A 62,782-nucleotide genomic window follows, 5' to 3' on the forward strand; every position below is an offset into this window, starting at 1 on the left:
GTCTGGTTGTATAGGTTCATGCAGGTAGGAACTACAAATAACTCCCTAAGTCAGTATGTGGAGGGCGTGTATTTGTTTTGCCTGAAATAGCAGGACATCTTAAAGTGTGTTCTTATGTGTTATATGTGCACTTAAAGTTTCTTTGACTTGTAACTGGTTAAAGAATGAAGCTTTGTTTTAAGTCTTGGAATTTTTTAACTTAAGAAATCTGTTAATCAGAGATAAACCATTGGATGTTTACGGAAACTCAAGTGATCTCTTATGTAAATTGAAGGCCTATAGATCGTTTTAGGTTTTTCCTTCTATAGCCTGATGTCTGTTCATGATTTGGCATCTCAGGGTTATAAAGTGTAATGTCTCCAAAAAGATAAAGGAGCACCTACCTTTTTATAGCCAGTATCTGAGCCTTAGGTTATTTCTGCAGTCCCCTTTGCCAAGAGGGAGTCCATTCCATCACAGCTGGGGGGATTAAGATTTTATTTTAGTTCATACAAACCTGATTGTAGAATGTTCTTCTTTTGGTCTTGATCCCCGCAATCATTGTGCAGCCTCTTCTGAAGCTGGTGTTCGGCAGAATTGTTTACATTCAGAACAAAAATATTATAACCTTGTTATGAATACCTGGTCTACCCCTAGCAACACCAAACCTTAACAGTGCTAGGTGAGTTTCCAAATATTAGAGGTTGCTTCTCTCTTCTTAGTGTCTCCTTTTGACCAAGCTAAAGTCAGGTTTCTGGATGTAAATCAATGACCTCTACCATTTCTGTGATTTGCTAATCAGCTGCTTGTCTAGGGAGCATGGCCTATAGAAATACTAGGGCTTTTAATGCACCATCTTATAATAGGACATTTTTTGTTTCTAAAACATTTCATAGTCATGAACTAACCTAAAATCATACCTACCATAATAAAAAAATATTTCTTTCTTTATCTTTTGGCAATTGATATATCTGGATGATGGCAATTAATGCAACCATCTGGAATTATTTTATTTCTGTGAGAAGCTTATATTTCAAGGCCTGATTTAAGTTTCTTATAGCATACTCAGCTTCATAATTTTTAGTTTTTTTAAATTATTAACCACATAAAACCACATTAAAATTATGATTGTTTTGTCTATAAGGTTTAAATTATTGTGAATAGTTCCCAAAATGCTGGCAAGTAATTGCTGGGTTCTTTCTTTAGGTGACGAACGAAGAGTGGCTGGGTTCAGAGTGAAGCAGCAATGGACAGAGACCTCTGAAGAGGAAAGCAGTAATATTTCTCAGGATGTCAGGTGACTGCCAATAAAATAGTCTATGTAGGATAGGAACCAGTAAGTGTAGTAGAAACTCTGGAATTAAATCAATGGAAATTTTCATACATTTTTCTATTGCTGTTATAGATCCCAAAAAAGGTGGATATGGCTTGGCCACTAGATCTAACAAAATACTGAAATAAGCAGTAGGTCTCTAATGATTCCCACATACTTGAGTCAGCACTTGGTCAGAGTTTTCATGAACAAAACATGAAAAAGGATTTGTGAGCCTAGAATCCTAGAGAAAAATCTGATAGTTTATATTTCAGTATTTATGTTTAAATAGCAGCATGCTTCTTTTAACTTGAAAAGTACACAGTTATTAAAACATACTTCTATTAATATGTTTTACTAATACATAATTAACCTAATATCAACTCTCTTTTGGATTTGCCAGGTTTGCAGCATTTTATTTTTTGCACAGAGGGAAGTAAAACTTACTTTTTTGTTGTTTTTAAATACCAAGGTTGAAGGACAATGGCTCTCATAACAGTTTTGATTTATTTAAAACCTAAAGAGTTTTAACAAACCTAATTATTCCTTTTTGCCTTTGTTTTGTAGAGCAAAATTACTGTTCTGAATTTTGGAACGGTAAAACAAAAAATAGTAGTTACAGAAGACATGATATAAATCATAACTAATATCAGAAATAATTTCAGACATTATAAAAACACTGTAAATAACAATTGTCATTGAAAATAAATTATGAAAAGCAAACAAGACTTTTTTAAAAAACTGACTTAAGAGTTTAAAAAACAAACAAAAAACAAGAGTGTAAAAAACAACCAAAATTTAACAGAATTACAAGAACTACCACATAAGCATAAAATAGCCCAGTCATTTTAAATAAAAATGTCACTCATTTTGTTTCTGCTTTATAAGTATTTATATAATAATTTGGAGGAAAAGATTTATAAATTTAGACATACACAGGTATATAAATATAAAAATTGGTAATACTTAACATTCCCTATGGTTTTACCAAATAATTAACTAAGCAGTATATTAAATAATACATATATATCATATTAAATTTATTCTGTGGATAAACTATTAATTTCTCAAATAAGGAAATGATATCTAGTTTCTTGTATACATATATTTATTTCTCTAATTATCATACATTATATAATTATTTAAATCAAGTGTCTTCATATTAAATATAAATATATTATGTTATATATCATAAAACATAATGTATATATTATAAATGCAATTATATATTTATATCAAATATGATCTTTAATCAAAATAATTATTTTTCCAGAGAGAACAAAAGAACTAGAGAATAAAAACACAAGAATTGTTTTACTATTTTTTCTCCATCAGCACGTATTAACAATTGAAATAGATGAATAGACACATATTCACATACATATACACACACATACATATTTATTCCTATTGTATAATTTTGAATATATTGTGTGTGTATATATGTGTGTGTGTATATATATATATATATAAAAAAATCCTCTGAGGAAAACTGGAGGATATATATTTTGTCCTTAATCCATTGCCATTCAAAAATAACAATAGATATTATCATTATTTATAAGTGTTTTGTGTCTGTTTTTTACTAAGAAACTTTCCAGGCTTTCAAAACTTATTAACTAACTGAATGACTTATCTAAGATCTTAAAGGTAGATAGGGATAGAGAAATTATAACTTAGCTAATACATTAAATCCTTATGATTTGCAGCTTGTAAACATATTATAAAATTAAAACGTTTAAACTGGCATCCATTATCATTTCATTTAGTTCAATATAAGTTCACACATATAATTTTGTGTTTTAAACAGTTATGATATAAGTGGTAATTTACTTATAAATCCAACATAGGAAACTTATAAAATTAAAGTCACGAGAAATTTTACCCTCTTATTAAACAAACAAAAATATTGTTCCTAACATGTTTCCATGGTAATCTGATTTTTTAACATGAAACCATACCATAAACTAAACTTTTTGATGTTGAACCCAAAGCCATTACTTCTTAGCTCCTAACTATAGTACCAGAAGCTTACTATGTAAATAAGCTTTTAAGTGTCTACCAAAAGAAACACCACTTAATAACTTTTTTCTTCTTCCTTTTTACGTTTATAGCTTAATTGATGTATCATTAGCATACCCTAAAATTTGCCCACTGGAAGTGTAAAACTCAAATTGTTTTGATAAATTTGTACTTATGCAAGCATCACCACAATCCAGTTTTAGAACATTTCCATCACCTGCAAAAAGTTCCTTCACAATCATTTGCAGTTAATCCCCTCTCCCACCCCCAACCTTAGACAAATGCTGACTTGCTTTGTCTCTATAAACTTACTTTCCTAGACATTGTATGTAAATGGAATCACACAATATGCAGACGTTTTTGGTCTGGCTCCTTTCACTCAGCATGTTTAAGTTTCATCCAGATTTTAGTACTTAGTAGTGTGCTTTTAATTACTGAATAGTATTCCATAGTATGTATATACCACATTTCTTTAATCATCTGCCAATTGATGCATATTTGGATTGCTTCTAATTTGAGCCATTATGAGCAACACTGCTAGAAACATCCACGTACGTGTCTCTGTGTGAACGCGTTTTCATTTCTCTTAAAGAGATTCCCAGAAGTGGACTTACCAGGTTGTGTGGTAAGTCTAAGAAATTGCCAAACTGATTTTCAAGGTAGCTGTACCTTTTTACACTCCCACCTACAACATGCGGGGATTCCAGTTTCTCTCCATGCTCATCACACTTGCTATTTTCTGTGTTACTGTAGTCATTTTAGTGGGGAATGTATATCATTATGGTATCAATCTGAACTTCTCTAATGGTCAATAATGTTGAGTATTATCACAATGTGCTCATCATTCATAGGCCCATTAGCCATTCTTTTATCTTCTTTGGTGAAATGTCTGTGCAAGTCTTTTGAACATTTTTTAGTTTTATTCTTATTGTTCAGTTTTACATGTTCCTTATATATTCTGGATTCAAGTCTATCATCAGATATATTATTTGTGATTTCATCGTCCAGTGTGTGGCTTGTGTTTTAGTTTTCTTAATGGTGTCTTCTGAAGTGAAAAACTTTATAATTTTTATAAAATCCATTTTAATGTCTTCTTTTATTGACTATGCTTTTAATGTTGTCTCTAAGAACATTTTCCACAACACAAGGTAATGCATTTTCTCCCTCTTTTTTTCTTTTTTTTTTGAGACAGAGTCTCGCTTTGTTGCCCAGGCTAGAGTGAGTGCCATGGCATCAGCCTAGCTCACAGCAACCTCAAACTCCTGGGCTTCAGCGATCCTACTGCCTCAGCCTCCCGGGTAGCTGGGACTACAGGCATGTGCCCCCATTCCCAGCTAATTTTTTCTATATATATTTTAGTTGGCCAGATAATTTCTATTTCTTTAGTAGAGATGGGGTCTCACTCTTGCTCAGGCTGGTCTCGAACTCCTGACCTTGAGCGATTCACCTGCCTCGGCATCCCAGCGTGCTAGGATTACAGGCGTGAGCCACCGTGCCCAGGCTTTTTCCCTATTTCTTATTGCAATTTTAAAGTGCTGACTCTTACATTCGGATTTATAATCCACTTTCAGTTAGCTTTTGTGTGCTGTGTGAAGTAATAATGGTTTTTTGACATATGGATATTCAATTGTCTCAGCACCATTTGTTAAAACACTATATACCTTTGTCAAAAATCATCTGACCATAAATTTAAACATTTTTTAACCACGCTGAAATAACTTTCATTGATCTATATACCTGACCTTGTGTCAACACCATGATGTCTTGATTACTGGAGCTTTATAGTAATTTTTGAAAACAGGTACATAAGTCCTTCAACTTCATTCTTTTATGTAAAAAAATTGTCTTCATTATTTAAAGTTCTTTGCATTTCCATATAAATTTTCAAATCAACTTGTCTATTCCAATAAAAACGTCTACTGGGATATTTGTAGGACTTGCTTTGAATTTGGAGTTTAATTTGGAGAGAATTGTGATCTTGAAAATACTGAATCTCTAATCAATGAATACAAGATGTGTTTCCCACTTATTCCTATCTTCTAAATTTCTCTCGGTGATGTTTTATAATTTTCAGTATACAGGTTAACAAATTTTTTCCTAAATTTATTCCTATTTTATTCTTTTCCATACTATTTTAAAATAAATTTTTATTTTATTTTATTTATTGCTAGTATATAGAGACAGTTGATTTTTATAGTTTGATCTTGTATCCTACAGAGTTATTAAGCTCATTTATAACTGAAACATCTGACCATAAATTTAAGCAGAAACAGAAAAATAAATGCCGTATGCTCTCGTAAGTGTAAACTATGCCTACACAAGGGCACACAGAATGCTGTAATGGAAACTTAGAAGGAGGGAGGCGGGATGGGGTGAGGGATGAATATTACTTATGGGGTACAACACACAGTATTCAGGTGATGGGTACAAAAGCCCAGACTTCACTATATCATATATACATGTAACAGAATTCAACGTGTACCCAATTCTATCAAAATAAAATAAAAATAAACAAAATTTTAACCTTAAATAAACATATAAATAAACAAATGGGCTACATGGGGGTGGGAATCTTCTAGCAAGTGAGATCATGCTTGGCATTTTCAGGAAAAACTTGATGTCAGAGGCATCAATGTGAAAAACAACACTCCTCCCTCCAAAAGAATTCAGGCTGCTTGGACCTATAGATATGGCCAAAAGAGGGCCCAGCTCTGAGGTCATTAAGTTACTGAGCCCTTTTGATGACTCACTAGGACTAGATGTAGGCCTTACCTCAGATATAAGCCCAACCCCTCCATTTCCAGAAGAGGAAGACCTCACAAGTTGGGACATCATTCAGAGGTAGTAGAAAACTTCCCAATTTCATTGTGAGGAACAAAGAGCACACCCTGCCCACCCCCGCACCCCGCCCTGGTTTGGATGGTCTCTTGGTGAAAGCATTTGAGGAATGCTTCTGGAGTTGGCCATCCAAGCTGAGCTCTCTGATGGTTTATTTTCTAAGGACCTCTCTCAGGTGGCCACTTTCATTCCCACCACCTGAATTCTCTTTCTGCAGCCCAGGCTACAGTGGGAACTGCGTGGGCCTTCTCACTAAGAAAACCGACCTTGCTATGAAGCTCTCTCTGTCCGCGCATGTACGACGCATCTCTCACAGGCACAGCGATCCAGAAAACTCAAGTGGCCGTCTCCATTGTGGTCATCTGGACTTCCAGGCAAACAGGACACACAGGGGACAATGAGCAGGTAAGCTGAAGACTCTGGAAAGCAGGGCTGGCTCCGGACGAAATTTCTGGAAACCAAAGTGGCAAAGTGGAGGACTGTGGCAGCCAGAAACTGAGAAGTCATGGAGGGTTAGGAAGCAGAGGGCAGGAAGCTGTAGAATAGATGAGACCCATTGGAAGAGGCAGGTGAGAGGGTGTCCTTGAGACATGACCACAGGAAGGTGGTCACACCCAAAGGGCGCTGGAGCTGGCCCTGGAGCCTGAGTTCAGCCCTTCAAGTCCAGGCCGGCTCTGCTGCACTCAAGCTCGGCAACCAGCTTTTCATCACTACCCTTTGCCTGCCCGGCCAATCCCCAACTCTGCTCCAGGTGCATCAGAATGTCACCCCTGTGACCTCACACTCCCCCACCCCCTACCCCACCCACCTGTTATTTCAGGGAGGCAAGTCCTCCTCTCGCTGTCCCTGTGCCATAGGCACCCACTAGCTTCACCCCTTATGTCCTTGGAGCCATTCCCTCTCACCTAGCCGCCTTCACTGGTCCAGGGGAGCCAGATGTCACGTTTTCAGGCAGCTCATGATTGAGGCTCATTCCCAGGATGCTGGGGTTACTGGGCCCCAGGAGCCAAGCGGAAAGGCTTCAGAAAAACACTGGGTGGAGAGGAGTTAGAGACTTGCAGCTGTCTGCTGTCCTGATTCTGCCACCAGCATTTGCCCCCACCCCTTTAAGGGACTTTCCCGGCCATGCCCATGAGTTCCCAGGGTGACAACAAATCAGCCTCAACCACAGCTGTGAGGAGTAGGAACCAAGAGAAACTGAGCCCCCAGGTGCATGCTGCAGCAGGTGCAGCCTGGGGGCTTGGGTGTGGGGAAGAGAGGCTCTGAGGGTTGGGCTCCAAATTTGAGGATCAGGGCAAGAGTTCTTCCCCCAGAGGAATCATGTATTTTTTTAATACTTGATTCTGCTGGGGAGCAGCCTGGATGGAATTAACATGCCACCTGGGGAGAAAAATTGATCAATGTCACACGTGCACAAAAAAGAGTATACTCGTTGTATTTGACAACTTCATTTGATTATCCTAAAAAATAATGCATTGGAGGCACTGATAAAGTGAGTGTTAATAGGCTGTTATTTTCATTATCAACATGGTAAAACATATTTCACAACCTATCAAAGTCTTACTGTCATTTTCTTACATAAAAGTACATCTCTAATTCCTATGTTACTTACAGCATTTTTATTTCAACTACTGCAAAGTTTGCCTGTTGATGGGCAATTGGACAGTACTTTTTAAATAGTTAAATCAAGCAAATATTTGAATTTTTAAAATGACATTCACTGGGCCTGGCACAGTGGCTCACACCTGTAATCCTAGCACTCTGGCAAGCCAAGGTGGGAGGATCGTTTGAGCTCAGGAGTTTGAGACCAGCCTGAGCAAGAGCGAGACCCCATTTCCACTTAAAAAAAAATAGAAAGAAATTAGCTGGACAACTAAAAATATGTAGAAAAAAATTAGCTAGGCATGGTGGCACATGCCTGTAGTCCCAGCTACTTGGGAGGCTGAGGCAGAAAGATTGCTTGAGCCCAGTAGTTTGAGGTTGATGTGAGCTAGGCTGACATCATGGCACTCTAGCCCGAGCAACACAGTGAGACTCTGTCTCAAAAAAAAAAAAAAAAAAAGGCCTTCACTTTTGTCTGTCTTACCATCACTTGAGTGACTGATGACTAAGATGGGGCAAAGTGATCAAGAGTTTTTAAATAGCGACCTTGACTAAACAGAATTAATTACATTTTTCCTACCCAGAATTCCATGTAAAGCCAAATATGGTGCCCATCCCTCCTGAAGATGTAACAGAAACCTCCCAATCCAACTATATGATTTCACTCAAAAATCCATTTCTGGGGATCTCAAAATGAATCCAAAAATGAAAAGCTGTATCAATTGTAGGCTTGTTACAGAAACAAAAAAGTTCAACTCTTCTTGATCCAGTTTAAGAATTTGTTTAATGTTTGACCATCTTTGACTAGGGGGAGAATTTTAAAAGCCAATCAGAGTGGTGCATGCATGAAGTCCCAGCTACTTGGGAGGCTTACACAGGAGAGTCACTTGATCCCAGTAGTTAAAAGCTTGTAGGGCATCTTGATCATGCCTGTGAATAGCCAATGTAATCCAGATTGGGCAACATAGTAAAAGAGTTTGTCTCTTAAACAAAATTTACAAAGGCCATAAAACATTTGTTTGAACAAAAATCTATCAATAAATATCAATTAGTTTTCATTGTGAATCATTGTTATTAAAATGTCCATTTCAACCAATATACATTAACTTATGGTTTTGATGGTGTTTTCTAATCTCCGTAATGCAGAGAAAAGTAGCTTAGGCCCATTTTAAATGAGGCCTTGACTTTGTATCTTTACCTGGCTTCATGTCCTTAGAAATCATAGAAGAGCAAGTCTAAGCTTTCCTAGCATGCAACAAAATAGCTTAAAAGAGAACAAATAACTGAGAGTTTTAATACATAAATTATAAGATCTTAGCTAGCTGATGTTTTTTGGTCATTTTATTAGCTTCCTTTTGTTTTATTTTTCCAAGAAACTCATATAATCAGGGTCTAAGTGCTTCCCAGTCATGAAATTGGACTACCGGGTACAAAAGGAAAATGTTAAATGCTCTGAAAACCATTAGAATGAGACAAATATAAAATATTCTCATTAGTTATTACCAAAAAAAATCAGGTAATGTATCATTTAATAAGATGATAATGAAAGAGTGTGTATATGCAAGGAAAGATTTTTCAGTAAATATTTTCCCTTAATTTTTTTGGGGGGAGCGGTGTTTATTTTAGTATTTCTCAGTAAGTTGAAAAACATTTTATTTTAAACTTAATGTAGTAATTACAAGTTATACATGGTTTCCTTGTGGGGCACTGCTTTGCCGACTCATGTTAGACTTAATGAAAGAGATTGAAAAGCACTATTCTATCAAGCTACAAAGACATGTCTCCATAATCACTGCAGATGCCTTGAAAGAGTTCTTATGCAGTTGTTTTTTACAAATTTCTGAGAGTTATAAAAAGAAGTTGCCTTCTGGCATTGTTAGAAACGTAATAATTTCTACTAAGAAAACATCAGATTCAAGTAATATGAGAGGTAGTAACATAAATTATGTAAAATGATAGGGAAAATGAGGTTTTTGTTAGAATATTATAAAACAATAAGATGCTTAGAAATTTTTTCTAGGATTCTCCAAAATAAAATGTTAAAAATAGCATTGATACTGAATTATTTATCCATCTTCTTTATTTGCAAGAACGAAGAGCATATGGTTCTCTCAATAGATGCAGAAAACGTATTTGATAAAATACAGTAACTTTATGATAAAAACCCTTAACAAAATAGGCATAGACGGGACATTCCTTAAAAGTATTAAGGCCATATACGAAAAACCCACAGTCAATATCATACTGAATGGGGAAAAATTGAAAGCATTCCCGCTTAGAACTAGAACCAGAAAAAGTTGCCCACTATCTCCACTTCTATACAACATAGTGCTAGAAGTCTTTGCCAGAGAAATCAAACAAGAGAAGGAAATTAAGTGTGTCCGAATGGGGGCAGAAGATGTCAAACTCTCACTCTCTGCTGATGATATGCTATTACACCTAGAAAATATCAAGGATTCAACCAAGAGACTCCTGGAATTGGTAAACAAATTCAGTAAAGTCTCAGGATACAAAATTAATGCACACAAATCAGTGGCATTCATATACGACAATAACAGTCAAGCCAAAAGTCAAATTAAAGATGTAACACCTTTCACAATAACATCAAAGAAAATTAAATATTTAGGAATATATCTAATGAAGGAGATGAGAGATATTTATAGGGTGAACTATAAAACATTGAGAAAATGTAGAGGATGTGCACAGATGGAAATCCCTACCATGCTCATGGATGGGTAGAATCAATGTTGTTAAAATCCTACCTAAAGTGATCTATAGAATTGATGCAATCCCTATCAAAATTCCACCATCATTCTTTACAGATTAAGAAAAAATAATTCTATGCTTCTTCTGGAACCAGAGAAGACCTTGTATAGCCAAAGCAATCTTAAGCAAAAAGAACACATTGGGAGGCATCAGTCTGCCAGACTTCAAACTTTACTACAAGGCTATAGTACCCAAACAGCATGGTGCTGGCACAAGAACAGAGACATAGACCTTTGCAATAGGAGGGAGATTCCAGATATAAAACCATCCTTATACTGTCATCTAATATTCAACAAAGCAGACAAAAGCATACATTGGGGAAAAAAATCTCTATTCAATAAGTGGTGCTAGGAAAACCGGATATCCACATGTACAAGATTAAAATTGGATCCCCACCTCTCACCTCTCACAAAAATCAACTCACGGTAGATAACAGACTTAAACCTAAGGTATAAAACCTTAAGAATTCTGGAAGAAAATGTGGGGAAGACTCTTTTAGACATTGGCGTAGGTAAAGGATTTATGAAGACGACCCCCCAAAGTTCACAGCAGCAACAAAAATAAACAAATTGGATCTGATCAAATTAAAAAGCTTCTGCACAGCCAAGGAAACTGTCTTAGAGTGAATAGACAACCTATGGAATAGGAGAAAATATTTGCTTCTATACATCCGATAAAGGGATGATAACAAGAATCTATATAGAAGTCAAGAAAATCAACAAGCAAAAATGAAACAACCCCATCAATAAATGGGCAAACAACATGAACAGAAACTTTTCAAAACATAGAAAAATGACCAACAAACATATAAAAAAGTGCTCAGTATCTCTAATCATCAGGGAAATGCAAATCAAAACCAAGATGAGATATCACTTATCACCAATGAGAATGGCCTTTGTCAAAAAGTCCCAAAACAATAAATGTTGGTGTGGATGCAGAGATAGGAACACTCATACACTGATGGTGTTACTGCAAACTAGTATAACTTCTGTGGAAAGCAATATGGAGATACTTCAAAGAGAGACAAGTAGAACTACCATTTGATCCAGCAATCTCATTACTGGGCATCTACGTAAAAGAACAAAAGACATTCTATAAAAAAGACTTCTGCCCTTGAATGTTTACTGCAGCACAATTCACAATTGCAAAGATGTGGAAACAACCCAAGTGCACAACAATATATGAGTGGATTAATAAAATGTGACATATATATATATATATGTATATACACATACACACACACACCATGGAGTTCCACTCAGCCACAAAAAACAATGGTGATCTAGCATCTCTTGTATTATGCTGGATAGAGCTGGAGCCCATTCTACTAAGTATTCCAAGAATGGAAAAACAAGCACCGCATGTACTTACCATCAAATTGGTATTAACTGATCAACACTTAAGTGCATACATAGTAACAACATTCATCGGGTGTCGGGAAGATGGGAAGGGGAAGTGAGGATGGGTATGTGCACACATATTGGGTGTGGTGCACCCTGTCTGGGGAATGGACACACTTGAAGCTCTGACTTGGATGGGGCAAGGGCAATATATGTAACCTAAACATTTGTACCCTGGTAATATGGTGAAATAAAATAAATAAATAAAAAAAAACAAAAAACTCTGACAGGAGAATGATAAATGCCTCTGGGGAACACAAAAGTGCTATAGGACCCCAAACAGAAACGTTCACCCATGGCTGCTTGGGACAGGGAGGGATTTGTAGCAAATGTTCATGTAGATCTGAACTTGAGTAGCAGGCAAGATTTGCGGAAGCAAAGATCCGTGGTGGAGAGGGCAGGGAAAGGTGACCTTTCCAGAGGGACAAACATGTGAACTTTGACAGGAGTGTGTATGCACGCCATTAAGGAGTCCACTTTCTCTAGAGCCTAGGCTTTATGAGGGGCAAAAGCAAGGGAGCAGCCTGGGAGGGCAAGATGCCTGTGCTCCCTGTGCAGCGGATGCAGCTCTCTCAACACTTTGGAGCCAGGGAAGCACAATCAGAGGGTGAAGACAGCAGAACAGTGAGGATGTGAGTGTCCAGATCAGACCTATCTAGGGAGGGGCCAGCAAGGTGGGGGCTGAGGAATAAAACGAGTTTTCTCTTTCATGGATTGCAAGGTTCTTACACTCTTGTATCAAGGTACAAACCCATCACCACCTTCTTTTTGTCTATAAAAGTATAGAATTGGGGTGTTATGTAATCACATAAGGTGAGTGAAGATCATATCACAATGAAAAGTAGCTGCTGACATCTGGCAGTGGCGGTGATGATGGTGGCAGTGGTGATGGAGATGATGATTACGGTGGTGTTGATGGTGATGATGTTGGTATGGCAGTGATAATGATGATAGTGATGATGGTGATGGTTGGGACAGTGACGGTGATGGTGGGGATGATAATGTGATGTTAGTGCTAGTGATTGTGTTGCTGATGGTGTTGACGATGTCAGTGATGGTGATATGATGCTTAATGTCAAAAGCTGAAGCTTGTTGGGGCAGACTGTAAGCACCAAGCCTGAGCAGGTGCTAGTGAAGAGATTCCTCTGTCTGCAGATTCACGAAATCGGGACTCAGGTGAATCTTCTCAGTCACTTCACCTTAAATGGGAAACTGACTGTCACAAATGAATCACGTGTTCTTGTCCACCACTGGAACAAAAGCAGGCATTCCCTGACATTCGTGCCTCTTACCCTTAGAGATGACCATGAACAAGGAGAGAGGTAGCGTGAGAAAGGGGAGAGGGGAGCAAGAGAGAGAACGGAGAGGAATGGGTTAGAGGGGGAAGAGAGGAGAGAGAACAGAAATCTGACTTGTCCATAGGGGTTTCCACACATTCACTGTCACTTGCCTTGGAAGGTCTTTGTCATCCCAGATGGTCAGTTCTAGGTGCCCCTCCTTCCTGGGGAGGGCCAGTTTCATGCATTTCTGCTAAAGGGTTGGGGAGGTGGTGGGGAAGCTGCAATAACGGAGGCTGCTGCCCTCTCTTGGTATCTCCTCTGAGCAGTGAGGCCCTGCATGCCCAGGCGGCCCAGAGCAGCGAGGAGAGAGCCAGGGAGGGGGGCTCTGCAGAAGCCGGTGCCGCGCTCGGGGAGTGTGTAGTTGCAAAGCTCCTTCCTTCAAGGCAGACCCTGTGCCAACCCCAGGGGCCACCTTCATAACCTGCTGCCCACACAGCGAGGCAGGAACAGAAGGTGCCTGGGGAGGGCTGGTCATCTGTGGGTGACGGCTGCCCTCTGCTGGTCACCGTGCTCAAGTGGCAGACACAGGTGGAACCTGACAGAGGCTGCAACCATGAGCAGGATTTACAGGGCAGGTGGCTGGGGACCCAGGAACTGCCCTTTAGCTTGTGGTCTGTCTGGCACCTTCGAGGATTCTTTTAGTGGCGCTTTCATCCTCACATGTGATATTTCAGCACATCGTCCTCCCCGTTATTGTGGGGCGGGGGCTGCTTCTTCCCTCCTGACTTTAGGAAGTATGCAGTTGCAATGCATTTCAGTTGACAGTATAATTCATCTCTCATCAGAACAAGTATTTTGATCAGCTTGGATTCATTTGTAGAATGCTACTTAATGAAAATATTCATTTTTTGCATTAGTTATATGGGCTATTGGTATGCCTACATTTCTTGTATCCTCTGGGTTAGTCACCTTAAACTTTCTTGATATATTCATGCAAGAAGCCACAACAACACATCTAAGAAAAAATGCATAAGTTTTCAATATTGAAATAACAATTTTAGAATTTAAGGAATGAACTCTATAATTTGCTTTCTTTCTAAAATTAGTTTGGTTACCATGTAGTCTTTAAAAGACTTTTATGAAATAATTACCTAAACAAAAATTCAGCTATGTTAAAAAAGCAGCTGATGCTTCTATATTCAAATTAATCTCATTTGATTAACTAATATTAACACAACATGTATATTTGATGGCTGACAGCTATGGGCAGGAAAAGTAGGTTACTATTGTTCACTCCCTCCTGCTTCCAGTAACTTTTAGAGCAGCAATAATCTAAGCCTCTGTTTGAGTGTGAACATACTGAAGTCATGTTCCTCCCAAGTTTCCTCATCATCTCCAAAATCACCTTCCTAACTTCTTTCTTTCCTCCCCCCTTACCCCCTCACAATCCTTCTTCCTTCACAACAGTCATCTCGAGATCTGTGGTCCTTATTCTACCCCTTCTACATTTTTTGATGTATTGTTCCCACCACATCTTTCCTCTTTATTTAGCAGTAGTATCTTACATCTCTAATTTCTCCTTCCTCATCACGTGGCTCCTTCCCTTCTGGCTACAAACATGCTCAGACATAAAAAATAAATAAATATATAATGTTTTCCCTGATCCTGTAATGTCTTAAACTGTTATCCAATGGCTCCTTTTCCAGATTTCTCCAAAAGGAGGTCTATACCCCAGGACTACCAGCACCAGCATTAGCTCAGAACTTATTAGAAGTACGGAATCCCAGACCTGCTGACTCAGAGTGTGCATTTTTAACAAGGTCCCCAGCTGACTGATGAAAGTTTGAGATGCTCTGGTCTACACTGAGTGTGCTTCCACCTTCCTCTACCTGAACTGACCCTTTTGGAATCTAGCCTCAAGTTCCTCCCTATCATGTCACCCAAACTGAAACTGCATTACAAGTCATAATGTTTCGAATGTGCTGTTTATCAGCCTCTATCTTCCCTGATCTCTCTATAACTGACCCTACTCTCTTCTTCTTTCCAATGCTTTTATTTTGAGCTGTATAATAATTCTATCCTATGAAGTAACACCATTTCATACCACACTGAATTATACACATGCATCGCTGACTATATATGCTTCCATTCCTCTGTAGGACAGAAAACGTAGTTCTACAGGTTCGGGTGCCTCAATCCTTCATACCTTCCCAACAGTGAGGGAGATAAGAAGAGTGAGAAATATCTACTATATTTCTCTGACACACACTGTTATTGGAAGCTCACTTTCTATTTGTCCCACCTTTCTAACACTCTGCTCTTCCTTTTTCTGAAGAATTATTTTAGTTGACCACCCTCCATTGCATATGCCTGCTTCTTGTTGCTGGATGATATTTTTTGGATTTTAGAATATTATCAGTGCACATGTTTTTAAATAAACAGTCTGTTAAATGACTTTCTTTTAATAAAATATGGTTCTTACCATATTTTAGGTACTTCCATTTCCATCCCCATCCTAACTACAAATTACCTCAATATTTTCTAAACAAACCGTTTCTGTTTTATTTATATGCAGAACTTATAGTGACCTATATGTCTTTGTTGTTTACTTGTCTTTCTGTTCCTACTCCTACAGCATATTCCCTCATCTTGTATTTTCAATGTCTTACTGCTCAGTATGTAGTTGGTACTTAATAACAGACATTTAATCAATGGCGAAACATTTAAAATCCCATCAGGAGGGTCTCAAGCATCAAATCACTATATTCCTATAGGACATCTCTAGTAATAGTCTGCCCAAACTTAACATAACCCAAATTAGGAATCCATATGCCTGTTATAACTTCCATTCTTTTCTTAGCACTACTGCCTTCTGTTTTGCAAAAAGTACTTGCAAGCTTTATTAAGTCACTGAATATCAGTGTAATCATTTGGTCCTCCACTGGTATAAACACCCTCTAGTTTACAAAATGTTTCACATTTCTTACCATATTGGTTCATTACACATTCTTAAGGAATAGATGTCAGTACCATGTTTTCGAAGAAGGTCCCTGATATCTGAATAGAATAAATCATTACTTTCAAGATTCCATGGCTAGTAAGTGACAGTACCAGGACACTAACATGTCTTCCACTCAGTGCTGATGCCACTGTGCAGCAGCTCTTCTATCATCAGACCCTTCCCAGCTCTTTCCACAGTTGTCACCTTAATGTACAGTGTCATTATTTTATACTTACACTAGTACAAACATGGGTGCCACAAAAATATCCAATGTGTTCTATTATAAAAAAGGAATTCTACTTTCTAAAACAGCACTAAACCAAATTGTTACTACAGTCCTACATATTTACTGTTCCCATACCTTTTCTTCTCCTGAAATGTTGCTTGCAGATCTATACCTGACAACCCAATTACACTAACACCATGAAGTTATGGATATTATCTTTTTATGTTCCAAGTTGGAAAACGCAATAGTCCAGATGGTTTCTCTCTGAATATCATTAGGACTTTTACACATCTAATGATTCATGTGACCACAGGTTGACCTGGAATAATTCTTTAGATTGTAGATAAACATAACATTGGAACCCAAACTGATTCCTGTTCTAAGCCTTACTTTTTTGCACTACACTATAGTAGCTTCTTAAATGAATCCCACAAATGAGCAGAGTTGTACTATGTAATAATAATCACTTTTTTAATTATGAGCTGAAAATATCAGAAAATAATTTCTTATGGGAATATGCAGAGGTGAGAATGTAAAGTCAAAACATCTCCTTTTAGGTTTTAATATCATTTGATACTTATACTTTAAAATAATAACAACAATAGGCAGTACCTCCAAATCCTGAGGTGATTCTGCGTCTTCATTTTGTCCAGTTCCCAATGCAGAGATCTTGTCTAAAACATGTTATTCACAGATACGTTCATGAGAACATTTTTAATGTAAATTTTAGATTCATATACAAGTCTATCACCATTCATTTTTATTTCAATAAAAGAAAATTAATAGCAAAAATAATTTCAAGGTTGAACCAGTTTTAGGGAGGGGATGGATGTATGACTACATGGTGAGTGCCAGGCGCACTATCTGGGGAATGGACACGCTTGAGGCTCTGACTCAGGGAGATGGGTGGGACATGGGCAATACATATAACCTGAGCTTTTGTACCCCCATAATAAGCTGAAGTAAACATAAAACAAAAAACAAAAAAAGAAAAAAAAAAGACAGCAAAAGAAAAATATTTAAAAGAAATGAATAATATACTTGGGTCTACATACTTTCAATGTTTTTTTCATGATGGCATTTAAGGATCAAATATTGTCAGAGGTATTCACTAACTCACCACTTCTGTTATTTGTGTGCACACATATGAAATTGACAATATTTTTTTGCTCTCTTGCAGCATTTTCAATAATACCAATACCATTTTCCTTTTGTCCAGATACTGGCTTCGTTGCTTCATCCTATTAAAAAAAGAATCCCAACTTCAGAAAACATTGCACTTATTATTCGCTCACTCACTCACTTGCTCAGTCAGTCAGTAAGACAATAAACATTTACTGTGTCTGTCAAATCATAGGCACTATTCTGGGAGACCCTGAGGAGGTTGAGATGCAAGAAATGTATGAGATATATGAAATCAGATAAATGAAAGAAAGAAAAGAATAATTCACTGTTTCTACCATTAAAGTAAATAAAGGACAGTAAGAGTACAAAGAAGAGAGCAGTGAGGTCTACCTGAGAAGCATAGGACATACTGCAAAGATATATGGCCATATTATGAAAGACAAAGTGTTGGAAAAAGACATGAAGGGTTTTTAGACAGGGCAGTGTGAGAAAAAGGATGAGTACTTGTAAAATGTACTTAAATATAGTAAACTGGGTAGAATTAAATAATGAAAACCTACACAGAACTCTGAAATTTTGAAAATGAAAACAGGAGGAGGAAGAAATATGATTCAATTTTTCAGTTATACCTTTTAATATTTGAATGATATGAGATACAATAGCATTAATATAAGAAAATATTTATTTCTTGATTATCGTAATATGCACTTTTAAATTGAATAAAAAATTTAATTCTAAAATGCCAATTTAAGATGCTGCAAGATTATTTTTAAAATTAATCTTAAAATTTTAAACTGTAGAGGAGAAATGCTTATGTGATGCAGAATTATGAGGTACTTCTAAGTACTACCATCATGTAAGAAAGAAACATAAAATCCTCCACTAAGTTTCACATGGTTTTCTTACTCCCACGTAAGCAACACACTCATAGCTCTAATTTCGTATTTACATTATATAACAACGTAGTTAAAAATTGGGGATATCATCTATTATAAATAAAGATATGATTACCCAAATTGAAGATTTAAGAATCTTCAAACAATCTACAATTGTCAATCAGGCCCCAATATTCACATGAGGAGTGGAGAGAGGACTACAAAATCAAGTCTACAGGATTTCTGAGTTTTACAGATGAACACACATTTATGTGCAAAATATAACAACTATCAATACTGAACTTGATAAAGCTTCCTGAGAATAATATAAAATGTCCCCAATACTGGAGATATTTTTCAAGGTAAAAAATCATCTTCCAGAGATGACTGTGTATATTCTGTTGGCAGGTGCCCCTTCTTTATAATTATATGATAATAAGTAGGTTATTCTAGAGAACAATGATCAATTACGATTGCATTCATGTGATGTATACATAGGTGTGTCCATTATATGGAGAAATTATTGCCACAAGATAAATCAGAATACCTCCAGAAATAAATAATTGTTACCTTTATTTTTTCAAGAGGGTTAGTTCTTATTTCATGGATACAGATTAAGAACCTCCTTCATATAACCAGGAATTTTAATTTTGATTAATAAAAAGATCAAATACAATGCTTATTCCTTTCTCTCTATTCTCAAACAGATCTAAAATGGCTGTAAAGACTGTATCACACAGCAAGATAAATTAGTTAAGTTATGGATATACAAAAGACATGTTAGAAACCTTAAAGAAGAAATAAAAGAGTAAAAAATTAATAATTCATAAAAATCAGATAAGGCCTAAAATATATTTCATTTTGCATTATCTGGAAACACAGATTTTACTTGATTAAATATAAGATATTACTTCAGTAATTTTTTTTAAAATGATTTTTCCCTTTAAAATTGTTTTTCATTGATATATAAAAGATGTAAGTATTTGAAGGGACATATGGTTTGATACATTCACACGATCTTAGCGTAATTGGGATATGTGTCATGTTAAATATTTATCTTTTCTTTATGGCAGAATCATTTCAATTATTCTCTTGCAGCTATTTTTAAATGTACAATATATTAATTTTCATTATACTCACCTTTAACTTTTCTTTTTTCATAAAACCATCTAGAAGTCATTGAAAAGAAATTGAGCTTCTTTTTCATTGCCTTTCTTTTCTTAATTTGCATGAAAATAATTTCTAACATATAGAAGAGTTCCTGCTCTCATTTAACTCATTTCTGTTGTCTTTTCATAATAATTTCTGTCATTTTGACTCTTATTCAAACTTTGTATTCATCTCACCCTTCCTCAATGAATTCTTCTCCTTCATCCCCCTCCTCATTTCCATATTTGTTGAGCTATTCTTTTGGGTTGCTTTCTAATTCTTTCCTTCCACAATTTCTAACCTAAGAATGATTTACTCTGCTCAACTTTTTACAAATCTCAATCCTGTACATCCTTCCTTCTGTTATTACATTTGTTTTCTATTATGGCCTTGAGGAGGTCCATTTCTTTACACCATTTTTGTCTGCATTATGAGGATGGGTGAGTGGTATATTAAAAAATATATAGAAAAATTTTTAAATTGTAATTTGCCTTTGTAAGGCCACAGTTTTCCAATGACCGAAAGGAAGGTTTCAGAGGAGCCTCAGGTGATTGAAATGAAGGATGTGAAAAGCCCTGGACTTTGGCTGACATAGGAAAGGATTCAAACACATCTTCATTTGCATGATCACAAACCTTGTCCTCAAACACGATTCCATTATCTGTTCTCACAGTATAATATTTTGCTTCTACTATAGTAAAAAGAAAGTAAACAATATATGAAAATATTTGTAATGAACAATCAGTGAATAACACAAGAATAGGTTATCTTCAAATAGCTTACAGTTTTTCCTGGATCTCTGAGAAGCAGTAATTAAGTTTGTTAAGCTTCATTATGGAACATCCTAGAACAAAAAACAATACCTTTAAGAATAAAAAGTATCAAACTGGTAAAATAATTATAACATTGACCATTACTATATGATCTAACACAAAGAAAAGAGGATTTGGAGTCAATCAGATGCAGATTCAACCCTCAATTCTGTCATTTACTAATCTACATGTTCTCACGGGGTGAACATTATGAAAAGATAATACAAATGTCCTCAAAATTTTACTCCCTTTACCCATTTGTATTCTACAAATACTGTAATATCCATTGGATTATATTCTTAACCAAAATACCCTGGGGCAAAAATGTACCTAGTCAGCTTAGAGGATTGTTAAAGTAACTATCCTTAAGATAGTTAATCAATTTTGAGTTATATTGTGATATGTGTTTGTATCATTCACATTTGGACGAATTATCTCTTGCCGGGGAAAATGTTACAGTTCAGTTTTTAGTAATAATTTATTTTAATGGGTTGGCTTTGCTAATAGTATAAACCACTTCTATTATGTTTGTCAAAATGCTAAAGATAAAGTACTGTATAATTCAGGTTCTCTCAAGAAAGAGAAAAAGACCGGGCGCAGTGGCTCACGCCTGTAATCCTAGCACTCTGGGAGGCTGAGGTGGGTGGATCGTTTGAGCTCAGGAGTTCAAGACCATCTTGAGCAACATCGAGATCCCATCTCTACTAAAAATAGAAAGAAATTAGCCAAACAACTAAAATATATACAAAAAAATTAGCCAGGCATGGTGGTGCATGCCTGTAGTCCCAGCTACTTGGGAGGCTGAGGCAGAAGGATCACATGAGCCCAGGAGCTTGAGGTTGCTGTGAGCTAGGCTGACACCATGGCACTCTAGCCTGGGCAACAGAGCGAGACTCTGTCTCAAAAAAAAAAAAAAAAAGAAAGAAAGAAAGAAAGAGAAAAAAAATAAAAATAAACCTTATGAAGCAATGATTGTTGAATGAAAGCCACAAAGAGCTACTCAATAGAAAGCTTTAACTAAATACGATAACAATGAAGACAGAGGCACTGAAAGGATAGACAACTGAGGAAAAGTATTCTGCAAGGAAAACGTTAGGCTGGGGTAAATCATTTTTAAAAGGTGGAGGAGGAAGAAGAAACAAACAAAAAGAGACAGGACCACTCCATCAAGTATGTACTTAAACCATAACAGAAAACGGAAAATTGTATGATAAGGCACATGAAGAAATAAATCTATGTATATGTATATAACAGAGGTTTTAGTTCAGAGTATATCCATAATAAAATTTCTTAGTATTTACAATTCGTTTTTGTATATATTTCTGTAGTAAAGAATTTAATTTTCACTCTGGCTGGCTGGAGAGGGGGCCGGCAGCGGGGCTGGCTGAGGCGGCGGTGGCGCGACTGGGATGGGACCGGCTCTGGGGCGCAGGAGCCGCGGCGGCGGCGGCGGGGGCCGCGCAACTCGGGCCAAGCGCGGGGCGGCGGGCGAGGGCGCGGGGCGCGGGGCTCCGGCGGCCCCCGGCTCCCCGCCCGCGCACGGCCGAGCCCAGGAGAGCGCGCAGAGGCGCAGCGGAGGAAGCGCCCGCAGAGCCGGCGCCGGCGTCCGGGGAGGAGCGGCGCGCTGGGAGCGAGTCGGGCCGGGCGCCCGGGCGTAGCCGCCGGGGCTGCTCCCGGGAGCCGCGGGCCGGGCCGGGCGCGCGAGAGGACCAGCCCCGCGCCACCCGCGCGCCAAGGACTGTGTTGCCCCTGGGCCGGGCGCCGCCGCTCGGGCTCCTGCTGGCGCTGACCGCGTTCCGGTGTCCATGTAACGCGTACCCTGACCCCATCCCTGACCCCGGCCGCCGCGCACAAAGTTGGCTCCCAGCGGGAGGCTGCCTCCTCCTCAAGTCTGTGGCAGCTTGTGTCTCCTGGACTTGGACAGATCCGGGGAGACCCTGGGAACCGAGGAGCCCCCGGCCCGTTGCCTTTTGCCCAGCGCGGGAGCCTGCCTGCCTTCACGCCCAAACCCCAAGCTTCCCTGAGGACCCTTTCCGGGCGCACGGGGCAGCAGACGGGATGCGCTCAGCCTCTCCAGGAGAATGGGGACGCGTCTCCAGGCATCTAGCCCCCTCCCCACCCCGCCTTGGGGCAGCCTCCCCTCAGGGCCTGGTTCCTGTGGGGTTTGGCTGTGGCAGCCCCTTTCCCTCTCCCAGCTGCAGGGAGTTGATTGGCTGCAGTTTCCTGCCTTCCTAAAAAGGCTAATCGGTAAAGCTTTCTTAGAATTATCCTCAAACTAAAATTACTCTCAAAGAATCAGGTCTTGTATCATTGCCCAATAGGTAAAAAGACTGCCAAAATTTCCATTACTGTCCCCTATTTTTAGGCTTTGGGATTGCGCTTTTAAATCTCATTCCACAGTACAATGTGTTTGACTAAGTTTACACAGGGGATAAAATAAACATCCAAAAGTCTTCGTCTTTTTACATCTAGGAAGAAATTTTAAGCTTCTAAACCTTAATCTTGTAACCTTAATTTTCATTATCTCAAATTAAAAATGAAAAAGTAAATATTGGCCCAGAAAGAGCAAGGAAAGGGAGACACCAGGAGGTTTTTGACAACCCAAGAGGTAATGGTGGGGCGGACCAGGTAAGAGGGAAAATGAAAACCACCCACAAAGGTGGAGAGATTGAGTTGTGAGCAAGAGGACAGAATAGAATAGAGACACAGTGGAAGCCGCAGGTTCCTCAGGGAGCCGGATGAGTAAGGACTTCTGGAGCTAGTCCCCTAGGGAGAGAGAAATTGCCGCGATGTGCAAGAAGAGAAAACCCACAGTGGCTGGAGAAAAGAGAAGAAAACAGGAAACCTAACAAGGGCCAGAGGTGAGGGAACCCAACTACACCTAACCCGGAAGGCAGAGGCGGTGCTGCGGGAGGAGGACAGCTCAAGACAAGGAGCGAGGGGCTCCTGAAAGGCTTTCCATCCCTGCTGCGAGCCAGCACGTCCCCAGCATTCCCCTCTTCCTCTCCTTACCTGGGAATCCAAGGCGAAAAGAGGTCTACCACTGGGGGCCAGGTCCATTTCCAGGCTCACTCTCCACCACGGAGACTGAAGCGCTATCACAAGCCTTATTTTGGCCTCGGCAGGCCATTTATAGGCTTTCATATTCCAATAAGGCTTTCTGGAATGTACATTCTGGTTGGATGATAAAAACTGTCAAATTCTGATTGGATAGTGCAATCCAATCAGAACGAGTATTCTAGAAGAGGCCCTTTGAAAAGAGAAATTCACAGACCAATTGTGATTGGATAATGACATCCAATCAGAATGGGTATTTTACAATACCTCATTTGAATATACGAGGCTATAAATTGTCTGCCATGGGTTGAAGCTGTTTCTTTTTTCTTTGGCTCTTGAGAGCTTGCTGAGAAGTCTGTTAGTTTTTCATTTTGCTCTGGCCGAGAGATTTCCATTGGTGAGGGCTTTGTGGCCAGAACCGCCTTTGAATCTCCTGGGAAGAGAGCATCCTACAGTGAGCAACACCCAAGGAAGGACCGACCTAGGACTTGAGAGGGACTTGCTGGTGAGCATCCTGTCGTGAGAGGCAGGTAAGCAAGGACTCAGTTGGCACGTGGGAGGGATTTGGTCCTCGGTACTCAGAGGCCTTGTAGACCGGGAATGGGCACGTGAGTGGGAAGGGGCACTGAGTGTGTGTGTAGGGGGGGGGACACTGTGTCCAGGTTCTGCTTCTCCTCCCCATAGCGGTTTGTGTAGCTGCTGGGTGTAAGTACAGCAGGGAGATAGATCGGGGTGATGTTCCCCAGACCCGCCCATCGGTGGGCCTAAGTTGTCGGTTGGTTTCCGGTGGATTTTGCAGAGTGGGTGTGAGGGCATCAGGTGAAGCTTAGCCTCTGTACTACAGGGGCCAGTGTTAGGTGATGCCCTTTAGCACCACCACGTTCTCCACTGTGGTTTCATGCTGGGTGGGCTTAGGTTTCTGCTCCCAGGGGTGGCTCTGCAATACAATGTGAATGATGGTGAGTGGCGGATATCCTAGGCTTGTGCTGCTGCTGGCATTGAAAGTGCAGAGGAAGAGGGAGACTGTTCTGTGAGGGCCCATGGGGCAAGGACAGGAGAAGGGTGTAAGGGCGCCATGGTCGCCAGCCACGCCCTGCACAGTGCTCCTGGTGTCACCCACCCTTCACAAGCTGCCAGGTTCCAGGCAGTATGGCAGAGAGGCGGTCGCCCCCAAAGTCAGCAGCAGAAGCATCTGGTGATGTGTCCACCTGCGTCTCCCACCCAGCCCCAGCCCTGGCTCCTCCTGCTCTCATCCTTAGATCTGTTGGCCCTTGTGCTCTCACCCAGGTGCCTACAGTTAGCAGCTTCTGCGGGGGTAGGCTGCCCCCTACATCTGCCCTGTTGATACGGGATTCAGATTCTGGAGCTTCAGCAAAGTTTTTAAAGTGGAGGTGATGGTAAGTTGGCAGGTGGAGGTTTGTGGAAATTCATTGATAGTGAAGTCAGGTTCAAGTTATCAGCTGAGAGTACGTATGGAAAAGGAGGTCTTAGTGGTTTGTGGAGGAGGTACAGAGTCACGGAGGACTAGAAGAATGAGTGGAAATGGGAAATGTTATTGAGGCCTAACTGGAAGTTGGGGATCACGAATTTATATCAAGACCAGTCAAGATGAGTGTTTTCTCCTACTGATTTCTGTTTCTTTTATCTCTTCCAAATGCGAATTCTGGAACTATAGCCCCATAGGGCGCTGAGAAGATGAGTGTGGGGGCTGGCCTGCTAGCAGCGCAGTGCAGCTTGGCAGCAGTGGCTCCACAGATAGAGAGGCCTCTTCGGGTGACCCAAAGTTGGCATAGCCCAACTCCAGGGCCTCTTCCAGACCCTGTCACTTTCCGTGCTGTTTCCAGGAAGAGACCAGCCAGGGCCGTGTTCAGATGGGGTTAGGAAGCCAATGAGGTGTGATGCAAAAGGAAGATGTGTATGCTATCAGGATGGCAGGGACCCTGTCGTTAAACAAGAAGTAAGTCTCCACTGCGTATGTTTCTGTCTATGCCACCATGAAATATTTTTAATAGTACAGCTCCTGGGAGTCAGTGATTTATGCTCTAAGATGATATGCTTATATGAGTTGGACATTATAATTTTCAGTAATGTTATGATTGGCCATTGATAGAAACATCCTGAAAGACTGACTTATGAAAAAGGGAAGGTAAAACCTACATTTGTGGGGGCACAAATAAGCATTTGAATCTATTTTTGATTAACCTAAGATATTAACATGATGAAATAGCCAGAATAGTTATAGTCAATCATGGAAACTCACCTGAAATCCTGTCCCAAACGGGAATAGTGCTTTTGTTTTTGATAAAATAAATTGTAAAATAGAAGAAGATGGTGGTGATCAAATTCTTACACAGTTGGGAAAGAGTGGATGTTAAAAGTAAGGGAAGAGGATGCGAAACAAACTGGTGATGAAACAGAAATCAGAGAAACAAGCTGGAAGGATGACAATTATGGGTCTTAGTTCTGTCAGTACAGTAGTAAACACTGTGTAGCATGGCAGTGAAAGCTGCAACTCAGAGCCACCTTTGCAGCCAAAACATAGTCTTCCATAAGAAACCTCCAGCTTGGCAACTCTGTTTTCAGAATAGTACCAAAGCAATATGTATGTATCATGTGAAAGAATTTATTACAGGTAAAAATGAAAAAGACTTAAGTACAAGCTGTCTCATGAGAAGGTCAGCACACACCACCGTGCTCATTCGAGAAAATGGAAGTGTATCTGCTCTGTCCTTAATTTCTTCTCCTTCACTCCTGTTTCCACTACAGCCTACAGATGGAGGAGACACGAGCACCATAATCTCACCCATCAAACTTGTCCAAAAGATGGTATCTAAGATCCCATCGTGTCATCAAATAACAGAGGAATCTGTGTTTTCTTCTGAAGAAATCTCCTTTTCCGTGTCCATCTCTTAGAAGCAGAGAAGAGAAGAAGCTCTGGGGGCGTCATCTCCAATATTCCTGACTCTCCAGCATGATGAAACCACGGGAAACATAATAGCAGAAACTTTCCCCTTCCAAAGGCCACAGCTGGGTCCAGAAGATCTCCTGTCTGGTACCACTTCTGCATATGGCCTCCAGATAATTCTGAAGCTCTCTGTGTTCACTGCACGAATGAGTTCAGCAGAGGAAAGGATGGGAAGGATCTGGGCACCAGCTGTCTCATCAGACACACGCAGAGAGCACAGCGCTCCGCTGTGCTGCAGGAGAATGTGGACCCGGGCATCCTGCCTCTGTACTACATCCACCCAAGCCAGATACCTTCTCTACTGTCTCCAGAGGTGGATCTAAGGTCTATGTAGTCATCTTCAGGAAAACTGGTCAAAGAGTCCCCTTCAGCTTCCTCCTCCCCTGATCGGCTGACTGAGGACCTGCCATTGCATTTGAACCCTGGCGATGTGCTGATGGAAGCTGTGTTGGTGTTGTCATCCTCCAGTGACGTTGGGGAGGCCGTGATGTCCTTTCCTGAGAAGCATCAGTCCCACGGGTTGAGGCCTGGAATGTTTGAGTGTGGTGATGTCTTCCAGAAGAATAAAAAGGTCATGAAAAGAATGAAATCAGAAGGTTGGAATCACTTTTCATTGCCAGTCTCAAGGCAGCGTGCAGATACTGCAGTTGTGTCATCAGTCTGGGAAAGAAGAGTGATGTGGGAAGAAGCTGTGTGATGAGACACCTGTACAGATGGCATCCTGAAGTAGTCAGGAACCAAAAGAGCTTTCTCTGTGAAAGTTTGGCAAATTGTATGCCACCTTTGTTTCTGCAGAAAGTTCCTTCTCCAGATGAATTGACTTGGGAACAATGGTCATAAGATGTAATCAGGTTATGTTTCCTATGAATAGCAAAAAGACCTCAAAGCTGTGGAATCATTTTTCTGTTTGCTCTGCACACTGAAGTTGTGTGATTACGCTGTGTCCAGATCAGCAGAGGAAAGAAGCCAGTTACCCTGGGCACCCGTTGTCTCCTGAGACATTGCAGAGGCTCCACAGCAATGTGCTGAAACCAATGTCTCTGAGACAATGCAGTCCTCTTCTCTGGACATATGTGTGCCACTGAGCACAGAATTATTAGGACCTCCCTCCTTTGGTGGCACCAATGACATGTTTTATGATTCTCACCCAGTTGCAAAAGTAACATCACAAGTCTAATAGCTGCAATGGTCATACTTGACTTTCCGTCTTTGTAGACAATGTTGGCTCTAACAGACTGCTCCAATACTTGAAAACTCAATGTTCCTTGCCCTCCCCATCTTACTTCTCTAGAACAGGTATCCCAGGTACGTGTGGTAATGTGAAGCAGATAATTGTGTCACATCTTAAGAAAGGTGAGATTCGGATCCAATTCACTTTGGGAATAGGTATGAATAACCGGACTTAAGAGGACCTGACCATTTAAAGGCTCACTGGGTCTCCTTCGAGTTGTCAGTGTAACCACACTGTGAGGACTACCATTGGTCAGCACTTTTTAGATGTGTCACAGATTGTGGCAATAGCAGCAACAGCATTCAGAAGAAGCTAGAATGATGGTGGGATGTCTCAGATACCTCAATTGGCTTTCAAATTGGTATAATGGTGACTGACAATCCAAGCACAGAAACGACATAGAATGAAGTACAGGAGCATGCAGTGCTTCAGCCACATGATCAACTTGATTGTATATGTGAGGAGAGTAAGAGCCACAGAGTGGTGCAGAACTTCCTTAGCATTGCACAGAAGATGTGTTATTGGGTACATCAATCATTGAAAGCCAAAAAGAAGCTAGCAGAGATGCAGAAGTCATATAAATTGCCACAGCACCATTTTATTCAAGACATTCCATCCAAATGGAGGACATCATTTCATATGTTGGAATGACTCATTGAACAAGAAAGGGCAATTAACGAGATGGCAACAGAGTATAATTTGGGAGAACTGATCGCTTGTGACCAGTGGGAGGTCATCCAGTCTCTGATATGCACCAAACTTTTCCATGCTAACAGTCGGGAGATAGCAACACCAGTTTCTGCTTTAATCCAAGTCATCCCCATGATCCACATTCTCAATATAAAAATTGAGGTCCTCTTTGAGGAGACGGTGGACATGGACACCATGCTAAAGTTCTTGAAGGAGTCTGTGGTGAGCTGATTGTCCACCATCCTCCATGACCCCAGATACACATTTGCTACAGTGTTGGACCCTCATTACAAATCTTCTCTGTTTACACAGGAGGCAGCAGAACAGCAAAAGTGGGCTTCAATCAGGGAAGTATGGAAATTCTGAGTTCTATCCAGATGACATGCCTTCCTCCAATGGGTGTGATTCATAAGAATTCGTTGGAGAGGATAACTTGTGGTCACTCTTGGCCAAGATGAAGAAGAAAAATCTGAGAGCAAAGCTACCTGAGGACATGGTGCTTGCATAGTTGGCGGAGGAAGTGCTTGATAAACAGAGCTCTGAGCTGCTTGCTTACTGGAACCTCAAGAAGTCATCCTCAACAGGGCTGTCAAGTTTGGCCATCAGAGTTTTGGGCTGTCCCCCAGTTACCATCCCTTCAGAGAAGCTGTTCAGCATGCTCACTGAGAACAGTACCTTCGGCTAGTCCAGGCTCATGATGGAATATTTTTAAAAACTTATTTTTTTGAAAGCAAATATTTTCTTAATATATTTTCAGTATTGAATCTCACGATGGAGCCACCAGACTAGAGTTGCTATTGCTGCTTAGGCATTAGCAGTTGGTACAAGGGGCTGTGACTGTGCCCCGGGCCATGTATGTTACCAGACCAGACACTGAGGGTCACTCTCCAGCTTTCACCATAATGTCTGCAGGTGCCCTACTCCTACTCCTTCAGGCCAGGTATAGTGGTGTGTTTTTTAAGAAATCTGTTAGAAATAGCTCGTCTTGTCAACTATGAAATAGGACCACTAGGTTTTAATTTGTAACTAAAGTTTTTTGAAAGTTGGGGTTTAGTAATTTGTCTTACTAGAATGGCAGAGAAAAGTAAATAATTTTATTCTGTAGGTGTTTTACTTCAAATTGGTATTATGGAGACTGACAATCCAAGCATAGGAAAGATGTTGAATGAAGGGGAGCATATGAGCATTGCCGTGCTTCAGCGGCATGATCAATTGGATTCCAGATGAGGACAGAAAGAGCCACAGAATGGTGCAGAACTTCCTGCACCATTGATTATATAAAAACCATGAATCAGGTACTGGATTTTAGTTTAGCATTGCTTTAATTGCAGCAAGACAGCTTTTGTGCCTGTCAAATAAAATCTGTAAATAGGAGGTGGAGGCCAAGCCATACGACCTTTGGAGTTTTTACTACAGGCTCTAAAGCTGTGGTCCCCAACCTGGGTACTGGTCTGCCGCCTGTTAGGAACTGAGCCATGCAGCAGGAGAGGTAAGCAGCAGGCAATTGAATGAAGCTTCACCTGTTTTTACAGCTGCTCCACATCACTCTCATCACTACCTGGGCTGTACCTCCTGTCAGATCAGTGCCAACATTAGATTCTCACAGCGTGAACCCTACTGTAAACTGCACACGTGAGAGATCTAGGTTGTGAACTCTTTATGAGAATCTAATGCCTGATGATTTGAGGTGTGGATGAGATGGTGATGCTAGTGCTAGCACTGGGGAGTGGCTTTAAGTACAGGTTATCATTCTCAGAGAGGTTTGACAGCACAGAGACCATAATAAATCAATTGCTTGCAGAGTCATATGAAAACATTATCAGTGAGGATATGTTACAATGGTGGAACAATAGAAATAAAGTGCACAATAAATGCAATGCATGTGAATCATCCTGAAATCATACCCCGCCACCAGTCCCCTGGTCCATGGAAAAATTGTTTTCCATGAAACCAGTCCCTGATGCTAAAAAGGTTGGGGATTGGTGTTCTAAAGTATGTCTCAGGGTACAGAGAATATTCTGGAAAGTAACTGTTTACTGCAACAGAGACATGGCATTTGAAAACAAAACTAAAATTAGATGTATCATGTCAGTTACATGGTTACTTGCTACCGAGAATTTTCCCTTTTCAAGTTTTATGTGGTTTGTTAACTCACAGAGCTCACAAGTTTTTAATGTGAGCTCCTTTGAAATTTGCTCCAAGTTTGTCAATTCATGCTCATTGTGTAGCCAGTGCTTAATATGACAGGTTTCCAGCAGATGATCTGCTGCTTAGTGTCTCTGCGCTAAGGAAGGTGTCTTGTAAAATGTCTGCATTGACCCACTTGTTTGTTCAAATTATGTGTAAAATTCTTTTAAGAGAAGATGGCTTAATAACAGGGAAGAAGCTCATAAAACAGTTTTAAGAATAGCCTTAGGTGTTTGGATTTTTTGTTTAATGGTAGGGAAGATTCAGCCATTGTTGGGATATTTTAGAATCCCAAGGACATCAGAATGAAGTATTGGTTGTCAGATTCTTTGAACAATTATGTCTTCATAGTTTTTGTTTTATGTTTAAAAAGGTGGTTTCTCAATCAAACCAATTAAATGTTCTGAGTTAGAAAAATAACTCATTTACCTATGACCTTTTAGAAAAGTTGCTGTTCTGTTAAAATACTATAGCTAAGCTTAATCAAAATTGCATCGCATTGGCTGTCTTGGTGTATTTATAAATGGTGAACTCAATTTCTGGAATTAAATTTATTTACAATTTTAAAAAATATTGTAATATATTATTAATGTAATTACATGAGATTTCTACTGATAAAAAGTTTAGTTCTTAATGGCTTTGTTGCAACATACATACTCATTCTGCAATCTTATTTTTAGAACTTAGAATGTTTATATAACTTTAAACATACAGTGAAGTAAGACAATACTACAAAGGATGCTTCTTAAACCCTTAACCAAGACTCACCAATTTTTAACATTTTGCTCCACTTTTTTTTATCATTTGCTTTGTAACTCTTTACAAACATACTTTATTTTTTACCATTTGAGAGTAAATTGTATACATAATCACCCCTAAGTGTGTATTTCCTAAGAATGATTCTTTTACATAATTCGAGAATAATTACCAAAATCAGAAAACTTAACATATATACAAAATAATTACGAAATTCACAGTCCATATTGAAATTCTACTGTTTATCTCAATAGTCTCCTTTGTAGTGTCCCCTACACTGTGGTTCAGGACCCAATCCAGGATCACACATAACACTTACAGTTTCATATTAGAGAAAAAACTAATTCAGCCTTTTTGCAGGGGCAAGGAGAAGAGGATCTTTCATGATCTTTAAAACTGTGAGGAGTAAATTGCTAATTATTTATAAAATATTCCTTTAGTTTGTCTTTGTCTGACATTTTCTCACAGTTAACATAATTCTTGGTGAGTTTGTGATTAGCCTCCTAATGTATGGTTGTATCATAATTTTTTTTTTTTTTTTGAGACAGAGTCTTGCTTTGCTGCCCAGGCTAGAGTGAGTGCTGTGGTGTCAGCCCAGCTCACAGCAACCTCAAACTCCTGGGCTTAACCGATCCTACTGCCTCAGCCTCCCGAGTAGCTGGGACTACAGGCATGCAGCACCACGCCCGGCTAATTTTTTCTATATATATTTTAGTTGGCCAGATAATTTTTCTATTTTTAGTAGAGACGGGGTCTCGCTTTTGCTCAGGCTGGTCTCCAGCTCCTGAGCTCAAGCGATCCACCCACCTCGGCCTCCCAGAGTGCTAGGATTACAGGCATCAGCCACCGTGCCCGGCTGGTTGTATCATAATTTAACCATTTATATTGAATCGTTATATGGTTTGGAGGGCTTTTTTTTTTGCTGCTAAAAATAGCAGTGTGATGGTCATGTTAACTCAAAACTTTGCCTACATGCTTAATTTCTTTCCTTAGAATAAACTTCTACAAATGGAATTGCTGATTTACAGGATGATATTCCTTTATATGGTGTGTTTTGATACTGACAGATAACCTCATTTGAGAGTTCAGCAGTGAGATAGTTTGCATGAACCTTTGTTAATTTGGGGCTCACTTGCCAAATCAATGCTAGTAGGTAACAGAGTGAGTGTTTAAAACCATAAATTTAGTTACACTCTTCTTTCTAATCACAAGGGGTATTTGATAAATTTGTGGAAAAATCCCAAGGTACCAGATACAATCTATAGAAATTAATGTGATTTAAACCAGATAGGTATGGCTAAAACATAACAATGGTAGAACAGTTTTATGACTATTTCTCAGCTGTCCTTATTTTCTTATGTTAAAATGTGGCATTAATATAACTTTGTTCCCTTTATATTTACTGAAAAGTATATATGAGTCCTCTAATTCTGTTTTTGTAAGAAAGCTACAGTCATTCCACCAGTGTCAACACTTGGACATGTAAGTTGTTTGTAGTTTCTCTGTTTTCAAATAGAGCCTTCCAGAAATTTACATAGGAACTTGCTGATTTAAACATTTACCAAAAAAATTCAGCTACTTCCTGTGTTTGGTACTTTATTTCACTTCCTAAATCATCTTGAAATCAGATATATTAGTGACATTTTTTCTGTTAATAGAGAGTATTTTCTTAATATATGTTACATTATATATTTATATTATGAAATTTAGTTAAGGAATGGTAAGAAACCATAATTCTTAAATGTCTAATTGCTCTGCCTCCCCCCAAAGAGACAAATTACATGTCATAGTAACTGATTTAATAGTTATGCTAAGATTTTTCTCATTTGTTGTAAGTTTCACCATCATATCATTCCAAATATAGACATTTAAAAATTACTCTGTGACTGGGGTGGGGAACAGTTCTATTTGAGCATTATCCACCTATTGGCTAAGAAAATACACTTTTGCCTCATAAAGAATTTTCCTTCTTTCCTAAATTGCCAGTTTTATCTTCAGTCACCTCATGGTCATCTCTATTAAATGTTTCAGCTTTCAACATCATGGTGTCAAATATACCTCAGTGAGAGCTGAAGTGATACTGATAATGGTTTTTAATGCAACTATTTCAGAATTGTATCTGAAGTTGTTTCTTTAGTTATAATTTTTCAATTTACTAGGTGTCCCTGTTGTCTGAGAATGACAGGTGGAATGGAACTGGAGCCCGGGTGCTTGTACAAATCAGTGTTAATATGGGAGGAAGAGTGGAGTTATTTTGACCTGACCATATTACAATAGGTTTGCTTGAAACAATGGCTTTAGTTCAAATTGTGTTTGTAGGATTAAACATATTCTCAAAATCTGAGATACGTGTGTGTGTGTGTGTGTGTGTGTGTGTGTGTGTGTGTGTGTGTGTGTGTGTATTTAGTCAGGAGGAGAAACAGTCAGGAGGGGCCTCAGGGTCAAAAACAGTCACAGTAAGGGGAAACCACAGAGCCAAGAAAGGCCGCAGAGCCAGGAGTGTCTGCAGAGCCAGGAGGGGCCTCAGATGAGGGAGAAAACAGAGAGCCAGGAGGGGCCACAGAGGGAAGAGGAGTTTCAGGACCAGGAGGTGCCTCAGAGATAGGAGGATCAAAGGGACAGGAGGGGACCAAGAGTGAGGAGGGGCCTAGACCAAGGAAAGGAGACAGAGAAAGATGGGACACTTGGACAGGAGGGGCCTCAGGTTCATGAGGGACTATAGGGTCACAAGAGGGCTTAGAGCTTGCATCACATAACCAGGAGGGGACATAAGGCATGAGATGGTTACAGAGCCAGGAGGTCACAGAATCAGGAGGAGACACAGAGCAGGATGAGTAATAGACCCATGAAGGGTCTCAGGGCTAGATGTGACCTCAGAGACAGGAGAGGACACAAAGGCACAAGGGGGCACAGAATCAGAAGGGGCCTCAGGGCCATCAGAGGACACAGAGCTCTCAGGTGCCTCAGAGTAATGACAGGCTACATAGCCATTAAGGGACTCAGAGCCAGGAGGGGCCTCAGGAGGGTTTATAGAGCCAGGAATAACCTCAAGGCTAGGAGGGAAGTCAGGATTCAAAGTGACTTGGGGTACTGTCACAGAACAAGGACAAATTCAGCCATGAGAGGCCTAATGCCAGGATTGGATACAGGGCCAGGAGGGGAGACAGGATAGGAGTGGCCTCGGGCAGGAAGGGACAGAGCTGGAAGGAGTCTCAGAGCAGGAATAACCTCAGGGCCAGCAGGGGATACGAGCCAGGAGGGGTCTAAGAGTGGGGAGAGGCCTCAGAAATAGCAGGAGGGTCACAGGCAGGAAGGGACACATCCAAGAGGGGCCTGAGAGTTAAGAGGGGACACAAATCAGAAGGGGCCTCAGAGCCTGAAGGGGACACAAAGCCAAGAGTGGCCACATGACCACGAGGTGACACAGAGCCAGGGAAGGTGACTGAGAGCCTAGAGGGCCCTCAGAGGGAGGAGGGCCCACAGAGCCAGGTGGGACTATAGTTCCATTGGGGCACAGGTCCTTTAGGGCAGCAGTCCCCAACCTTTTGTGCACCAGGGGCCAGTTTCACGGAAGACAATTTTTCCATGGACCAGGTGTGTGTTGGGGGGCATCTAACAGGCATAACGGATGCGGTGATGGGAGCAATGGGGAGCAGCTGTAAATACAGGGGAACTTGACCTGCTGCTCACCCCCTGCTGTGTGGCCTGGTCCCTAACGTTTAAGTAATAAATCTATATAACAAAACATATGTACATTAAAAAAACTGTATGTAAAGATTCGCTTTACTTCTGAAGGGATAAAAGTAGGCAGAATACTCCAATCCACAAAATAATTTTAAAATAAATTCATGGAAATTAAGAAATTACTTCTATCTGTGCAAGATTCATATTACTGCTCTTCCCAGGATTATATCCTTAATAAACTTTTACTAGAACTTTCAAATCGTACATGCTAATTGCCCAGAAATAACAAATTTTATCACATTGTGTGCATATTTTAAGCTAACACAAGACGACAGTGTGTTTGTGTATATGTATAATAATCAAAATGACTTTTATTCTTACTTGATATACCTAAATACTCTTCACATGTCAGCACACATACGTATCTATGCCACCTTTTATGATCACATATTATTCCATCTATGGACACAATCAAATTGATTTACAAAATCCATCATATGCATTCCTCTTAAGACCTTATTATTTTAACTTCTGAGAAAAACAAATTGTATGATCTCTATTTCTTGAGGATATTTTAGTATAATGGAACTGATGGGTAAAGGGCATATACAATTTTTAAATGTGTAGTTACAGTTGCCTCGTTAGTGCAGTAGGCAGGCAGCGTGTCAGTCTCATTTGTATGTAGTTACCACCAAGTTGTCTATTTGAAAAGAAATCAGCAACATAAACTGTAAGTACCAGTATAAGTATTTTCCATGTTTAATATTAGTATTTAATATCTTCATTCTTACAAACTTTCTGGATACATTAATGGTATCTCATTTCTCTTTTAACTCAAAATCCTTCTCTTAGCAGAGACACTTAATACTTTTTCCTATGTGTGGGGGGCACTTGTAGATCTGCAAAAAAAGTACTTTGCCAATTTGAAATTAGAGGTCAGCTTTTTCTTGTTTGATTTGTCACCATCAAGTTCTAAATTCTTTCATATATTTGGGTGTTCCCAGATTTTCTATTCTGTTCCATTCATTTATCTGTCTCTTCAACTGTTAATAAATGATTTAATTTGTGAAAATTAATAGCACATTTCGATATCTACAAGTGCAAGTCTTATTCACTCCATCACAAAATTTTTCTTCATGTCATCACAATAGTAAAAGACAGACACCATGTGTAACTCAAAAATTTGGAAACCTTATTACTTTTATTTAGCTCCTGTAAAATTTATTAAGAGCTCATATTTTCAGAAAAATGAGTCTTCCTATTGAAGACTATGGTAGCATCTAACCACTTCAAAGTCTCCTTCTAAGTTCCTTGAGTAAAGGACACATTTACATAGTTTTATATTGACGTAAAATGGATATTGAACTTCTTGCTAAGATGTTTTAGCACAGAATTTGATACAGTGTGTGAACTGTTCCTCTCGTTATGTACCTTTCTATAAGGTGTATAACATAATGATTTAAAATGTGTACATTAACAATAAAACACCGTATATACTTGTGTTAGTTAAGTAGCTAAAATTGGCAAGAAAGTGTCCTAGAAGGGGAATCATGAGTGAACGGGGAAGCAGCTGAAGTTTTGTTTTTGTGCTGCTGCCCATGAAGATGGCCTTGGTGCTGGACCCCTCCCAGGTTTCCACATCCCAGGTGCTGCGGGGCCCACAGGGAGGACAGCCGGGAGCCCTCACTGACAGGACTCCGGGCTCCCTCCAGTCTGGGAAGGGCGTTTCCCCCACACCCGCCAACTGCACCCAGGCCCGGAATGGCCGCTCCCATTACCTCTTCTTTCTATCTCTGGCATCCAAGACCTTTTTCTTCAGCGAAAGGATCCTCTTCACTTTTGCTATGTCACCAGCGCTGGCAGCTTGGTGAATTTTGCCGAGATCTTTTTTCCAGATGTGGTACCATGGCTGTAGGAAGGCGCTGTCACCTGCCTCGCCTTCCAGGCCCACTCTGGTCTTGTCAGGGCTGCTGAAGGGGTCCAGTGCAATGAAGACAACTCGATCTGACCACGACCTCCAACAAGGGAAATCCCAGTTTCCAACTTCTGACAGGAGCAAATCGCCAGGCAGCACCAAACACAGCCAAGCAAGGACAAGCACCGCCAGAGCCGTTAAAGCAAGTGTGCATGCATGCATCAGAGAGCCGTCACTGCACATGAGCACAACCGCCAGCAGGAAACCGTTCCCCCAGTGACACACTCTAGAGCACACGGACTCCGGGCTGTTCTGGCTCTGTTGCCCACATGTCCTGCATGTGTGGCTGCAACTCAGGCCCCTACGTGGGCTGGCGGAGCTCACCCTGGGCTGCATCAGGGTTGCCGAGCATGGCACCCGCTGGGCCTATGGGTTACCAGCCAACTGAACTCTCTGCTGACCATGGCTATAAAATTATAGACTCTAAATAAAGCTATTTTCCCAAATCTATTAGAAAATGTGTTTTTCTTTTGAATACCTAAAGTTGGTGCAATTACTTTTCAAATATGAGTGGTTTGAAAAGAGGCTGTCCATGGAGAGCTAGAATAAAATACGATCCTCCAAGATTTGGAAAAATAGAGAGATTTCCCATTCTTGGGTGATAGCATTTGGGCTGGGGCTGGTTAAAGTCCCTGACCTGGTGTTTGCTATATAGGAAGGATCACAGGGAACTGGCATGGGTAGACTCCTGTAGCCGTTTGGTCTCTCTCTGCTGACTGTGGCTATAAAATTATAGACTCTAAATAAGATACGCACATCTCATTGATACATTGAAGCTGAAAAAAAAAAATCAGTCAAGACCCAAAGATTACCTGGCCACAAAATATTATCTGAAAGCCAGCTTAGGCTCTTATTTCTGGAACTTTTTTCTTCCCCTTTTACAATTTCTCCTCTTAATCATTCCCTTAGCTAAACTCTTTTTATAAAATCCTTGGCTATTCTGGCAGACTGCTTATTAAAAAAGGAAACCCTCTTGAAAACCAGCAGATTTTTTTAAAGAAATATTTTGCCATTCAGACCTTTTTTAAAAGTAAAACATAAAATTCCTATAAAGACACCTTCCCTATAGTAAAAGAAATGGTGACATTATTATCTTCAAGGATGAAGAATTGAGTCCAAGAAACTGTCAGAACTTGTCAGAAGAACTCTTGTTTTCAGCCTTCTCACATATTTCAGTCATATTTTCACAGTTAAGTGTTCTTTGTACAATCCAGTATATTGATAACTGAGTCAAACTGCTTTACCCAAAATTTGGTTGACAGCCTTTATAAGATGGCCTACTTAAAAAAATCTTAACCTTATCTCATTTTGTCAGAAAAATGATTTAGATCCAACTGGTTTTTATAAACTGGCGAGTTTATATGTTTTACTATCTCATGACTGAAATTCTAAAATGAAAACTTTAAGACCTTTATGTGTGTGTATATATATATACACATTATATATATATATATATATATATATATATATATATTTAGGTATATTGATGCATATACACATGCACTATGTCCTATGTAATGCCTACATAATAAAATCTGGTATAGTCAGCAAAATTGGTTTAAATAAATGAGCACTCAAAATATTTAGTAATTAAATCAAATTTTCAGTTCACATGACAAGAAAAGTTTTATAAAATTAGAAATGTCTTCAAAGTTGTCAACATACTTTCTTTTTTTAGCAAAAATTATTTTTTATTATAATAGTGAAATTATTTTACTGTATTTCACCACTACATAGTAATGGAAAATTGGAAACATTTTAAATGTTCAACAATTGAGAAGATTATTGTAGTTGTATAAACTAGAATATTACACATCAGTTAAAATAACCAACTTGAGCTATATAGATCAACATGGATAAATCCCAAAACCATAGAATAGCAAGTTTCAGAAGAGCATACATGTTACCATTGATATAAAAACAAACAAACCAAAAATACACATTTACAGATACAAACATACGAAGTAACAATGTAAATAAGTAGAGAATATCAGCAAACACAGATGAGAGTGGCTGTCCACAGTGGGAGAACTGTTGTCTAGGGGATGATTTTACATAGATACATGAGGACATTGAGTTTTGTAATCTTTTACTTGTTAACAGGGGAGTAGGTGGTCATGTTATTCTCTGTTCTTTTCTGTTCATGTGAAATCCTGTAAAAAATTACCAAGCTTCCTATACTCTAAGAGGGTTGGCTGTATCTCATGTCCCCTGCATGTCCCCTGCCCCCACAGTGGCATCACCCCTTCAACATACTTTCTTGCCTGGGTTTACCAGCTTACTGGTGAAGGTTTTTGCATCCATGTAACTTTCTGTACTGCTTTCAAAGTCTTTTGATTATCACTTTGGTTAAATCAATGGCTACTATTTTACAGTGTTCTCTGATTTTGATTTGGTCAAATGTTTTGAGCCCTTTAACATCTTTGACAAACCTCCCCTAAATTGAATTCTAACTTAAGCATCTTTAACCTTGAATTAATTATGAAAATTTCCAGTTGAGTCCCTGGAAAGATTCAAAATATATATCTCCCATCTTAATAGGATATTAAATGATTAGAAAAGATGCCTGCTATTATAATTTCTTCTCAAGATTATACTGACGATCCTGGCAGGATCTGTGAAGTAAGATAAATATTTGAAAGAATAAAAAATATTGTCATTATTCACAGATGCTATGATTGCTTATGTTAAATATCTAAAGGAGATTTTAGTTAAGTATTAGAAACAATAAAATTAATAAGGTGGCTGGATACATATCAAAATGTAAAATTAATTGAACATTCATAAACAAGTAGGGATCAATTGTATGAAATAATTTTTAACAGGTACTATTTAGAAAATACTTCATGAAAATATGAAGTATTTAGGGGTTAATATAATAAAGGATGTATAAATCCTTTATGAAAAAATTATAAAATATATTGAAAAACATTTTTAAACAAATATGCAGAGATATAAAATATTCTTAAATGAAACATTCAGTAGAGCACATATTCTTTAATGAAACATTCAGTAGAGCAAAGATACAAATTCTTACCAAAGTGATCATATATTTAATGTAATTGCAGGCAAAATCTCAATGGGGTTTTTCTGGCACAGAACTTGAGAAGATGATCCTAAAAATATATAAAAGAATAAAGAATAAAAATAGTCAAAACACTCCTGAAGATAGACGAAGGTACAGGGATTTTCCCTACTGAGATGGGTGTATACATACATAATGAGTGCGATGCGCACTGTCTGGGGGATGGACACGCTTGAAGCTCTGACTTGGGGGAGGGAGGCAAAGGGCAATATACATAACCTAAACTTTTGTATCCCCATAATATGCTGAAATAAAAAAACACTTTATACTCATTGAGATAACATACTGTTCATTGTGCGATAGATAAATGGTCCTGTGGAACATAACACAGAGCTCAAAACCAACTTTTACCTGCCTGGAAATTTGATTCATAAATGAGCAGTTAAGTCAAGGTCAGACTAGCATATACAGTAGTAACAGATTCTCCTTCACATTTCTCACAACACAAATCCAGTGTGAGTTGGCTGGGGTGGGTGAGGGTGGGATGCGTAATCTGCTCCCCAGAATCACTCAGGGATCCAGGCAAAAAGCAGCTTAATGATCTTGTAGCTGTACGTTTGGGAGCCTTGTGGTCGTTTTGGTCATTATGGCCAGAGTAGCAAGAACGAGAGGATCATGTGCCAGCTCATAAGTCCTTTGACTTAAAAGTGACCGCTCAGAGACCTTGTCCCATAAATTAAAAGCATGGTTCCACCTATCCAAAAAGGAACTAGGAAATGTGGAGAACTGTATGGAGATTCCATGAGTAACAAATATTACTGTTAGTGAGGATTGAAGATCATGGGGAAATCGATAGACTCTTTAATAGATTTAAAAAATAACAGTCTTATGGAGAAATGGTCAGGTGACATAAAGCTTTTCACAGAAGAGAAAATACACTGTCTCAAAGTATATGACATGATGCTAAAATTCATTTGTATTAATAGAAATTAAAATTGAAACCAAAATAAGGCACCCTTGTACACCATCTTTTTGATAAGGTTTAAAATGTGTGAAAATGATCAGGATGTGGAGGAACTTGAACATTCATCTAATGTTGGTTGGGGTGTAATAGTAAAGTAACTTTGGAAATCAGGTTACCATCGAGTAAGGTATTGAACCTATGCATTTCTGTAACACTAGAATTTATTTCAACAGACCATGAGTACAGTACTCATTCAACAGAATATGTGTATAAGAATGTTCATACAACATGACTCATAATAGCCCCAAACTGAAAACAACCTAATTTTGGTAAAAGAAGACTGAATCAATAAATGGTAATATAGTCATACAATAAAATAAAGTTCAGCAGTGAAAATGAATAAATGCCAGCTAAATGTCTCAACATAGATGAAGCTCAAGAACATCAAGTTTTTGTTTTTTTGAGACAGAGTTTCACTCTGTTGCCTGGGCTAGAGTGCCCTGGCATCTGCCTAGCTCACAGCAACCTCAAACTCCAGGGCTCAAGCAATCCTTCTGCCTCAGCCTCCCAAGTAGCTGGGACTACAAGCATGTGCCACCATTCCCAGCTAATTTTTTTCTATATATTTTTAGTTTTCCAGCAAATTTCTTTCTATTTTTTTTTTTTTTATTTAAGTAGAGATGCGGTCTCGCTCTTGCTCAGGCTGGTCTCGAACTCCTGAGCTCAAACGATCCTCCTGCCTTGGCCTTACAGAGTGCTAGGATTACAAGTGTAAGCCACTGCGCCTGGCCCAGTGAATGTCATTTTAAAAATTCAAATATTAGCTTGATTTAACTATTTAAAAAGTACTATCCAATTGCCCATCAACAGGCAAACTTTGCAGTAGTTGAGATAAAAATGCTGTAGGTAACATAGGAATTAGAGATGTACTTTTATGTAAGAAAATGACAATTAGTAAGACTTTAATAGGTTGTGAAATATATGTTTTACAATGTTGATAATGAAAAATAACACCCTATTAACACCCACTTTATCAGTGCCTCCAATGCATTATTTTTTAGGATAATCAAATGAAGTTGTCAAATAGAATGAGTATACTCTTTTTTGTGCACGTGTGACATTGATCAATTTTTCTCCCCAGGTGGCATGTTAATTCCATCCAGGCTGCTCCCCAACAGATTAAAGTATTAAAAAAAATACTTGATTCCTGTGGGGGAAGAACTGTTGAATTGATCCTCAAATTTGGAGCCCAGCCCTCAGAGACTCTCTTCCCCACACCCAAGCCCCCAGGCTGTGCCTCCCCAAAGCTGAGCGCACACCTGGGGGCTCAGTTTCTCCTGGTTCCTATTCCTCACAGCTATGGTCGAGCTGATTTACTGTCACCCTCCGAACTCATGGACGTGGCCGGGAAAGTGCCTCAAAGGGAGGGGGGGGCAAATGCTGGTGGCAGAATCAGGACAGTAGACAGCTGCAAGTCTCCGACCCCTTCCTACCCTGTGTTTTTGTGAAGCCTGTCTGCTTGGCTCCTGGGGCCCAGTCATCCCAGCATCCTGGGAATGAGCCTCAATTATGAGCCACCTGAAAACTTGGGACATCTTGCTCCGCTGGACCAGTGGAGGCGGCTAGGTGAGAGGGAACGGCTCGAAGGACATCAGGGGTGAAGCTAGTGGGTGCCCCTGGCACAGGGACAGAGAGAGGAGGACTTGCCTCCATGAAATAACAGGTGGGTGGGGTCAGGAGTGGGGGAGTGTGAGGTCACAGGGGTGACATTGTGACGCACCTGGAGCGGAGTTGGGGATTGGCCGGGCAGGCAAAGGGTAGTGATGAAAAGCTGGTTGCCGAGCTTGAGTGCAGCAGAGCCCGCATGGACTTGAAGGGCTGAACTTGGGCTCCAGCACCCGCCCTTTGGCTGTGACCACCTTCCTGTGGTCATGTCTCAAGGTCACCCTCTTGCCTGCCACTTCCAGTGAGTCTCATCTATTCTACAGCTTCCTGCCCTCTGCTTCCTAATCCTCCATGACTTCTCAGTTTCTGGCTGCCACAGTCCTCCACTTTGCCACTTTGGTTTCCAGAAATTTCGTCCGGAGCCAGCCCTGCTTTCCAGAGTCTTCAGCTTACCTGCTCATTGTCCCCTGTGTGTCCTGTTTGCCTGGAAGTCCAGATGACCGCAATGGAGACGGCCACTTGAGTTTTCTGGATCGCTGTGCCTGTGAGAGATGCGTCGTACATGCGCGGACAGAGAGAGCTTCATAGCAAGGTCGGTTTTCTTAGTGAGAAAGCCCACGCAGTTCCCACTGTAGCCTGGGCTGCAGAAAGAGAATTCAGGTGGTGGGAATGAAAGTGGCCACCTGAGAGAGGTCCTTAGAAAATAAACCATCAGAGAGCTCAGCTTTGTTCCTCACAATGAAATTGGAAAGTTTTCTGCTATCTCTCAATGATGTCCCGACTTGTGAGGTCTTCCTCTTCTGGAAATGGAGGGGTTGGGCTTATATCTGAGGTAAGTCCTACATCTAGTCCTAGTGAGTCATCAAAAGGGCTCAGTAACTTAATGACCTCAGAGCTGGGCCCTCTTTTGGCCACATCTATAAGTCCAAGCAGCCTGAATTCTTCTGGATGGAGGAGTGATGTTTTTCACATTGATGCTTCTGACATCAAGTTTTTCCTGAAAATGCCAAGAATGATCTCACTCGCTAGGAGATTCCCACCCCTCATGTAGCCCATTTATTTATTTATATGTTTATTTAATGGTAAAATTTTGTTCATTTTTGTTTTATTTTGATAGAATAGGGTACAAGTTGAATTCTGTTACATGTATATGTGATATAGTGAAGTCTGGGCTTTTGTACCCATCACCTGAATAGTGTGTATTGTACCCCATAAATAATTTTCATCCCTCACCCCCTCCCGCCTCCCTCCTTTTAAGTCTCCATTATACCATTCTGTGTGCCCTGGTGTAGCCATAGTTTACACTTATAAGAACATACGGCATTTATTTTTCTGTTTCTGCTTAAATTTATGGTCAGATGATTTTTAAGGTTATAAATGAGCTTAATAACTCTGTAGGATACAAGATCAAACTACAAAAATCAATTGTTTCTATATACTAGCAATAAACAAAATGAAATAAAAATTTCTTTCAAAATAGTATGAAGAAGAATAAAATAGGAATAAATTTAGCAAAAAATTTGTAAACCTGTACACTGAAAATTATAAAACATCACGGAGAGAAATTTAGAAGATAGGAATAAGTGGAAAGACATTTTGTATTCATTGATTAGAGATTCAGTATTGTCAAGATCACAATTCTACCCAAATTAAACTCTAAATTCAAAGCAAGTCCTATAAATATCCCAGTAGACATTTTTATTGGAATAGACAAGTTGATTTGAAAATTTATATGGAAATGAAAAGGACTTAAAATAATGAAGACACATTTTTTACATAAAAGAATGAAGTTGAAGGACTTATGTACCTGTTTTCAAAACTTACTATAAATCTCCAGTAATCAAGACATCATGGTGTTGACACAAGATCAGGTATATAGATCAATGAAAATTATTTGAGAGTCCTTAAAAAATGTTTAAATTTATGGTCAGATGATTTTTGACAAAGTTATACAGTCTTTTAACAAATAGTGCTGAAACAATTGAATACCCATAAGCCAAAAAAAGCATTATTACTTCACACAGCACATAAAAACTAACTGAAAGTGGATCATAAATCCAAATGTAAGAGCCAGCACTTTAAAATTGCAATAAGAAATAGGGAAAAAATGCATTACCTTGTGTTGTGGAAAATGTTCATACAGACAACATTAAAAGCATAGTCCATAAAAGAAAACATTAAAATGGATTTTTATAGAAATTACAAAGTTTTTCACTTCTAAAGACACCATTAAGAAAACTAAAATACAAGCCACACACTGGACGATGAAATCACAAATAATATATCTGATGATAGACTTGAATCCAGAATATATAAAGAACATGTAAACCTCAACAATAAGAATAAAACTAAAAAATGTTCAAAAGACTTGCACAGACATTTCACCAAAGAAGATATAAGAATGGCTAATGGGCCTATGAATGATGAGCACATTGTGATAATACTCAACATTATTGACCATTAGAGAAGTTCAGATTAAAACCATAATGATATACTATTACATACCCACTAAAATGACTGCAGTAACCCAGAAAATAACAAGTGTTGATGAGAATGCAGAGAAACTGGAATCCCCACATGTTGTAGGTGGGAGTGTAAAAAGGTACAGCTACCTTGGAAATCAGTTTGGCAATTTCTTAGACTTACCACACAACCTGGTAAGTCTACTTCTGGGAATCTCTTTAAAAGAAATGAAAACACGTTCATACAGAGACACATACGTGGATGTTTCTAGCAGTGTTGTTCATAATGGCTCAAACTGGAAGCAATCCAAATATGCATCAATTGGCAGATGATTAAAGAAATGTGGTATATACATACTATGGAATACTATTCAGTAATTAAAAGCACACTACTAAGTACTAAAATCTGGATGAAACTTAAACATGCTGAGTGAAAGGAGCCAGACCAAAAACGTCTGCATATTGTGTGATTCCATTTACATACAATGTCTAGGAAAGTAAGTTTATAGAGACAAAGTAGGTCAGCATTTTTCTAAGGTGGGGAGTGGGAGACGGGATTAACTGCAAATGATTGTGAAGGAACTTTTTGCAGGTGATGGAAATGTTCTAAAACTGGATTGTGGTGATGTTTGCATAAGTACAAATTTATCAAAACAATTTGAGTTTACATTTCCAGTGGGCAAATTTTAGGGTATGCTAATCATACATCAATTAAGCTATAAACGTAAAAAGGAAGAAGAAAAAAGTTATTAAGTGGTGTTTCTTTTGGTAGACACTTAAAAGCTTATTTACATAGTAAGCTTCTGTTACGATAGTTAGGAGCTAAGAAGTAATGGCTTTGGTTTCAACATCAAAAAAGTTTAGTGTATGGTATGATTTCATGTTAAAAAATCAGCTTACAATGGAAACATATGTTAGGAACAATATTTTTGTTTGTTTAATAAGAGGGTAAAATTTCTTGTGACTTAAATTTTATAAATTTCCTATATTGGATTTATAAGTAAATTACCACTGATCTCATCACTGCTTAAAACACAAAATTATATGTACCAACTTATATTGAACTAAATGAAATGATAATGGATGCCATTCTAAACGTTTTAATTTCATAATATTTTTACAAGCTGCAAATCATAAGGATTTAATGTATTAGATAAATTACAATTTCCCTATCCTTATCTACCTTTAAGATCTTAGATAAATCATTCAGTTAATTAATAAGTTTTGAAAGCCTGGAAAGTTTCTTAGTAAAAAACAGACACAAAACACTTATAAATAATGATAATATCTATTCTTGTTATTTTTGAATGGCAATGGCTTAAGGACAAAATATATATCCTCCAGTTGCCCTCAGAGGAGATATATATATATATATATATATATATATATATATATGCATGCACATACAGTATGTTCAAAATTATACAACACAAATAAATATGTATGTGTGTGTATATGTATGTGAATATGTGTATATTCATCTATTTCAATTGTTAATCAATTGTTAATATGTGTTGATGGAGAAAAAACAGTAAAACAATTCATGTTTTTTTTATTCTCTAGTTCTTTTTTTCTGTCTGGAAAAGGTTATTTTAATTAAAGATGATATTTAATATAAATATTATATAATTTCATTTATAATATATAAATTATATTTTATGATATATAATATTTATATTTAATATGAAGACACTTAATTTAAATAATTATATACGATACGATAATTAGAGACATGAAAATATGTATACAAGAAACTAGATATGATTTCCTTCTTATTTAAGAAATTAATAGTTTATCCACAGGACAAATTTAATATGATATATATGTATTATTTAATATACTGATTAGTTAATTATTTGTTAAAACCATAGGGAATTTTTATTATTACCAATTTTTATATTTATATATCTGTGTATGTCTAAACCTATAAGTCCTTTCCTTTAAATTATTATATAAATACTTATAAAGCAGAAACAAAATGAGTGACATTTTTATTTAAAATGACTGGGCTATTTTATGCTTATGTGGAAGTTTCTTCTTGTAATTCTGTTAAATTTTGGTTATTGTTTTTTACACTCCTAAATCAGTTTTTAAAAAGAAGTCTTGTTTGCTTTTCATAATTTATTTTCAATTACAACTGTTACAGTGTTTTTAAAATGTATGAAATTATTTCTGACATTAGTTATGATTTATATCATGTCTTCTGTAACTACTATTTTTTGTTTTAGCTTTCCAAAATTCAAAACAGTAATTTTGTTCTACAAAACAAAGGAAAATAGGAATCATTAGGTTTGTTAAAACTCTTTAGGTTTTAAATAATTCAAAACTGTTATGAGAGCCATTGTCCTTCAACCTTGGTATTTAAAAACAACAAAAAAGTAAGTTTTACTTCCCTCTGTGCAAAAATTAAAGTGCTCCAAACCTGGCAAATCCAAAAGAGAGTTGATATTAGGTTAATTATATATTAGTAAAACATATTAATAGAAGTATGTTTTAATAACTGTGTACTTTTCAAGTTAAAAGAAGCATGCTGCTATTTAAACATAAATACTGAAATATAAACTATCAGATTTTTCTCTAGGATTCTAGGCTCACAAATCCTTTTTCATGTTTTGTTCATGAAAACTCTGACCAAGTGCTGACTCAAGTATGTGGGAATCATTAGAGACCTACTGCTTATTTCAGTATTTTGTTAGATCTAGTGGCCAAGCCATATCCACCTTGTTTGGGATCTATAACAGCAATAGAAAAATGTATGAAAACTTCCATTGATTTAGTTCCAGAGTTTCTACTACACTTACTGGTTCCTATTCTCCACAGACTCTTTTACTGGCAGTCACCTGGCATCCTGTGAAATATTACTGCTTTCATCTTCAAAGGTCTCTATTCATTGCTGCTTCACTCTGAATCCAGCCACTCTTCGTTCATCACCTAAAGAAAGAACCCAACAATTACTTGCCAGCATTTTGGGAACTATTCACAATAATTTAAACCTTATAGACAAAACAACCTTGATTTTAATGTGGTTTTATGTGGTTAATAATTTAAAAAAACTAAAAATTATGAAGCTGAGTATGCTATAAGAAATTTAAATCAGGCCTTGAAATATAAGCTTCTCACAGAAATAAAATAATTCCAGATGGTTGCATTAATTGCCATCATTCAGATATATCAATTGCCAAAAGATAAAGAAAGAAATATTTATTGTTGTGGTAGGTATGATTTTAGGTTAGTTCACGACTATGAAATGCTTTAGAAACAAAAAGATGTCCTATTATAAGATGGTGAATTAAAAGCCCTAGTATTTCTATAGGCCATGCTCCCTAGACAAGCAGCTGATTAGCAAATCACAGAAATGGTAGAGGTCATTGATTTACATCCAGAAACCTGACTTTAGCTTGGTCAAAAGGAGACACTAAGAAGAGAGAAGCAACCTCTAATATTTGGAAACTCACCTAGCACTGTTAAGGTTTGGTGTTGCTAGGAGTAGACCAGGTATTCATAGCAAGGTGATAATATTTTTCTGCTTAATGTAAATAATTCCACAGAGCACTAGCTTCAGAAGAGGCCGCACAGTGATTGTGGTGGATCAAGAGAAAAAGAACAACTCTCTACAGTCAGGTTTGTATGAACTAAAATAAAATCTTAATCCCCCCAGCTGTGATGGAATGGACGTCCTCTTGGCAAAGGGCACTGCAGAAATAACCTAAGGCTCAGATACTGGCTATGAAACGGTAGGTGCACCTTTATCCTTTTGGAGACATCATACTTTATGACAGTGAGACACCAAATCATGAACAGACCTAAGGCTATAGAAGGAAAATAGCCTAAAACAAACCTATACGCCTTCAATTTACATAAGAGACCTCTTGAGTTTCAGTAAACATCCAATGGCTTATCTCTCATTAACAGATTTCTTTTTATTTTTATTTTTTTATATTTTTTATACTTTAAGACAGAGTCCCACTCTGTTGCCCAGGCTAGAGTGCCATGGCGTCAGCCTAGCTCACAGCAACCTGAAACTCCTGGGTTCAAGCAATCCTCCTGCCTTAGCTTCCCGAGTAGCTGGGACTACAGGCATGCGCCACCATGCCAGGCTAATTTTTCTATATATATTTTTAGCTGTCCAGATAATTTCTTTCTATTTTTAGTAGAGATGGGGTCTCGCTCCTGCTCAGGCTGGTCTTGAACTCCTGAGCTCAAACAATCCACCCACCTTTGGCCTCCCAGAGTGCTAGGATTACAGGCGTGAGCCACCGCATCTGGGCAACAGATTTCTTAAGTTAAGAAATTCCAAGACTTAAGACAAAGCTTCATACTTTAACCAGTTACAAGTCAAAGAAACTGTAAGTGCACATATAACATATAAGAACACACTTTAAGATGTCCTGCCATTTCAGGGAAAACAATACACGCCCTCCACATACTGACTTAGGGAGTTATTTGTAGTTCCTACCTGCATGAACCTATACAACCAAACTGCACCGCAGTAGTGTGGGCACATATTCTCAGGACCTCCTGAGGCCATGTGCTCCAGGTGAGCCAGTCATGCATGTTCAGATCAGAATAAACCTCTTTAATTATTTTAAAGAGTTTGGGTTCTTTGCTTTTCACAAGATGGTGCTCACACCTGAGGTTCAAAGAAGACTCAGGATTCCTTGAAGGAGGAGCTCAAAATCAGCAACAGGTAGCAGCACAGCATCCAAAGCCACCCACCTCCAAGCTTTCCCTTGGGCTGAACTGGTAAGTCCTCCTGTGTCCCCAGACCTCACAATCTTGGTTGATGGTCCTGGTATATTCTGAGCCGTGGATACTTTTTCTAGGAAGCTGTTTTGATGGATCCTAATTTTGACTTGGAGGTGCACTCTAAAGGGTCTTCTCCATTCATTGCCTCTTCCTCACCAAATTTCTCTGAATTGGCCTTTCTGGGCCTTTGTGAAATGAAAGAGGAAACTGAACTGTCCCATTTGTAGAAAAATAAGAGTCTCAGTTGCTCAGCTCCGAAGAGAAAGGGCATTTTCCTCCTCCCAGCCAAAGGGAAACCTGGGTGACTGCAGGTGCAAGTGGGAGTGCTTGGGGTGACTGCCCCCGGTCGGACATGTCCCTGCAGGGAATCCCCAACAAAATTAATTAAAAGAAGTATCAGCCAGGAAATGCTCATAAGAGCTGATCACTTGGCATTTTGAGCCTTCTCAGAGGTGTTAGAGCCCTGGAGAGAGAACCTGAGACACGGGTGAGAGGCAGCAACCAACTCAGTGGTGAAACCCTGTGCGGTCCTGCCCACAATCAGCACATTCTGATCCACTACACTGACCCCTAGACCGCTGTTCGGTTGCTTCCTGTAAAGAAAAATGGGAAGCCAATCCTCTACAAGTGAGAAAAGGCAAGGAGAATGATCCTATCTGGGCACCCCGGTCGCATTCCGGCAACTCTACTCACAAGTGTGTGTGTAAATGGCAAGATTCAAAGGCGTGCCAGGTACGCTAGGACTGCAGCTGGTTAGGGCCAATTCTTGTGCACATGTTTTAACTGAAGGGCAAATTGCATCCATGAAAATTCAGAGCTCAAGTGCTCGACCTGCCTCTATGAATTTAAAATGTCCAGTCTTTCAAGCTCTCTGTCTCTGTTGTCTGTTCTGTCAACTCTCAACCTGCTAAGTTTTCCTGTTGCTCTTGAGGTGGACTCAAAGTTTATGCTATTTGTCATTCAAAGCTACTTGGAGATCTTACAGCCAGTTCAAGCTAAAACACAAAGATTGAGCACTCTTTTTCCTCTAAGGAAAAGAAAGAAAAAAAGGATAAAAGGGTCTTTTTAAAATCAGACTGCCACCAAACTCTTTTATCCAACACTTTGGTCCATAGGCTTAATTAGCTTAACTCTCAGGGCCATGAAAATTCAAACATATGAAAGAGACCAGTTTTGTCAGAGGTAATTCTGGTCCAGTGATGTTTTGTAAACCGGGGAGTTTCTATCAGAACCTCATGGCTAGAATTGTGAGGTTAAAGGTAATGGAACATTGTGTGTGTGTGTACGTGTGTGTATGTTTATATGTGTGCATGTGTTTAGATTTATTTGTGGATATCCTTGTAGTATGTGTTGTGTTTACATGATGCCAGACTGTTTTATACATAAGGCAGCACTCCTAACTTATTTAAAAAGAAGCAAGATTACTCTGTATTTCCTATGAATTTAGTAAACTTTGGTAAATGAATTGGCTTATTTAAACAGGGTAAGTATGAATGGTGAAGTGAAAGTGAAAATTTTTTCAAATTGTGAGCATACATTTTTATGTATGCTCCTGGACAGTTTGATGTGTTTAAAGTGTCAGTTTTTAGCACAAAAATCTTACAAGTCTAAACCCATCCTAAAGCAAAATGGTCTGTGTTTGTATCATTTCTGATAAGTTAGGGATATTTAATGTTAGTCTCACAATAACAGCAAAATCTCCTGCCTTATGAACAAAACTGCCCATGTGTTTAATGTTCTTAAGTATCTAAAAAGGGAGACAGGCTGAACTAAAATAAATGGTCAGAAAATTAACATAATGGAAACATGAAGCACATAGGAGCACAGAAAGACATACTTATGGTCAAAAGCTTATGAAGTTATTATGGTTTTGGCCATTGAATCCTAGATACGATGTATTTTCTTCCCCTGATTTCAATGCCTGTGCAAAGGTACACATAAAATGTGTTTCTAACTCCCTCTTTCTATCATTTGATATGAACGTTACCATTAGGGATTTGAACCTGTGGTTACAAGGGCTTAAACTGGCAGCTTCAGTTTTCCCTTTGGTCTTATCCACTGTTCATTTGTCCAACTCTTACTAGCTAGGACGTTATGTGTCCACTGCACAGACACAGCACAGTTTCTGCTTAGGAGAACAAATCCCTAAGCTGTTAAATTTTATATAATACTTTATTTTAGGGTAAACACAATGGTTATTACAATACAAAGAGAATCTCCAAACAGTATCCTTAAACCCACCGGTAACCTGTAATACCCCCCTTTGACATGTCATGCCTTTTGGGGCAAAACCAATGTATACCTTCTGTGTACTGAATTATGGGCAAACCCTGCCCTTCTGAAAGGTATAAAGCCAAGATGTAACCCAATCAGAGTGAGAGCACTCGCTGAAAACCTCTTGCCTGTGATTTTCTGGTCCATGGTCACACATACTCAGCTCAGGATAAACCTCTTTCATTTACTTTTCAGAGTTTGGGTTCCTGTCTGTTCACAAGATGATGTCAACCTGTGTGGCACCCAGAAGACTCACCAACCCCTGAGAGAGTAGCCAACCATGAGTGCCAGGTAAAGGCATGGCCCCCTCGGGTGCTCACACCGCTTCAAGATTTCACTTGGTCGGAACAGGTTAGTTCTCTTGAGACTGCACGGCCCTCACGATCTTGGTTGATGGTCATGGATTTTTCTGATCTGTCAATACTTTTACTGGGAAGCAGTTTTGAGGGGTCCTAATTTTGACATGGTGATGAACTCAAAAAGGTCTTCTCCATTCATGGCCTCTTCCTCCCCAAATTTCTCTGAATTGGCTTTTCTGGGCCGTTATAAAAGGAAAGAGGAAACTGAACTGTCCCATTTGTAGACAAATGAGAGACTGAGTTGCTGAGCTCCAAAGAGAAAGGGCATTTTCCTCCTCCCGGCCAAAGGCACGCCTGGGTGACTGTGGGTACAAGTGGGAGTGCTTGGGGGGACTGCCCCTGGCGTGACGTGTCCCTGTAGGGAATCCCCAACAAAATTATTTAAAAGAAGGCTCATCCAGGAAACGCACATGAGAGCTGATCACTCAGCATTTTGAGCCCTCTCGGTGGTGTTAGACCCCTGGAGACAGAACCTCAGACACGGGTGAGAGGCGGGAACCGACTCAGTGGTGAAACCCTGTGTGGACCACCCACAATATCTATCTGTGTCATAAAGAAACTCACAGTAAATTGTTAGGGTACAATCCATGTTAGTCATGTGTTCAAGAATTCACAGATATTTCTGTATTGCATTCCTTTCTTTCTTATTCTTCTCTGGTTTTTATGGAGAAATAGTGTTTTAATTGCTAATGGAGACCTATGAGTCACAGCCAAGATGCAGCCAAATATGGGATCCTTAAATTAACTACTTTACTTCACCTACCTATGCATGTATACATACTAGGTGCGTGTCTAAGCAAACAGTTATAGAAATTGCAAAAATTTCCTAACAGCAAAGTGTTACCTAGCTAGCAATTGCTTAAAACAACAAAATATGCAAAGATTTGTAGTTAGATTAAAATATAATTTTAAGATCCATGGAAAAAAATTGTTTGTAAGACTGATTATATCTTCTTCCATCTGTATAGCTATATTTCCTTGTGTCTATATATGTTGTGTATATAATATTTTGCTACCAATATATACAAAGGTACTTTAATTGATTATCTTAGAAATAATTGCTACATCAAATATTTTTCTAGAAAATAGAAACTAATTGAAATGCTTTTTTAGAGTATGTGACTTTAATAGTACAATAATTGACCTCTGCTCAACTTTTTTTTTAATTCCATTTCACTCTACTTCACAATTTCTGTTACATTCACCTACACAGTGAGACTATTAACATGGACCTGAGTAGTAAGAGAAACTGTGAATGTCCTTCAGTATTCTCTCAAATTGTCACAGCTGATTCATACTTTGACGTTTAGCCGGGGATCCATTCTTTTTCCTTACTTGTTCAGCATATGGACAATGTTTTACTCCATAAACCGGGTGTCCTCTTAGACATCCTCATTCTTTGAAAGTCTCTGACTGAGTGACGCCATAAAGCCTCTAGGTCCAAGCTCCAGAGGGTACATGCAACTGTTACTTAGTTTTAACATAAAATATTTCTGGGCACTCAAAAGCTCACCCAAAAATTCCTTGAGTCAATTTTGTTATAGCCCTCATTAGAGATTATATATTGGTAAAAGGAAATGTTGCCACTATTTACACAGACTCCAAAGATGCCTCTGGAGGCAGGTGATCTTCTGTTGCCAGGGTGTCTGGAAACTGTTGGGATTTAAGTGAACAATTTGATACTGGGACTAGCTATATGCAGACACTGACTAATATGCTTGAAACATATCATCAGCAGGTGAAAGGACCATGGCTTCCACCAACTGATATGCTCTGCCATCCTTTTTGACCAAGAGAGTCTGTATACATCAAAATTTTTAGAGAAACACATATACTATCATCTCTCTGGGCAGGCCCCTTTGAAGTACTGTTAACTACCTACATGGCCATCAAAATAAAAGAAAAATTTTCCCGGATTCATGCGAGCTACACCAAAGTGCACTGAGACAGTAGGAAGATCACCCCTACAGTGACCCGAAAGCAAGGTTTTCCAGGGCTAGTTCCCAGGCCCCTGAAGCAGACATCACCAAAAAGTAGACAGGTTTTTCCCAAGATCTTAGATCAAGAAACCACATCTTCTATCTAACAACTCCTTTTTTGTGTGTTTTTTTTTTCTCTCTTTTTATCCCCTCCCCTCAAGAAGGGTTCTTCATTAACCCTTTTTCTTTTGAGCCTCCCTGTTCGAGGATTGCACATGGGAAGCTGAGTGGGGATTGCCTCAACCTATCCCAATTTCCCTTTTAATCTTCCACTATGACTTTTCTTTCAAACTATGACTCACTCTTACTAACTCTTACTGTTTTTCCAGCAGGTCAGACACAGACCCAGCATCCCTTTGCACCAGTTTTTCAAACCCTGGCCACACTAACTAATCAATCCAATTGCTAGTTGTGCCACCATGTAAATCATACAAAGGAACTTGAACTCATTTTTGTTTCTGCCAAAGTGAGTGCCTGGTGGGACTGGTCTGGAAGATGGAGATATGACAAGCAGTGGCATCCACAGCCAAAGAAAACATGTTATGGTACTGCTGCTGTTGGTGAGTAACTGAACACAGAAAAAGTGTCTTTTTCTCAGGTAAAGTCACTAGAAAGAAAATTTTTATCTCTTCTGGATGACATTCTAGGGCAATATTGTGATCAATGGTTTGATTCCACAGGAGGCATTCTTGCACCTCTTAGATGATGCTGACACTACCCCTCATGATGTCAATGCTTGCTAAATGATAAGATGTTCTGGATGGCTCGCAAGCCAGGCCTCTGCAGCTTGCTCCCTTTGCTAAGTTGACGGACACTAATGATTACATATGGACAGACCAAAAGTCTGGACTGACTTGGTTTCGTGACAAAACCAAGCCCTGTATCTGCCAGAACTGGACCAAAGGCCTTTTGTATCAAATATTTCACAACCTGTTTTGTTCTCACAGACTGGCAGGGACACATGGAGATGAAACTGTCCATATTAAAGTACTGTGAAGCCACAAAGTATAAATAGTAATCCAGGTCTCATTTTCATAGAAGTACAGATACAGACAGAAATCAAAGAGCCATTGTTCCCTAACTTCCTTGCTGCTGCAAAGGGTTACTACTTAATTGCACTACTTGTGCCTCCGTGACAGGCACCAGATATGTGACTCCCCCACTATTTCTATAGATCAAATTGCTATTGTAAATCACAAGACTTTTGACTCCATTGCTGTTTAAGTCTTAAGACTGGTCTTTGAGGTGTTTTTCAAACTCTGCATCCTGGAGACCTGCTGACACCAACCAGACCCGTGGACAGATGTGGGAATGGATCCAACAGCCTCGAAAGCCCCTACCCAGGAAACCTACCAACTGACAAGATAATTTCTGCATTCCAACCCTATGAGCTCATCCCTCACCCATCAGCAGACCCCATTCCCTAGCCCTTTGCTCACCAAAGTCCCTTTAAAAACCTTTTCTCCCAAATGATTGAGGAAGATGGATTTGAGAAATTACTCCCCTCTCCTCACGTGGTGCCTGTGATAATAAAACTGTTTCTCTGCTGTAACCCCTGCTGGCTCAGTGTGTTGATCTCCTGTTGAGCAGCAGGCAGTGAACCTGCTCGGGCTGTAACAGATACTGGAGATGTAGAAGTGCCAATGAGAAAGAGCAAGTACAGCAAACTCCACACTGGGAGTCACAGGTTCCAAACTGACCCTCTTGGAAAATAACACTGGTCTTTTTGTTCTTAGGAGAACTCTTATGTTTTCAGCCTTCTCACATGTTTCAGTCACATTTTCACAGTGAAGTGTTTTCTGTACAATCCAGTATATTGAAAACTGAGTCAAACTGCTTTACCCAAAATTTGGTTGACAGCCTTTATAAGACGGCCTACTTAGGAAAATCTTAACCTTATCCCATTTTGTTAGAAAAATGATTTAGGTCCAACTGGTTTTTATAAACTGGTGAGTTTATATGTTTTACTATCCCATGACTAAAATTCTAAAATGAAAACTGTAAGACCTTTTTTATGTGTATATGTATATATATATATACACACTACATATATATATATATATATATATATTTAGACGTATTGGTGCATTATGTCATATGTAATATCTACATAATAAAATCTTGTGTAGTCAGCAAGAAATCTCTTCAAAAGTTGTATTTTGATTGGTTTAAATAAATGAACGCTCATAAAATATTTAGTAATTAAATTAAATTATTTTTAGTTCATATGACAAGAAAAGTTTGGCAAATTAATTGGTTTAAAAATTAATGATAACACAAAATTAGAAATGTCTTTAAAGCTGTCAACATACTTTCTTGCCTGGTTTACCTGCTTACTGGTGAAGGTTTTTGCATCCATGTAACTTTCTGTACTGCTTTCAAAGCCTTTTGATTATCACTTTGGTTAAATGAATGACTGCTATTTTACAGTGTTCTCTGATTTTGTTTTGGTCAAATGTTTTGAGCCCTTTAACATCTTTGACAAACCTCCCCCAAATTGAATTCTAACTTAAGCATCTTTAACCTAGAATTAATTATGAAAATTTCCAGTTGGGTCCCTGGAAAGATTCCAAATATATATCTCTCATCTTAAAAGGATATTAAATGATTAGACTCATTGGATAAATTGTATAAGAAACATGGTCCAATGATAAGTGACACTAGATCTTACTTAGTTTCATTTATTGGTATGCTGTTGATATGAATGTTTCAAAAACATCATTTCTACAAGCATGTAAGTTTATAGAAGTTTAATATATTATCAGTCATAATTCTGGTTACTATCTGTCATAGATATAGTGACGTTTCCTTGTTGACTGTAAACTTTCATCAGATTTTTAAAATCTCTAAAAATCATTTATACTCAGATTCATGAAACAGACTCCAACAAACACTCTTACATACAGGTTTCTGATAACTTTAAGGACAATTGACTAAACAAAAATTTCCGGAACTCTGCTAAATAAATGGATGGATTCATGATACTACTAATGGAGATTAAGCAGAACAAATGTTGACTATATGACATTGAATACCTGATAAAATCATGTCCGTATGACTTTTATTTAAAACATTTTTGTTTGTCTACTTGAAATGTTTGTTTTCCAGATTTATTACCAAAGCTTTGACTAAAATATCATATTTGAAAATATGCATACAATGCCTGACTTCAAAGGTCCCTAGACTTAAAAAAAGTAAATAAAAACTCACTTTCTGTCAGAGCCAGCATCCTTACAACAGTAAATAAAACCTGAAGTCTGCCTTGGTTTGGCTTCCTAGCCTTAAGAAGTTATTAAACCTGAGGTTTCTATGTGATCAATATAGAGAAAAAAAAGTTATACTTCTAAAAAAAAACAGGTATAATACATTCATTATATGACTGTAGCTCTGTATACTATTTTCTTAATTTTTTCGGGTTCTTCTCATCCAAATTTCTTACAAAGAATTACAAAAAGGCAAACTTCTTTGTGCCTTAACCCCTATACGTTGAAACTAGATAAATTTCAAGAAACAAGTCTGTGGGTAATGTATGGGCCACACAGAAATTCACCAAACTATCTGATGCTATAGCCAGAGACATGGAAATGTAAACCAGGACAAGTTGAACTTCCCATGCTATAAACGGCTTTTCCTAAGTGGTTGAAGCAAGACTCCATATAATAATTCTCACCACGTATGTCTGGACTTTTTAATATGTTCAGCTGATTACCTTTAAAATTAGTTTCATGGTTTAAAGCTATTATTCAAACTGGGCTTATTATTCCATTCTGATTTTAACTTTGTTCTTTTTGTCTGCCTAATCTCTGTAAATCCAGCTCTCTTCACAACATAATTTGCCTAAATGCTTCAAGATAATTTCTGATGCCTGTGGAACTGATAAGATGGAACTTGATGCTGGAATCCAAACAGCTGTGCTCAGAGAACATGTTTCCTTCTGGCCTCTTTGTTACTGTAATGTGTCCTGGGTCCCTGACAGGGCCTCATACTTTCCCCTGACTTGGGACAGAGACCACCAGGACAGGTTCATTTTCGCACCTGTCAGGTGCCAAGGGACAGGGTTTGGCACTCAGTTTTTTATCATTTTCTGCACAATTTCCCACGTGCCTTTGTGGCACCCCGACATGACTGTGTGATCTCTGGGTTAGAAGCTATGTCTTTACAGTCAATTACATTCTTAAAGCCTTCATGGGTCCCTTATTACCCTGTGGGTGCAAAGCAGTGTTTTCAGGGTATATGTGCGTGTGTCTGTTAGAGTATGCATGTCTGTGTTTGTGACTGTGTCTGTGTGTGTGTCTGAATGTTGGTTCGCGTCTATATGTGCACGTGTGTGAGCGTGTCTGTGTGTGTGAGAGGGACACCAAGGTGAATGAGACACACCCTGCTTTGAGGAGCTCCGACTGGAAGATAGGGCCATCCAGGGCACAGGTGACTGTGGTGGGAATCAGACATGTGGTGGAGATGGGGTAGAAATCTGGGAAGGGGTGGGAAAAAGCTCCGTGGATTGACGGGCTTCTGGGCTGGGGCTTAGAGGTGAAGCACATCTCACCTGGGCACAGTGCAGGGGACAGGTCTTCTGAGGAGGGAACTGCTGGAGCCAGGCTCAGACGGCAGGGCCAGGTGTGTCCAGGGTCAGAGAACTCCAGTTTGACTGGGAGTTCTCAGAGTCTCCTTTGGTACTGGGACATCTGATGTGGTCACGAGGCCCAGGCCACAGACCGAACCCTCCTCTGTGTCCAGGAGGTCGGCAGGAGCCAGGAGGGGACATGGCGGCTTGGACTCCCCAGAAGCCACACTGGGGGCCCAGGAGATTCAGCTGTGAGGTGTGATGGAAGATGGGGCATGGATGTGCTCTGGCTGCACCTATGTTCTCAGGGCCCCCCGCCAAGCACTTCTCACCCCTCAAGCCAGGGGCCCCAACTGAAGTTTTGGGGGGAAGCCACAGCCCACAGCTGAGTGAAAAAACTGGGCACAGACTCTGATAGGAGCACACCCTGATTTTGTCAACCCATGTCAGTTTATTTTCCCTCACCCCAGAAAGTTCAAGGCAGAATTGAGCACAAGCTGAGGTCCAGGCTCTGAAAGAAATCCAGGTGTTTCCCTGTAGGAGCACGTCGTAAAACCAGCACACACTCCGGGCCCCAGATGCCCACTCCTTCCTACCAGGGGAGCCCATTCATGTTCTCGGTGAGAAGGCACCTCCCGGAGGTGGCCACCATGCAGCATCTGATGTGACTCAGTGCCCCTTAGGCCGCTGTGTCAGCTGGACCAGCTCCCTCCCATGCTCGAACTGCTGTTGGCCGCCTCATGGAGCAGGGACAGCTCCCACTCCAGGTCTTCAATCCTCTGAGCGAGGTGGACTCTCCTCACCTCCAGCTCCAGGGCCTGGTGGCTCTTCAGGGCCCAGGGTCCCAGCTTCTCTCCATATGGGCCACTTGTCTCCAGTGGGTGAAGTTTATCTTCCTGCCACTCACAAGGGGAGATGCTGGGAGCCACCTGGGAATGACAGATGCACAACACGGACAGGTGACCCCTGAACGCTCTCAGCTCACTCTATCCTGAGCCCTCTCTGTGGTCTTGGCCCTGACTTTTGTCATTTAGACACTCTCTAGGCACCAACATCCACCCCAAACATGGGAATATGCCAGTGAGCTCCCTCCAGGGACTGACCTCATGATTAACAAATGAAGACACAGTGTTCACAAGTTTCTGTCACCACAGTAATGCACAACAGTGGCCAACTATATCATTATACAATTGTCATGTTTAATAATTTAGAATGATTATTGAATAATTAAATCTCAGCATATTTTATAATCCCTCATCTAATCCTAATTTTCCCTTCCTTAAAACCAGGGATATTTGTATAGAATGTATTTTTAAGGATGATCACCTGTTACTTTATCCTCAACGAGTCATGCTCTTCTGGCCCCTCAGTGCAGCTGAGGACAGGCTGCTGCACCTACCTAGTCCCTCTGCTGTCGAGCTACCTTCACGGCTGCCCGTCTGAGGTGGACGGAGGGCGGGTTCACAGAGGAACTGACCCCTCAGCTTAGAGCAAACGCTGTGGAGGAAGTCCAGATAAAGCTCAGGGCAAGAATGATTGGTGCGATGAGATGACAGGAAGCCAGCATCTGCATTTGGGTTTCCCGAGGGGACTCACCTCTGGGGCTCAGGGACCCTGGAAGGCCGTGAGAGACACAGTTCCCGCAGCCTCACTGGGAAGGGCATCTGTGCCTCTCGTGGCCAGTCCTTGGGCCACACCCTGCCTTGTCTGCTCACAAGAGAAATGTCCCCTCAGCTGTTTGTGAACACAGGTGCCCTTCCTTGTCGTTTCTGTACTGAGAGGTCAGTTTGACCAAGAAGAGTTGATATTCCAGATCTTCAGACATCAAGACCCAGATACCCACGATGTTCTCCTGAAACTCTCCATATTGAGGGACCAACCTGACTTTCCCTGCTGAGTAAGAATGAGAAGAAAACCTGCCCCTTGGCCCGGACTCCTGGGGTCACCGTGGCAGAGGGTGTTCCCTGGCAGGGGAAGAGGGGATTCTGTGGTATTTCAAGGTATCCCAGCCCAGACGCCCACACTGGGAAGGCGGATGTGAGAAGGTGCCTATCCATGCCCCTCCGCCACCCAGGGTGCTTCGCTAATTTTAGCAACGCACGGACGAGGCTGGGAAAAGTGAGGCCCTGGGCTTCGGTGTGAAAGTCCAGGGGCCCAGAACAGAGGATTAAACATGACCCGATAGCAAAGTGGGGACAGGACACACAGTTAGAGATAAATGACATAAAAGGTGCCAGAAACTTCAAGTCTGGTTGAATAGTATCTTATACAGTATGAAAACAATCAAACTGGTGAACTAACACCCAAAGACTGGCTGTCAGCTTTAGCAAATAAAGTTGGCTTTTTTGCTTTACTTTTTCTTTTTTTTTTTGAGACAGAGTCTCGCTTTGTTGCCCGGGCTAGAGTGAGTGCTGTGGCATCAGCCTAGCTCACAGCAACCTCAGACTTCTGGGCTTAAGCGATCCTCCTGCCTCAGCCTCCCGAGTAGCTGGGACTACAGGCATGCGCCACCATGCCCGGATAATTTTTTCTATAGAGATTTTTAGTTGGCCATATAATTTCTTTCTATTTTTTTAGTAGTCATGGGGTCTCGCTCTTGCTGAGGCTGGTCTCGAACACCTGACCTCGAGCAATCCACCCGCCTCAGCCTCCCAGAGTGCTAGGACTACAGACGTGAGCCACCGCGCCCGGCCTTGCTTTACTTTTTCTATATTTTTAAGGAAATAAAGTTATCTTGAGCTCAGTGCAGACACAATGGCATGATCACTTCTATCTTTCATCCTCCTTTCTTCTCCATCCATTCATGTGTCTGCAGCTAGGACAGGGAACAGCCTGGATGGAAGATGCATCTTGCAGAAAGCTCCTGGTCCCAGAGGTGTGCACTATTAATTAGGCTACATCTACAACAGCCATTGTTAGTGCTCCTTTTCCATGCTCGTCCTCAGTATTTTCAGGCTGTGAATTTAGAGAGTTTCAACCTAATCTGACGGTGTGGGCTTCCCTGTCTCCAGCCCCAGCTCTAAGCTTTCCATTCATGAAACCAACAAAACAGAACCTGACTTTGACTGGCGGACATTCTGGTCAGAGCTGGCTATTGCAGTCCCAACACCTCTCTGTGGAAGGGGCCGTGACTCCATGGGTCCCACCCCCCTGGACACCTTAGGAGCTGAGATGCTCGTCTGCTGGGCTTACCACAAATGTGCTGCCTTCACCTGGGGGCAGTGGGTCTGGCTCATCCTCCTCTTTCTGGAGCTCCAGGGCTGGAGAAGAGAGCTGGAAGAACTCCTCATTCACCTCATGCACAGTGTCTTCCACATGCCATATCTTTCTCTAGAAACAAGGAACATGTGGTCTTTATTACTTTCATTTGTATTCTAAGATCATTGAAAATTTCTTGTGCTCCTACTCCATGATTGACAGCGGGGTCAGTGCAGGGCACACAGACTCAGAGTCAGGTGCTGCTCTCGGACAGCTGAGCATCTGAAGGCAAAGGAGCCAGACCTGCAGCCCAGCACAGCAAAGCAGTAAAGCTAATTGTAGAGAGATACACCAGGCACTGCAGGAGCAAAAAGCAAGACACCTAGTCCAGGAAGGATGGTCAGGGAGAGCTTTCTGGAGGAGGGAATGTCTCAGCTGAATATTAAAAGTTGGACAGGAGTTAGCAGGGTGGAGAGAGGGAGAAGAGCATTTTAGGCATTTGGGTAAACACAGGCATGAGAGAGTATAGGTAACATTGATGTATTTGTCCATCTATTCATTTGTCCACCCATTCGTTCATCCATCCATTCATCTAACCTTTCATAAATGAACTG

The 62,782-nt window shown here is 39.7% G+C and overlaps 3 long non-coding RNA genes across 5 annotated transcripts; 2 read left to right on the forward strand and 1 right to left on the reverse strand.

Annotated features, from left to right (window-relative positions):
- Positions 1-24,659: 24,659 nt before the first annotated feature.
- On the forward strand, positions 24,660-26,254 carry LOC123637402. Its single transcript, XR_006734845.1, has 3 exons — positions 24,660-24,841; positions 25,289-25,401; positions 26,211-26,254. It is a non-coding gene; the product is annotated as an uncharacterized LOC123637402 (long non-coding RNA).
- Positions 26,255-39,444: 13,190 nt separating this feature from the next.
- On the reverse strand, positions 39,445-47,964 carry LOC123636538. Of its 3 annotated transcripts, none has more exons than XR_006734578.1 (4): positions 47,850-47,964; positions 43,040-43,227; positions 39,970-40,048; positions 39,445-39,547 (listed from the first exon to the last, which is right to left on the reverse strand). It is a non-coding gene; the product is annotated as an uncharacterized LOC123636538 (long non-coding RNA). The 3 variants fall into 3 exon arrangements; XR_006734579.1 differs by having other exon boundaries at positions 43,040-43,583; positions 47,889-47,945; XR_006734577.1 differs by lacking the exon at positions 47,850-47,964 and having other exon boundaries at positions 43,040-43,707.
- A 1,757-nt stretch (positions 47,965-49,721) lies between these two features.
- LOC123636539 lies at positions 49,722-55,521 on the forward strand. The gene is made up of 4 exons (XR_006734580.1): positions 49,722-49,791; positions 52,264-52,419; positions 54,874-54,966; positions 55,087-55,521. It is a non-coding gene; the product is annotated as an uncharacterized LOC123636539 (long non-coding RNA).
- The last annotated feature ends 7,261 nt before the right edge of the window (positions 55,522-62,782 follow it).

Source organism: Lemur catta, chromosome 4, assembly GCF_020740605.2.
Source record: "Lemur catta isolate mLemCat1 chromosome 4, mLemCat1.pri, whole genome shotgun sequence".
Lineage (NCBI taxonomy): Eukaryota > Metazoa > Chordata > Mammalia > Primates > Lemuridae > Lemur > Lemur catta.